This window comes from Cenococcum geophilum (assembly GCF_001692895.1).
Source record: "Cenococcum geophilum 1.58 unplaced genomic scaffold K441scaffold_42, whole genome shotgun sequence".
Taxonomy (NCBI): Eukaryota; Fungi; Ascomycota; class Dothideomycetes; order Gloniales; family Gloniaceae; genus Cenococcum; species Cenococcum geophilum.
The window spans coordinates 48,407-119,585 of record NW_027137600.1 but is presented as its reverse complement, the minus strand read 5'-3'; the positions used below and the strand labels follow the sequence as shown (position 1 = coordinate 119,585).

Here is a 71,179-nt window from a genome sequence, read left to right as displayed (position 1 = left end):
CAGAAGAGATATTAGTAGAAAATGTCGCTAGAATCTATGTTAAGGAAGTATTTACAAGACATAGAGCATTAAGTAAGATTATATTAGACAGAGATCTAAGATTTATAGCAGCATTCTAGAAGGTATTCTTAGTAGAGTAAGGAGTTAGAGCAGCAACTTCTACCGTATATTATCTATAGACAGACGGTTAAACGGAAAGACTAAATTAGACACTAGAGCAGTATTTAAGACACTATATTAATCACGCACAGAATAATTAGGTATCGCTATTACTAGTTATATAGTTTATATATAATGTAACACCTTAAGAAGGAATAGGCACATTACTATTTAAGGCGAATTATGGATATAAGCTAAGAATATTATTATTACTACGGCAAGCGAAGAAAACAAGTAGCATAGCTAAAGAAAGAATAAAGACGTTAATAAATCTTTATACAGACCTTATAGAATTAGTAAAGAAAGTATAAAAAAGAATAAAAAAGTACTATAACGCTAAGAGATTTAAGGGACTAGATCTTAAGGAGGGAGATAAAGTATAGCTACTACACAAAAATTTTAAGAGTCGACAACTAAGTAAAAAGTTAGACTATATCAGACTAGGACCCTTCAAAATTATCTAAAGGATTTCACTAGTTACGTTTAAATTGAACCTACTAGCTAAAATAAAGATCTACCCTATACAGCATATTGTAATGCTAAAGCCAGTATATGGGAATGTTAAGCTACTGGTTTATAAAGTAGACATATATAGAGAATAGGAAGAAGATAAATAGTAAGTTTTAAAGATCGTTGGTTATAAGAACGTTAATAATAAAATATAGTACGAGGTTAAGTAAATAGGCTACACTAAGACTACCTAGGAGCCACTAGAGAATTTAAAAAACGCTATAGGAAAGGTATAGGAGTATTAGAAAAGATTAGGTTAGGCAGCATTAATAAAGAAAGATTACTAAAGAATAAGTCACCTAAGGGGGACCTAAAAAGAGCAGTTACCGAGCTATTTAAATCTATTTCCTTCTTTATTAGAGGAGAATCTGTTCTTTTATCGCTAAGTTTCTATAAACCTTATTTTATAAGTTTCTACTCCTTAAAACGAACCTTTTTATAAACCTTCTTAAGACAAAGCAACTAAGTAAACGCCGCGATATAAGTATCTAGGGCCTTCTATTCTGCATTATAAGAACATTCCAACTTAGCAAGGGCTTAAAACAGTTCACTATCTAGCCGCGTAGTAGCAGATTAAATATAAGACCCTAAGACAAATTAATTAGGGAACTAGACAACTGTTAAGAGTAATAGGTCGCGTATATTTAGCATTAGAGGTAGAGCGAACGTCACAGGACGAATAAATATTTGCTTTAGTGCACTCTAAGCAAGAGGACAGTTATCACGAAGATGGGTTTACTAACGTAATACAAACTAACCCCTCTTTTAAACAGCGAGAATACGGAGATAGCATAATCTTACTAAAAGATAATATTGTAGCAATAGTGCAAGTATAACGTTGGGCGTATAAGGAAGAAATTGCTTTAGGTATAATAAGCAATAATATTAATTAAATTAATTAGACGGATATTATACCTCTAGTAAACAACTTAAAGATATTAGAAATCTTTAAGGACGAAGATAAAGAGGAGGGAGATGGTATTACGGACGCTTTAAGTATAATATTATAACTACTTAGAGAAGAGACAAAAGAAGCTAGTTGGTTAATTTAGGCATAGTTTAGGATGGAGCCGATAGAGCTATATAACGAGGAATGGTAACTAAGGTTATATAATATGCTACGTATTAAACAAGAAAAACGGGAGGAACTTATGTACCTTATATATAAGACATATATTACATATAAGAAGGATTTTATAGGAGTACGGTTGTGTATTTAAGGACCCCTAGTCCCTACCTAGATAGTTCCTTCCTTATAGTAATTCTTAGAATACAATTAAAGTTAATCTATTAGGCAACCACTCCACCAGTTATTATTACGTTGTTGACTTTTATACTTGCATTTCCTACACACCTAGCCTATTAACGAGCCTATTGTAGTTCCTGCTATAAGGTTCCGTTACACTTTAAAAGCTTTAATAGCTTTTTAACTTAGTTAAATAACGCGCCTACTTACTATTCTAAAGCCTACTTCCTTATCTAGCGGCTCTTAAGGTGGCTGGTAAATATCTAGATTAACTAGGCCTACGTTATCTTCGTCTTTATTATCTTTACCTTAATCTAAATCCTTATTTAACTCTTAAGCCTCCCCCTTCTCTTCTTTTTCCTTATTTTTATCCTTATCCTTATCCTCCTTACTAGAACTAAGTAGTTAGAGTGGGTAATAAGCTAGAATAGTACGAAGGCCTATATGTAAGGGGGTAGTAGTATTACGCTTAGTTGCCTAAGGAAACTCTATAAATTAGCTGGCGGCTTGTTTCTAAAGGCTATCGCGGTTTACCATTGCGCCTGTAACACTAGAAAATTAAGTTATATAAGCGATATAATGTAATACTTAAGCTTTATAAGTAATTAAAGAACGGTAAGCGTAGTATGCGTGGTAGTCATACGATTTATATAGTGAGATCACTTAAATTCAATGCTGTATGGGCGGGGCTCGCTTAATTTAATTTTCGCAATACTTTCGCAAAGGGTAGTAATGCGATAACTTTGTCTTAGTATGCTTAGACCACATGGGACGCCGGATAAATCCGGCCCGATGGCACTAAACCAGTTTAGGCTATCTGTCCCTGTGTGGTCTGAGACACTTTGGCAGACGTTTGTAAAGCACATCGCGATATCCGCATAGCTAATATTACGGATATTTACTTCTTATTCTTATAACAAGTTTAAGCAGCTTAAAAAATCTATTAATTATATACTAGGCTCCGGCGAATCAAATGGTCTATATAAGAAGTCTCCCTACCTTTCTATTCCTAACATTAATTTTAAAATAGCCGTAACGCGGTTTACTAAAGTAAATAATTAGCAATATCTACACTAATAACGCGTTAATCTTAACTACCTACTCTCTATCCATTATATCTATAATCCAATAATTAAAACCTATTAAGATCTATTAAAGCTTTTAGGCGTCTTAAACGCTATCTAGGACTCTATCTAAGATATTAGACCACAATACAATCGCCCACTAAAGAAACCTGCGAAATAAGCCTAATAGAGCTCCTATAAGCTCCAGAGGACTATAGAAACCCTTCCTATTAAAACCATACATCCTAATTCGGCGTTAGTGGAGGTATATATGGTGTTTTCCAATATATAGCCCCTAAAACCAGATTATAATAAACAAATAAACCCCTAACCCTAACTACCCCAACCACCCCAATTAAACAGCGCGCCTTTTAAGAACGCGTTTTATAGACTATATAAACCACAGAATAAACCTAGTAGGCACTATAGAAACGATCTCTTAATGCAGATAAGGAGCGCTCCACTATGCTCTCCTTCCTCACTACCGCGATTATAACCCTCTAGATAGCCTTCGCTACGTTAGCGGAGCTTATCTAGACCTAAGGAACCTAAAAGCAATATGCCTAGGACATAAAGGCAATCCGGACAGATATTGGCGCCCTTAGGAAGGCCGCAATAATAGCTATAAAGAGCGGACCGACGTCTATAGGCCCGCTATTATACACATATATCACTGCCACTATACCTATAATGCCTTAAGCTATGAGATAAGTTGCCTATAAACCTATAGAAGTATATAAGATCACAATCTATATAGGCGACGCCGCCAACCGCGAGGAAACATTAAAGTAGAATAGCTAAGCCTTAGTACACAAACTCTAGGCTATAGGACCCCTAGATACCCATAGGATATAGGCCGTAAAGAAGTTATAAAGTGGGGACGTTAGGGCGTATGTCACGGATAAAGATATAAAAGATAGGTTACTATAAGAAATAGAGTAGACAAAGGTCCTTAGACGCTCTGCTATACCAACTGTTCCGCTAGTACTAGTAGAGGTCTACGCGGTACCTACAAGCCTCGCTATCTAAGGCCTAGAGGCTAAGTAGATAATAGAAGATATAATAAAGCAGAACTATACTATAGCGGGGCTTATAGTAAAAAGGCTGGCGTGGAAAAGGCTAAGAAGAGTCCAAATAGAACAAAAGGTTAAATTGTCACTTATTATAGGTATATAGTTAAAAGAGTTAGCAAATACGCTATTTAATTAGGGCCTTTTTCTAGGAGGAGACTACTACCTAGTTATAAGATATAAGATAACGTTCCTAGTAATATAGTGCTTTAAATACTAAGGCTTTAACTATATAGCTAAGAGTTATAGGAGAGAAGCTAGATATGGACGCTGCGCTAGGCAATATAATACTAGTAAATATATAGAAGATCTACCTAAAAAGTATATTAACTGTAAAGCAGACTATAAGGCATAGAATAGGGCGTATAGTGTCAAGTGGATATAGTAGGAGAAGGCCGCAGCAATTAGGGCCTATACGCTAATATACTATATAGGCACCTATAAGGCACCTATAAGCGGATAGTAATTATAATTATAGTATAAGATTACCACTAAGGAGGCCTTATAACAAGCTAAGAAAAGAAAGCTAAAGGAGATAGTTATATAAGAAAGCTCTATATAGGCAGAGGAAGTCCCCTAGAAGGTCGGCCGGCTATAAACTTTTAATTATTCTAGGAAGGAAATGGGCTAGAGGACCCTCTAATTAATACTCTAAATAGCACTATATAGTAGTATATACGCCCTAATTTAAATCCTAGTAACTTAAGAGCCTCTACTAAATATAGAGTTTAATATAGAGGTAGAAGCAGAAGCCTAGATTTAGAGAGAGGCATCTAGAGGCTCTAAAACTATATTGTAAGAAAGTAAACGGACGCTAAAGGGCACCGACTTAGCTAACTTAGAGGCTAGCATAGATCTCTTATATTAGGACACTAGAAAATACTTATAATTATATAATATAACACCAATTATAACCGACTACTGGTGCTCTACTAAGCCTACCCTTGACTTACTCAACGACTCGCTCACCTTGACTTGTTCACCGACTCGAGCCACTGACTCGACCACTGACTCGGTCGATGACTCGGTTAATCCCTTTCTTATCTCATTATCTATACCTTCCTTATGTATATATATAGACCCTTTAGACCTCCATTTATAATCAAGTTGTTTACTTAATTCTTCCATACTATAAAGCTTATAGTTATAAGCCCGGATCGCACTACCTACTAACCAATTAATTAAATCGTACTACCTGCTGCACTATCTGTTAAAGCAATCAATCTACTACCTTATTTAAGAAGTCACTACTTCTACTACCTTTGCAGTGTCCTAAGCTTCTTCATCTATTAAACGAACAGATGATCAAACCCGACTAACAAACGTACCCAACCAACGAACGACCTGACGAATTAAAAACGTCAAAAACATGCGGAACGTTAATCCCCCAACGTAAATTTTGACCCGAGTTTATAAGTAATAAGCCAATTAATTTTAGAGCTTTATTATATAGACTTTAATTAATATATATAGAGATAAGGTTTTCTAGGGGGAGACCCCCTGGGACCCCCCTATATAGAGCTTTTGCTTAATTTAGAAGTAGTAGTAAGATTAAGGCGCCCTACTTAAGCTAGGCTTAAGGATTATATTGGTTACAAATCTAGTATATATTTGGACTGCAGAGCTTAATATAGAGCCCTCTACGTAAAATCTAATATAGTAGATTATAATTCCAATTTAAAGCTTTATATACTAAATATTTTTAATACCTAATAACTAAATCGCCGCATAGCTGGAATTAAAGTAAGTCTACTACCCTAACTTAATTAAATACGCGTATAGGAAGAGATATAACTATATATAGAGACGTCTAATATAATTAAGTAACTACGTTATTGCCTACCCAATTCAGACGTACGACAACGTAATGGCTTAGCGACGACGTAATGGCTTAGCAATAACGTAATAGCTCGGCGCCGAGTAATAGGAGGGGGGAGGAGGGGGAGGAGATTAGGGGTGGCTTGGCCACTGCAAGAAGGTCATAATATTAGTATAGTGTTAAACTTTAAAAATTATATCCCGGGAGCTTAATTAACGACCCCTATATAAAACGTTAACAACATTTAATTATAGAGCTTTAAACCGGTAGATTTTTTAGGAATACCTATTGTAAGCAGCTCTAAGTACAAAATCTAGAATATTTAGTAGTGGTATAAGTATAGGACGGGGGTATATATTTGCGTTCCTAAATGTCGTTATATAACGCAATTTTTGGGTAACAAAAACCGCCGTTAATATTGCTTAACTGACACCTACCGGAGGTTCCTCCGTCCTTCCTATCTCCTCTCTTACCTATCTCTTTGTTAGATGCTATCTATATCACTATATTAACTAATAGATCCCTTAGTAGAGACTAGGAAGGGATATTAGAGCGCCTCTAGCTCTTATAAGGAAGAAGAAAGAAGAAGAGAGGAAGGTATAAAGGAGGGAGTATTTATAGACGGGAGGAGGCCCTATGAGTACGTGATTTGGTAAGTACTAATAGTATAAGATTCTTATATAAGATGGGCTTAATTACTTACTAAAATATAGGGTGTCTCTGTCCCTGTAGTAGCTACTATAGTAGTAAAGACGCCTTAAATATTTAATATAACTAACTACTGAGGCTGTTAATAAGTAAAAGGTAGGCTACCGATATAGTACAAATAATATAGTTATTAATATCGTTTATAGCCTGTTTTTGCTTTTAGTATACACGTAAATTATCCTTATATTTAGCGTAGAGCTAGTTATAGGTAGTAAGCTAGTTTAGGTCTAGCTTTGCTATCAATATAGCCGTAGGTAGTATATCCCTTAGTATAGGCCAACTTAGTAATTCTAGCTTTAGAAGATCGTCTTTCTTCTTAGATGGGTTAATATACTGCTATACCTTATTAGTTTTAGCTATATCTTAGATAATAAAGAACCATTAAATCCAATTAGATGGCTTGTTAAGGATAAGGTTAATTTTAAATTTAGTAAAAATCGTTATTTTTAAAATTTAATAGGTTAGGAAGGGTCTAGGTTAGGGTTTAGCTAGCGTCTTAGCAGAACCTTATTTAGACGTTCCGAACTTTTAATTTGATTTATTAGTTTAGATTACTAAAATCTAAAATTTTGTCACGGGGAGCGCGATTAATAACCCCTACTAATAGCTCTAACTATGTCTAATTTTTAATTTATAAATCGGCAGATTTATAGGTAATAGTTATTATAAGCAGCTCTAGGTGTAGTATATATAAAATCTTAACTATAGTATAGAGAAGTTATGGCTACTAATATACGGTCCTAAGTATTCTTAGAGGTTATATAACTTATTATATAAGCGACATTTCCGCCCTTTAAAAAAAATTAAAAAATTCTAAAAATCAATTAACGCTATAGACAGTAGTAATATTAATCTGGTAGTACTGCCAATTCTCCCTATATACTATTGTATATATATCTAACAGCTCTAAAAGCGGTAAAAAGGTAAAACAGATAGGGGGGTTAAAATTTAAAAAATTTGGATTTCGCGGTTAAGCTATTTAAAAGTTAGGAAACCAAGATAAATGCTATATTCTCCGCTTACCTCCGAGCCAGTATATAATTTCCTAATTAGGAAAAGTTGTTTATAAGTAGTTACTACTACCTCTATGCAAAATCTTCTTATTATACCTCTTTAGTCTTACTTATAGATAACTGAAATTATTTTATATTAAACCTATATTTAAACATAAGCCCTAAAAGCTTCTTAACTCGTAAGATTGCTACATAGGTTAGCCTAGCTGTCTTATCCTTTTCCTTAACATCTAGAACTATTTAGTTAAGTATTAGGCCCTAGCTTTTATATATAGTAAGAGTAAAAGCTAGAGTAATTAGAAATTAACGCCGTAAGCAAGAGCCTCTTATACCCTCCTATTTACGAAGTATAGAAAATATAGGGATAACTTTCTTACTATCCTGCCGAGTGAATAGGGTAAGTCCGTTATACCTATCTACCGTAATTAGTAGTAACTAAGGCTAATCCTTTTTAATATCCGCGTGTCCCTTCTATACGATATCTTTAACTATACTAGTAGTACCGTTTACTAAGCCTAGTTTAACCTAGATATTTTATATTAGTATTACTTTCGCGCTAATACATAAGGCTAGATTCTCTATAGTATTGCACTAATTAGGAGTAACTTTCCGCGTACCTATACTAGTATTAACTAACTTAATAGCTACTACTGGCTATAAAAGGTTGCGAAGCCGAATAGTATTATACTTACCTATAGCAGCGCGTATGCTATATAGCCGAATTACGTTATTAAAGCCCAGAACCTTATTAGTAGATAGGCCCTGCTTATACCTAGTTAAAAGAAGCTTCTAGGTTAATTTACTTATAGAATCACTATGTAGCTCTATAAGGGCGGTCCTAAATATAGAGCTCTTAGTATTATTACCGCCCTACTGTATAACTTAATCTAGGACAGCTGTTTAGTTAATCGCCTTATAGGCTCCCTTTCTATAGCTAGCGAGCTCTAACGGCCTAGCGGGTAGATTGCTATATAAGGCCACCTAACCTATAGGAGGAAGCTAATGGAAATCGCCTATTAGTAAGATGTTTAAGCCTCTAAAATAGTCGTTATTATATATAAGGTAGATCTAACGGAGGTAGTAATTAATCTAGGCCAGATATACTTGCCCAATTATAGATTTCTTATTAAGGATAAGATAGTAAATATCCTTAAAAGCTTATTATAGAGGCGTAAGACTAGTAGTAGGTAATTTCTTAAACGAACGGTTTACCGGCAACCTTAATAGATTATATATAGTTCTGCCGTTAATACTAAAGATAGCTACCCTAGTAGGGGCAGCTTAAGCTAATAGCAACGGCTTACTATTAGCCCTTGCTATATCACAGAGCGTAGTAGAGAGGATAGTAATAAGATGCGATTTGCCAGTTCCTGCCTCTCTATTAATATTAATCCGTAATAGGGGGGGGCCAAGGCCTAGTTTAATCTGCCTATAGTAATTAACTATAGTGTTATAAATATAACGCTAGCCTAGTTATAAGGAAGACAGAGTTGCTGTTTAGGATAGGTGGCTCTATAATAGAGGCTATAACCGTGCTTCCTACCAATAAGTCCTCTTATTAAGCTGCGGGTACGTACCCTAATATATACCCTAATTATAGTTATAATCAAGCTCCCTATTACCAAGCCTATTAGGATCCTTAATCTTAACTCTATTAGTATTTTAAATACGGGTATATAGGGCCTTAAAGGACTAATATAGCTCTAAGTCGTTTGCGAAATCGCCCTCAAACTTATTAATATTATTAGTAGTTTCGTAACCTTCCTCTAGTTTCCGATTGTAGAAGTAGTTAGGTAGGTACTAATAAGAGTTAATGTAAGCCTAATAGGAAGCTATATAATTAGGGGCCCCAAATCTATTAGTATAAGTAGCTACTTCCTTATACTCCCTTTACGGGTAATAAAGAATAAGCTTTATACGGCAGAACTTAAAATACTATGGATAAAAAGGATCGCCCTTATATCGCGGAAAGTACGATATAACTTAAGGCCTTACTCTTAGTTAACGCTTATAAGTAAAGTAATTAAAATAGAGTAGAAAATTAAGAAAAGTAACGTCCTCTACCCTATCTGGGCGGCGCTTATATTTCTTATAGTTAGACAGTCCATGCCCTCTTAGTTACCTATCCTTAAGCTTATATATAGCGCTCTAATCGTCCTCCTAACGGCAATTTAAAGTTACTATATTCCTAGAGCCTTTATAAAGGGGAATATTAAGAAGTAGATAGTAGACCTCCTACGCTAACCAATTGCGTTTAGTAATAAGCTTATTTATAAACCTAGCCACTACCGAACTAAAGGCATAAAGGCTATTAGCGTATAGCTATACTAATTAGAGTAGCTCCTAGTAGGAAGTTAACTTCTTCTCTTCCTTACTGCAATATTTGCCTATATAGTTAACTATTACTAATACGCTTATAGCGGGTGACGTATTAATATTCGCCGTCTACGCTAATATTATTACTGCATTATAACCATTAAGAAGCTTATCGTTATGCTATAGACAGAACGTCTAGTAATATAGATTTTAATCCTTTAATACAACAGCCTTATTGCGAAGAGAGCATAGAAAATAGAAGCAGCACTCCTTTACTCTAGTAGAGCCTTTCTTTAATCTTAAGCAGTAAGATTTAGTGTAATTGCGGTGCCGTTAGAATTAATTAAGGTAGGTAGTAAAAAGCTTACTAGTATTAAGCTGTTCTTTATAGCTAAAAGTAGAAGGATATTAAAGATTAGGAGGTCTAGATTAATTAGGATTTATTATAGATATAAAAGTAGCCCAGTACTTAGCAAAAGCCGCCCTTAATTTACTAGTTGACGGATCTGGCCTTGGGGCTATTAAACTCCATAAGAAGCTATATATATAGCCGCTACCTCGTACCTACCACTTATATTATAACTAAAAGTTAGTGTTATTAAATAGGTCTATAAGCACGTGCTTCCTAAATAGATTAAAGCGGTAATATAGCCAATAAGCAGCAATATGCGGATTATTGTTAAGATTTTAAGAAGCAATCCGGTAGCGCTAAGCCTTATTAATAGCCTTATATTTATTAAATTAAGGTATATAAGAGTATAGATTATACCAATATAGATTAATAACGCTAATTGTAAAGAATAAAGACCCGCTCTTAATATTCTCAGTATAAGCCGTAAGCTTATTTCTCTTCTGCCTCTAGTAAGGTCTAGTGCCCTTAAGGTTCCGTATATACCGTATAATCTTATTTAGTAACTAGCTACCCCTATTACTATTTATAAGATTACTAAGCTTATCTAAAGATAGACCATTTTTATCTAATCGGCCGTAAAGGAAGCGGGTGGCGTTAAGGGCTTGCTCTTTTATAATCCGATTAAATACATAGTAGCGAAATAAAGGGTAGTGGCTAAACCGACCGTCCTAATACTTAAGCATATACTTGGCGTACGCAGCTAGGGTAACCGTACGGCTTCGTGGTATGTTAAAATTGGCTTTACTATAAGGAAACAGAGTAGGAAAGGCGCCGCGTATAATAAAACTAGCTAATCGCTTAGAAAGAGGTATCTGTCGCACAGTAGGAACCTTTAGGCCCGCTTATAGGTCTTATTAGTATTAAACCTTACGACTTAAAAGCTCTAATTCATTAAGGTTAGGCACTAGATTAGAAACTAAAGTATCTAGTATATTATTATTAAATTCACCATCCAGTATATTACTGCTAAGCTCGGTAGGTAGAGGATTAATAGCAGAAGGACATTATATAGGAGCAGTAGGGTGAGCTATTAGGTTACTAGAATTAGACTCTAACTTATTAATATAAGGTAGCTAATCTAATATAGAGCCATTTTTAGGTAAGCTGGTAAGCTAGGTGCTATATATTTTAACATTACAATAATTAGGATAATTAACCTTTAGAAAGTAAAGCCACTATACTATAGTAAAGCGCCTTATAGTATACCGCTTAGTAAACCACCGACTTAGGTATTCGCTACCCTCTACTACCGTAGGCCTCACAACTAGTATATTAAGTTTAGTAGGTAGCCGTAGTAGCTACCTTTAAGTCTTTGGTGTGTTCTGGCCAAAGCAGCAGACGTGGCCAGTATAGTAATATTACTAGCCGCGTATACGCACGACTTATAAATAAACATATACGCGCGCAATCAGAAGCTCCTCTACCGCGGTAAGTATAGGTAGGAAGCTAGGAATAGGCCCTAGATTAAGCCCGTTGCTTTCACCAAATAGGGGAGAAAGGGTTAGATATTTAAGGCTATTGGCGTCCTTAATGCAGGCTTTATATACACCTATATTATTACCCTCTGTAGCTAGGCCTATTTAGAACTACCGCTCCTTATAACGACTGCACGTCTTTATATATTCGGCCTATAGTATACTCCTAAACTTTTTAATTCGCTCCCAATCGACAACCAAAACGGGTAGTAGTGTGGCCGTAGTTGGAGCTTACTATAAGGGAGCTTGCCGTAAGGGAGCTTGCCGTAAGGGAGCTTACCGTAAGGGAGCTTACCGTAAGGGAGCTTGCCGTAAGGGAGCTTGCCGTAAGGGAGCTTGCCACGAGGGAGCTTACCGTAAGGAAGGTAGTATTGGTGGTAGAGTAGGTGTTGGCGGTAGAGTAGGTATAGAAGCTAGTTCTAGTAAGGACGTATTTAGGCTATTTAGAGTGCCTCTTCTACTATATAGAGCTTTATCTGTGGTATATAGCGGAGGAGTAGGCGAGTAAGCTTTACCCCGCCGATTAAGAATGTGGTGCTCCCGTTATATTACCCTAATTATCTTCCGCCGTTAAGCTATTTTAGGGGTATCTTAACTGTTCTGGCCGCAAGGTAGGAAGGTATTCTTAGTATTAATTTTAGGTAGAGCAGTTTATTGGCGCCTTATAGGATGATTATTAGTAGTAGAACCTAACTCTATAAGAGCTCTCCGCTTAGAGGCCTATAAAAGTAAGCAGAAGTAGAAGTAATATATAGGGAAAACGTGCCTTTAACTAATACAACTAGCAGAGCTTTAAAAGCTTCTTTAAAGGGCCGTCTTTAATAAAGTTAAGGCGGGGCTTATAGACATAATACTTGCTATACTTAATAACAGTAGGATTTGCTATATTTATAATATATATAGCAGTATTAATAGAGGTATTAATAAAAAGGAAGGTGCAATACTAAGATATTTTAATGTTTATAATATTTTGATATTCGTCACGTGGAGTCTGCCATAACTTACCGCCCGTACTTTTTTTCTAACTAATTAGAAGCCGGCTCTCTAACCAATCAGAAGCTGGCTTAGTAGGACTTTGAATTCCAGGACCCCCCAACCCGAATATATAGACCACTCGTACCTCGGGTCAATAAGGTTTCGCTAAGACGCTAATCTGGACCCTGCTTGACCTATTAAAATCCTAAAAATGACGACTAATACGAACGAACCTTCGTCTAAAATCAACCTCATCCTTAACCAGCCTTCTGATTGGATACAGTGGTTCTTTATTATCTAAGACACAGCTAAAACCAACGAGGTATGGCAATACATCGACCCATTAAAGAAGAAAAAGGATCTCCTAACGCTAGAACTATTAAGTCGGCCCACACCAAGGGACGTACTATTGACGGCTACATTAATAGTAAAGCTAGATCTAAGCTAGCTTACCGCCTATAATTAGCTCTACGCCGAATATAAGGACGATCTACGAGTACACTAGAAGAAAAGACAGGCTATAAACGACATTAGCAACTACATCGTTCGATTAATATTGGTAGCCTACCTTCCACTTATTGACGGCCTAGATATAGTATACGAACGACTATAAGCACTTAAGAAAGCTCTAGCTCCTACTAGCTTAGGTCGAAAATACGACGTCCTAATATAATACATGGCTCTTAAAGCCTACAACAAAAAACAGAGCATTGAAAAATGGTTGAATAGCTAGAGGAACATCTACAAGCTAGCAGAGCAATTGGAGCTACTAGATGTATAGGGGTTTAGGGCACACTATGACTTCGTTCAAGCAATCAAACCCATCTCTTCTACAGTGATCTACTTGGAGCGGGGTCTATTTGGAGCTCCAATGTGGATTCGGCTTCGATATGGATTTGGATTGGGCCTTCTGGTTGGTGGATTGGAGTGGATCTACGGTTAATTTAACTCTTGGAGCTCCAGATCTATACCCAATTCGAAGTGCGGCTGAGGAGGAATAGAGCGCTGAGGGGTTAGTGTAAAAGAAGAAGCCAATCGGCAAGTCTCTTAACTCTACCACTGACTCACTGTCTAATAAGTAGTGTATTAGCTATAGAATCTAGGACACCTGGCTGCTGTCACTTCTGCTGTTACGGTTCTGCATCTACACTTACTGTCGTGGTGTTGTATTTGACTTTCCTACCTCCGCGATGGAACGATTTCTTAGTACGCCCGCCTCCACGTTACCCCCGCCCCAAAATCAATCAATTCGAAAGCCGACGACATAAAGGAGGTGGTTAAGTTTAAGCTGTAGGGCAAGAACTATATTCGATGTAACGCCTTAACGAAGAAACCGAAGCATACAAAGCAACGCACGTCACCCGTCGCTCTCGCTTATAAATAGATATTATTGAGGCCAACAAGTGCCTCCGCCATTGGTACGGGCCTCCGCGCAAGGGCACGTTTAATAATATATGTTGGAGTTACAGAGGGAGGAGCCTACACAAATGGTACCACCAAAGGAGGCCCTAAAGGCTCGAGTTGCCGCGTATAAGGAAGCTATAGCAGCAAATGCAGTAGCAGAGGCACCTCTGGGGGAGCCAGGTGGGCTGGGTAAGCCAGTGGCTATAGAGCCAGATGATGACGAGAGTGAGAGCCACGATAAGGGCGCATATGCTGCCTTCGAGGAGGCGATTAAGGTAGAAGATCACGAAGCTTCTTATATAGAGGCTTTGTAATTTGGGGTTGATTTAGTACGTTCTTCTTTCCTTAACTTTTTCCTTACCTTCTGCCAAGACTTACTATTTATAGTATATATTTAATCTAGAGTCATATTAAAGTCCTAGAGCTCCACCACCTCCTCAGCGTATAGAGTGGATTTGACCCCTAAATCCACTCCAGTCCAGTCTAATAAGATCACTGCTCTTCTAGCTTCGCAGGAGCCCTAGAAGTAGACCTTATTCGCAAGGAACGCAAGGACGAAGAAGCCCTATCTATTATCGACCTAATTAAAGAATTTAAGGAGCACTACCGCATGTAGCAAGTAGCATCGTCATCTACCACTGCCAATAGCTCTGCTTTTGTAACCCTATAAGGCAATTCCAATTCCAATTCCGATTCTAACCCCGATTCAAATCCTGATTCAAAATAGTATAAGAAATGCATCTGCGGTCGCAAACATTAATACAGCGACTGCTATTATATCGCCGAGCAGAAGCGCCCTTAAGGGTGGAAACCAAGGCCAGACGTACTTAAGAAAATAGAAGAAATGATGTCTTCTATACCCTGGGTTAGACGCCTAGTTAATAATATTCGAAAAGAAGAATAGGACAATTAGCGGAGCACAGAATCTATAATTGATTTTAATTCCAAAACCTTACCTTCTAAAACACCGACTGGCTATGCTGCCGTATTTAGTACTAGCCAAACTCCATTCGAACTCTAGAATACCTGGATACTTAACCCTAGTGCAGATACCCACGTCTATAATAACTAAGAAGACTTTACCTTCTCCTACCTAGCAGCAGAAGACGACTACCTAATTACTAGCGGAAATTTTAAGAAGATACAAGCTTACGGAATAGTAACGATTACTATTAATACACCTACTGGGAGCTTAAAAATGAAGCTATCCTATATAGCATTGGTACCTACCATGTTTACAAATATTGTAGCACTATTAAGAGCTACTAATAACGATATCTATTTCAACTTAGGACGAAACTTGCTATACTGACTAGTAACTGGCGAAACAGTATACTATGCGAAACAACTAGGGGGCTACTGGGCACTAATGCACAGAGAGCCTACCCTAGAGTCGACAACTTAATCGACCTTCTTATTAAGAAGACATTAACTAAGTAGAATGGCCCGCAAACCAGTTAGAGCTATAGCTATAAAATAGCATAAAATACTTAGCCATATAGGACCTGACGCTATTAAGCAGCTTCCTAAGTATGTTAATAGCGCAGAGCTCAAAGAGCTAATTAATAAATAAGCACCGCTTAAAATTGAATATAAAGTTTGCTTATTAGTAAAGCACATATAGCAGATCTCTTGAAGACGAGAATATAAATTTTCAGCCACTTGACCATTTAAGCGGGTAGCATTTAATATTATTACCCTTGGAGAACTAGGGTACAACGGCAATAGATACGTAATGCATTTCTATTACATATATTCCAAATTTAATTTTGTATTTACCGCTAAGAATAAGGATAAAGCTACCGTCCTACCTACTATCCGTAAGACCCACCGTTTAATTAAAATACGATTCTACTAAGACGTCGTCTTCTTCTAGAGCGATGATGAACGTGCTTTTAGACAAATAGGAGACACCTTGCATATATAGTATGCAGACGAAGGCATTACTTTTAAATGCCGAGCACTGTATACCGAGGAACAAAATGGTGGAGCAGAACGATCTGGACGAACCCTTATAAAACGATTAAGGGCTATGCAGCTGGAAGCATCCTTACCCCCATCTCTAAAACCAGAAGCTTTCCTTACTGCTAGCTACGCACTCAATCGAACCCCAAATAAGCAACTAGGATAAAAAACTCCGTACGAGATCGCCTACGGCAAGTCGCTATTACTTACCCATATATATGTATACGGCTGCAAGACCTATACACTGGATAAACGAATTAAAAGGGGAGATAAGCTGGCTCCTTGTGCATCAATTAGACACCTAGTTGGCTACGATTTAACTAATATCTATTAAATCTGGATTCCGAGTCTCCGCAAGGTTATTCGAACTAGAGACGTTATATTTAACGAGACCTCGTTCTATAACCCTAAGGGTTAAGACATTAACTACCTACTAAGGGAAGCATTAGAAGACACCCTACAAACGATTAGTCTACTAGAACCTCTCTATAACAACGAATCTAAAGACGAATTAATCCTATATACAGTTAATCTGGACCCTTAAAGATCTAACTTAGGTGTAGATTAAACGACTATACCTAAACCGAACGATGCGGCAGAGCCTTATATAAAGGATACTAAGTAGTTACCAACTCCTAGTAGAACGGTATCTCCAGAACTATTAGAACTAAGCACCTTACTAGGAGGACTTTAAGACGATAACGTAATCTATCACCAAGTGGTGGCCATCACCATATAGCGCCCTACCAAAAATTGGAGAATCCGCACCCTAATATCTTAACAACCACTTGATAATAAATGTTAAAAATTTAGATTTAGATTTATATATATACTCTACAGCTGCTATTAAAGTTACATAGTAAATAGTTTAGTAGTATTTAAGATATAGTAATTTGGCCTTATTTTGGCCCCCAAAATTTAATATTTTAAAAACTACTGAACTATTTACTATGTAACTTTAATAGTAGCTATAGAGTATATATNTAAACCTAAATCTAAATTTTTAAAATTTATTATTAAGTGGTTGTTAAGATATTAAAGTACGAATTTTCTAATTTTTAGTAAGTTTTGATGGGGCACTACATGGTGATGGCCACCACTTGGTGATAGATTACGTTATTGTGAATATAATTGAAGAAATTCCTACTTAGCTAAGTTCGCTAGAACTATCTAATATAGCTTTATAAGCTAACAAAGTCTTAGCCAAACCTTCTGCCGACCTTATCCTACCAGAAGGGTTAAAACGAATTCGACGTTAAGCGTATGTAGTAGCACTAGCCAATCTATCTACCTTATTTGGTTACTACGCTGGATTCGCTATAGGACTAGTAAAGGATATTAGCCGAACTAGATCCTTATCTTCATCTCTATATTATAATAATCTTCCTCCTAAACTAAAGAACCTTAAGGATCTAAGAAAGCATCTATTGACTACTGGCTTTTAAAAGGCTATAGAAAAAGAATACAACGACCTAAAACGCCGAGGGACATTTAAGATTGTACTAAAAGCAGAAGTATATAATGAGTAGATCCTTTTACTGAAATAGGTCTTTAAATATAAGCTCGATAGCGACGGTTACCTATAAAAGCTTAAAGCTAGACTATGCGTCCGCGGAGACCTGTAGATTATAAAGGAAGAGACCTATGCAGCAACCCTAGCTGCTCGAATATTCCGTGCTCTCGTAGCTATAGCAGCCGCATTTGATTTAGAAATTCGACAGTATAACGCTATAAACGCATTTATAAACGCTAAGCTTAGTAAATTAGTCTACTGCTACTACCTAGAAGGATTTGGTTAAAAAGGACATATCTTAGAGCTACTTATGGCGCTATATGGATTGAAAATCTCACCACTACTTTAGTATAAAGAGCTTACTAGTACCCTAGCCAAATTTGGATTAAGACCTACCCTAGGTACCAACTGCCTATTTACCAACGGACGACTTATTATCTTCTTCTACGTAGACGATATCGCCGTTCTATTTGCCAAAAAGGACCTTTAAAGACTCGAAGAATTTGAAGCCAAATTACTACACCGATACGAGATCCGTGTACTAGGAGACCTATAGTGGTTTCTAGGAATTTGAATTAAACGAGATCGACTAAGTAGGAAGCTCTAGCTTTGCCAAGACTCCTATATCAAAAAGATAGCCAATTAATTTAATATTTAACCAGCAGAAAGATTTCCTAAGTCACTACTTTCTGCCGAAAAACTGAATCCGTCCGACCAGTAGACGAACCCTTAAAAAACCCTAGCCTACCAGCAACGAGTAGGGTCTCTTACACACCTTGCCGTATTTGGAAGACCTAATATTACTAAGTCGCATTCTAAGCTGGCCGAATTCCTTACTAATCCAAATTAAAAACACCTTAATATAGCAAACTAAGCTATTTCCTACTCCCTTAGAACAAAATCGACAGCTATTAAGTACTCTAGCGAAGCATTTAGAGTATATATCTATTATAAAAACCTAAAAGGAGAAGACGTTACCTTTTACGGAGTATCTAATATAGTATTTGCGGACGATAAGGAGACTAGATAGAGCTCTTAGGGGTACCTATTTATGCTATTCGGAGGACTAATCAATTAGAAGGCGACCCTACAGCAATTAGTAACTCGTTCGACTACTAAAGTAGAACTTCTCTCCCTATCTACTACTACTGTTAAGATTATCTGGTGGTAACGATTCTTTAAGGCAATTAGCCTTAACTTAGAACGCGAATTTACCGTGCTCTACAACAATATGTAAACCGTACAACTCCTAAGACAGGATACACCAAAGCTTAACACCAAGCTTCGACATATTAACGTCTATTAGCACTAGCTAAGACAGGAAGTCCAAGACAAAAAGATTGACGTTTAATGGGTCCCTATAGACAAAATGCCTGCCGACGGTCTTACTAAAATCCTACCTCGTTAAAAGCACGAAGCTTGGATAAAGCAATTGAATTTGGTGGATATTCGACATCAGATTAATTGATTCTATTCGCAATATCCGCAATATCCGCGATATTCACAATATCCGTCACAGTTACCCTACCTATTTACTACTCTCAAATTGTATCTAAATTTCCTATTCTGGTATAGCTTCTACCTTCATTTTTGTTTTCTACAGCTTTAACTACACCATAAAATCTAGGGGGGTGTGTAACCGACTACTAGTACTCTACTAAGCCTACCCTTAACTTACTTAACGACTCGCTCACCTTGACTTGTTTACCGACTCGAGCCACCGACTCGACCACTGACTCGGTCAATAACTCGGTTAATCCCTTTCTTATCTCATTATCTATACCTTCCTCATGTATATATATAGACCCTTTAGACCTCCATTTACAATCAAGTCGTTCACTTAATTCTTTTACACTGCAAAGCTTACACCAATAATAGTAGGAATGGCGTACTGCTCTATTTCCTATAAGAGGTAGAGTAGGCGGACCCCTAGCTGGATATATTAGCTATCTAGGAGCCGTGGCGAAGGGACTAAGGAAATATAATATATACTATAAAATCCTACTTCCTAGTATACGCGGGAGTAGGTAATATAAGGGTCTGCTTTTATATAAATAAGGCTATTAATATAAATAAGTAGGCGCCTATATACTACTTAGCGGACGTATATATAATTAAGCTAGAGGGCTATAAGAGGACTATCTAGATCTATAATATTTATAACCCCTAATAGACAAATAGTAGTATTTATATGCTACCAGAGCTACTAAAGGCTAAAGGAGAATATATACTATTAGGTGATTTTAATCTATACTACTCCTTCTAGGGGGGTGTAATAGTAATATACGCGGATAACGCGGTAGACAACCTTATCCGCGCTATAAAGGTAGCCGGCCTAAGCCTAGCTACTAAGGCGGGTATAGAGATATAGGTAAAGGGTACGTTAAGGAGCACGCTAGACCTAGTATTTACCTCCCCCTAGATTACTAATAGGCTGCTATAGAGTTAAAGACAAAACCGCTGGCATATAGGGTCCAAGTACTTTCCTATTATTATAGAGGTGGACGTAAAGACGCTAGAGGGGCCCCCTTTACCTAGGAGACCGTTATAAAAGAAGGCTAATTAGAAGGTAGTACAGAGCGAGCTAAAGGGCCGACTTTAGCCCCTATATAGACTCCTATATAATATAAGAGATAAACTAAACGCGCTAGCGGAGGCTATATACTAGGCGATTAAGAATATTATAGCAAAAATAGTACCTAACGCGCGGCCCTTGCCGTAAGCCTCTAAAGTATAGTTAGAGGAATATATAGAAGTAGTAAAAGAAACCTAATAGGCCTTCCGGGCGTAGAAGGTCTCTTAATTAATACCTAACTAGATTAACTACAGAGTTATATAAAATAAGAAGAAAAGGGTAATCTAATAAGAGGCTAATAAGCTTTAGAGGAGGACTATTAAAAAGTTAATAAATAACCCTAAAGGGATATAGAGGATAGTAAAATGGGCGCGTATAGCGGACGGGAAGCTAAAGGCCCTACTATAGTTTCCTCCTATTAGCAGACTAGGAGAGGAAACCCTACACTATAATAATAAGGAGAAGGCTACTATCCTTATAGAGCAGTTCTTCCTGCTGCCGGTAGAGGCGGACCTTAGTAATATACTAGGGTTTGTATGCCCGGAGCCGCGAATAGTAAAGAAAGTAGTTAAGGAGGAGGATATTATTATGGCCTTAAAGGGGCTTGCCCCTAATAAGGCCCTAGGTCTAAAGAAGATTACTAATTAATTCCTTAAGATATGCGGAGAGCAGCTAGCCCCAGTACTGGATAAACTCTTTAGCAGCTATATAGTAATTGGATATTACCTAAAACCGTTTAAAGACTCTATTATAGTAATCCTTTAAAAACCGTAGAAGCCATCCTATGTTACGGCAAAGGCCTACTAGCCGATTACGCTGCTTAATACTATTGGGAAGCTACTTAAGAGAATAGTAGCTAGCTAACTATCTAAAATTGCAAAGGAGATGGGTATGCTACTAGCTAGTTAGATAGGAGTAAGGCCGGGGCACTTAACGTAGATAGCACTAGAGCTACTAACCTAACAGGTATATATAGTGTGGAAGAGTAACCTAAACCTAGTAGCCTTATTACTTAGCCTTAATATTTCCGGGGCCTTTAACCGAGTCTCCTATAAAAGAATAATCTATAATATAAAGGCCTAAGCCGTACCCTACTAGATAGTATAGTTTATAAAGTCCTTCCTTAAGGATTAAACAACGAGGCTCTTAATTAGAGGATATATAGTATAAATAATATAAACGAATACCGGTATACCCTAAGGCTTAGCGCTATTGCTAATCCTATTCCTCTTTTTTACCCATACACTCCTACTAGAGCTGTAAGGGGAAACCACTATAGCATTTGGATTTATTAATAACTCTAATATACTAATATATAGTAAAACTATGGAGGAAAACTATAGAACTATAGAAAGGGCGTATAAGGTATATATGGCGTGGGCACGCTAGTATAGGGTAGTGTTTGCCCCTAAAAAGTACTACCTTATCTATTTTATAAGGAGCCATAAAAAGTTTAACATAAAGGCTATAGCTAATATATAGGGCTTTACGGAAGGCCTAGTTAGTAACCTATATATATTAGGGGTATAGGTTAACTTAAAGCTTAAATAGGGACCGTATATTAATATTGTTAAGATAAAGGCGATTATTTAAATGGCCGCACTAACCTGGCTTATAGCCTCTATATAGGGCGCCTCCTTCTAAAAGGCGCGGATAGTATACTCCGCTATAGTCCGGCCGGCAATCTTATACAGATATAATACCTGATACTTACCACTAAAGTAAATAAAGCCTAAGGAGATAAGTAAAACTAAGCTACGCTAGCTGGGCGTAGTATAAAACCTATGCCTCCGCACTATTATAAGGGCATATAAATTAACGCTAATAGTAGTACTGGAGCATAAGATGGGGTTTCCGCCGCTTTAGATGCACCTTAAAGAGCTAGCTATAGTCTATGTGGAAAGGATATAAGAAGGACCGGCAAGAGAATATATTAAGAGGGAGTGTAATACTATACGGGCTATAATAGCCTACTAACTCCGGCTTAAAATAAAGCCACTAATGCGGCCTACTAGACGGGATAAGCTTAAGAGGATGGCGGCCGCTATCTTAGGGATAGATATACGGCTAATAGACTTATCTAAAGCGTAGTATAAGAGAAGTAGAAGGGCTAGGGTATAAGAGGCGTTTAAGGAGCGGTGAAAAAGGGAATAGGAAAAGTACTAGAGTATGCTTACCTACTATATAACGGCCTAGGCCGAGCTATAGAATAAGGAAGTCTTTAAACGCTATATAAGGCTTATAAAGATAAAGAGCACGATTAATATGCTACTTAGAACTAAGTATATAGGGCTTAATAGATACCTCTACTACCGAAAAGTACTAGGGCACCTAACTCTAGCCTACCTATGCGGCTATAGCTAACAATTAATAATGTATATAGTGGTGTTCTGCCCTAGATACGCTACTAGCCGGGCGGAAATATATTACTATATTAGAACATCCTTATATAAAGAGCTCCTAACTAAGCTAAAGGCTGCTAAGGTAGTTACGGACTAGTTTATATAGACAAACCTTCTACTATACCTCTTATTTACTAGAGAGCTAGCTAGGGTAAAGAAAGGAGACTAGGAAGTGCTTTAAGAGGCGGAGGATAAATACTGTAGAGATAGTAGAATATAGTAGAAGTTTGTAGATAGCAACTTAGTAGAAGTTGGCAGAACTCTAATAACCTAGTAGAATTTAGTAGAACTTATTAACCTAGCAGAATTTAGCAGAATTTAGCAACCTAATAGTTAGTAGAATTTTGGCATTTGGCAACCTAATAGAATTTAGTAGAGTTTTAGTAACCTAATAGAATCTAGCAGAATTTTAGTAACTTAACAGAATCTAATAACTTAACAGAAGTTGGCAGAACTTTAGTAACCTAGTAGAATTTAACAGAATTTGGTAACCTAGTAGAATTTAGTAGAGGTTAATATCCTAATAGAACTTAATAAAACTTAGTAAGGTATAGAGCTGCGTATATTAACGCAGATGTAAACGGCGGAACCTTCTACACTACTACTAGCCTTATAGGCTACTGGCCTACGCCCTACCTAAATAACTGAAGCAGCCAGGAACGGAACCTAGGCCCTAGCTATACACCCCACCAGATAGACCCAGGAGTACGCATTAAGATGGCTTTTCTATAGCGCCTTAAAGAGATGTCTACTCGTGCTTAGTAGTTACTAATTAGAAGAGAGGCTATATAGGCCGTATAACAAGAGAAGAAGAGGTTTTATCCGGCCCTAGCGGTACGGTTCCCCTCTTATATATATATATATATATATACCTATATAGACCCGCTGCATGGACCCTAACGGGAGCCGTAATAGCGTAATTGAATATTATTATCATTATTAAGATCTATCTATTATAACGTATTTAAGTCCTCTCTGCCTTTATCTAACCCTCTATTTTCCCTTTACTACTTTTAAGCGCTATTTATTAATGCCTCTATTAAAGCAAATAAGGTAAAGAGGTTATAAACCATAAGTTAGTTAAGTAGATTAATAAGCTAGCAGTACGTAATAGGCTAGGGATTATATTAAAATAGATCCCTAGCGGTCTTTATAGCTATATAGCTTACGAAGGGAGCTACCCTAGCTTATAAGCAGCTTTTATAAACTTTAAATAAGTAAGCTAGATAAAACTATTGCGGAGATATATCTATACTACGGTTATACGGAGTAGCTTAAGGCCCTAAGGGTGCTAATATTTAAGTGGTAAGATCTCATACTTATAGTAAAGACGTTTTTTGGTAAGAGTATAATAATATAAGTACTACTATATCTTATACCTAATGCAGTTATTATTATTATTCTTCCACTTAACGCAATTAGGTTAGAGTAAGTAAAAAAGATTATAAAGCTACCTTATATTTAACCTATTTATATATAGAAGAAAATAATATCCGCTGAGCTAATTAAGGATATCCGTATGGGCAGCTATATATATATCCTTATCTCCCTAGAGCTTTTAGTTAGTAATAAGCTNTATAANGTTNTAATANACCNNATATTTNGTTCCTATATTACCCTTATAGTAGTTAATAAAGTACACCTACTTACTAATTAGGGAGAGACCTTCCGTATAGCGTATATATAACTCTTTAAAGTATATTTAGTCTTAGTTAATAAGCCTTAGTTTATATATACCGCAATACTAGACCTATTTATATTTTAGACTATATATAAGCTAGCTAGGTTTAAACCTAATATATAAGTTATTAAAACCCTAATTAATTGGCCAGAGCTAAAGATTATATAAAGGGTTATAACCGCGCTAGAGAAGAAGGACTTTTAAGCTCTTTACTTTACTATTGCTATTACTCTAGTATATTTATATACTGCTAGTAATAGTAACTAAGGAAAAGGCGAGCAATTAAGAAGCCGCTTAATATCCGCATAGCAGATATACCGCTAATAGTTTAATTAACTTTAGCTAATTTTAAAGATAATTATCTTCTTTAATTCTAAGGAGTGGATAGCTGCCTATTATAATACTATTCGCAACTAGTTAATTTATTACGGCTATAATGCTACTATTGCTAAAGAAGCGGTATAGAGCTACTACGTAACGCTTGCGGATATTAATAAAGACCGCTTATACGCTAAATACGCGCGCCCAACGTCTTAAATTCAAAATTTTGTTATATTAGATATAGTAGCATATAGTGCAGATATCCTAAATATTTACCGTTCGATCTAATATAGAATACCTCGCTATAAATTCTATAATATACTAGCATAGCGGTTTAGCCAAGTAGGCTAAGAAGAAGGCCTCTTAGGCGAAGCAATCTTTATAGTTAAGAGCCGCTAGTAGGGTCCTTATAATAAATTAGGTGGTTTTAAGTATACACAACCTTAGTATATAGGCGATCTTCGCGTAAGCGCGCTACGTAATAATATCCGTAGGTAATAAAACGCAGAGACTGCGGATATTGCGGGCGATACTTTATCTATAGCGTTAGTTAGTACTAAGTAGTTAGTAGATATAAAAAGCGGGCGTAGGTTAAGCCCTAATAGTTCTATAGTACGCCTACCTAAAGAGCTTATTATATCAACCCTACGCCTAAAGAAGCGGTTAACTAATGCGCAGTTATATAGTAAACTGCCGTTTACCCTATAGCGGCTAGTTAATAAGAATTAGGTATACTTATAAGTAATATAACTTATATATTATAAAGACCTATAGTCTACTATTAGTAAAGATTTATATTATAATAACTGCAACCTAGTAATATTTATAGATTGCGAGTATAATATCCGTACTAGCTATAGTGCGAATATTGCAAAAACCCGCTAGGAGCCTATATTAAGTAATATATAGAAGTGGTTTATATAATAGGCGGAGGCTAGGTATTAGGATATATTATAAACGCCTATAGTTAATTATATTATACTAAATAAGCAGCTTTATCACCTCTATAATATAGGGTGGGTTTTAGATATAGCATTATTAAGGTAAGTAATGCCTAAGTAGGATCCTAATATCCTTAGTAAGGAGCTTCTATCCCTTATTAAGCTTTTAGTAAATACTAGCGTCTATATATTGCTTAGCAGCATCTACCTTAGCAACGCATAATGCTAAGACCTCCTGCAATATTCGCGAATATTAAACGCAGTCACTACGTGGCTAATTCACTTTTAATATCGCTAAACTTATTAATATTCATTATACATTCATCATCTATTTGTTTAAGAATTATTTTATAATGCTATTACCGCTTATAACCAACTGGGAGATTTATACGCGTATATAATCCCAATAAGCAAACCTACCTAAACGACCTACCTTAACTATACTATCGTCTATAACCGCTATACCCTCCTCTACTAGTTCTATAATGCTGTCTAAGGCTAATATACGTGCTGCTGCCGTAGAAGAGCGTGAAATTACTAAAGAGTAAAGGGAACAAGCCTAAGATAAAAGGGAGATTTAGAAGTATAAGGAAGAGCGCAAAGCCCGCCTAGTGGAGAAAGCTCGCCAGTATAAATACCACCTGGCTTAAATGGCTTAATTATAGTTAGGCTTGGCCGCTTTGGCCTTATAGGCCACTATAACAGCTGCTATAGCTGATGTCCTTAGTGAGCCTCTCCCTTTTAGCGTAAAGTTGCTTAAACTCCGCCTTTCTGGCGTTATAAAAAGGGATTACCTAGATATTTTTAAGGGTATCTTTAATTTAGTAAACCTTGCCTATCTTTAAGTCTATACCATTTAAATTAAGATCGCTAATAAGATATAGATTAAGAATAGTACTCTAGTTATAAGGAAGGCAAAGGTAGATAGAAAGCTATTTATAGATAAAGGCGTCTAGTTTAAAGGTTTTACTAACTACGTGGTTATTACTAGCACCCTCTATATATGCCCGCTGGACCTTATTACTAGTATACTTCTTTAAATAAATATAATTTATACCTTATTAACCTAATATATCTAGGTAGGTTATATACTTAACTTAGCATTTAACTATTATACCTTTATAATAACTAATAGCTAACTAGAGCCCGCTAATTAGTAAATGCTAGCTTAGTATATAGCGCTATACCTTACAATATCTAGTGCTATTGGCTTTACCGCCTTAAAGAGACCTAGGTTGGATACCTCCTATACCTCTAATACCTGCCGTAGGTTTAATAGCAGAGGCTGCGATAATATAGCTTGCAAATACCCGCATAAGTGCTTAAAGTATAGTAAAGATTACACTGTATTATCTAAAGCTTACGCCTAGGAATAGTAAGGCGAACCTTATAAAGTAGGGTCTAGCCTAATAATAACACTAACTTTAATTATACGCCTAGGACCTAGGCCTAATATGTTACTATTATTCTCTACCTTTATAGAGGCGAAGGCTCTCTACTACTCTCCATCGCCCCTAAGGATCTTAGCATGGCACTCCCTTTTATCTAACTACCTAGGCAATCTACTAGCCACCTTAGTAGGTATCCTAACCTATAGCTATAAGATAGGAGCTAAGTTTATCCTTACCCTAAGATCTTATAGGAACCACAACTCCTCTTAGGATAACGCCGACCTTATCTCTAAGAAGATAATATTAGACCTTGAAAAAGGATATATTAGAATCGCGATAGGGCCTATTATAGTCTTACCTCTTAGCCTAGTACTAAAATCGGATAGATAATACCGCCGAATTTACAATCTCTCCTTTCTACTAGTATTTTTAGTTAATAACGCAATTCTAGAAGAATATAGAGCACTAGTATATACTATAGTTACCGCTATTTAAGCCTATATTATTTCTGTAGGTTGTAAATGTCTGCTACTTAAAAGAGATATTAAAGACGCGTTTTGTATAGTCCCCCTATCTTATAGGGCAAGAACATTAATAGGCTTCTTCTGGGAAGGTGTTACCTACCAAAAATACTGCCTATCCTTTAGTCTTTAAACTGCGCCGCTTATATTTAACCTTTTCGTAGAAGGCCTATACTAGATACTCTATTTATAACTACTTTACGAGGTAGAATACTACCTAGATAACTTTATCTTTATCCTTGCTAACCTAAACGACTTAGCGGCTATTACCTAGACTTATATCTTTATTACTAACTCCTTAGGTATCCTTTAAAATAGCTCTAAAGATATAGCAGGAACTATTATTAAAGTTTTAGGATATACTATTGATACCGTATAAATATAAACGCGATTGTCACTATAGAAATAATTATATACTATTAAGAAAGTTACTACCGCACTCTAATACGGCTTATTATTGTTTCTTTAAGCCTAGCAGCTTACGGGCTACCTTGTATAGTATACCTACGTAATTAGACTTAGTTAATCTTACTCTAGATCCCTTTAGATCTTTATTACTGCTTAGTTAAAGACTTTAGCAAATAAGTATAAACCTAGGCGATTTAGCACTAAGTTGCGAAGTGACTTATATATCTAGCTTAACCTACTTACTATAAGTAATGGGGTATTGTTTTTTAACGACGTTAAGTATACCTGTATTTATCTCTTTACTAACGCCTCTACCTAGTTTAGGTTTAGCGGCTTTTACTTTTTTAAGGAACTTAAATATAAGGATAACTGGTAGTGGTACACAGCTAACTTCCCTTAATCTTAGGCGTTTAGTATATTACCTAAGCCTAGTTAATAAGTAGACTATATTAATCTAAAAGAGATGCATACTATTACTTATGTATTTAATTTATGGTCTACTAACTAGCAGTATAGCGCGCTATCTATTTATACTAATAGTATAGTGGTTTACTAGGGCATTAAAAAGACTGTTATCCGTAGTATAGTAAATAAATCACTCCATAAGATTATGCTGGCTGCTATAGCTTATAATATTATAATATCCGTAAAGTAGATCCTAGGTAATTTAAATGGCTTAGCTAATATACTATCTTAATTCTAAGCCGCGGCTATCTATTAGTTCTGCCCATACTAGGCCCTTAATTTATTACTACTAAAGCTAATAAGTTTTTAATAGGTGCCGTAAACCTAATAAACTACTTATAACTGCCTATAAACTTTAAAGATAATATTAACGCGCTATTTAATCTCTACGCGCTCCTTTTCTGGAACGGCCTTACGCCAGTAACCTGTAGGAACTATTCCTTAGCAGTTAATAGCTAGGAGTTATACTGCGCACTTAAAGGAGTCTCCCCCTACCTGGCTAAGCCGCGTAAACTAGGCGAATGGATTACCTACTACGCGTTTGGTACCTCCTAGTTATAGATAGGTAGGCTTAAGGCCAAAACCTTATAAGCCTACGTCTTTATAATTCGCTCGCGCTATATAGATTACGGCATCTTAATTATAGTATTTAAGGATCCTATAGTATACTAATTACTTACTAAAGCAGCCGCTATCTCTTCCTTAGTAAAAAAGAATAAGCAACCTATTACTAGGGATATTCTAGCCTAGGTAGTAATACACGGCCTATTGCTATTAGATATTAACACTAATGCCGTATTTACCCTTATATTTGCTAGATTTCTACGGATAGGTAAGATTACGTATATTACGGCGGAGCTTAAGAACTGAACGACCTTCCTAGCGAAAAAGGCCACTTAATATAATATTACCTTTACGCCTAGTAGGATAATATTCCGCCTTAAATGGAGTAAAGCTAACAAGTAACACTAGGGCGTTAACGTCGCTATTATGGTGGTAGGCGGCCTATTATGCCTAGTCGCTGCTATAATAAAGCTGTTTAATAGGGACCCTTAACCCCTTAACTCTCCCTTATTTAGTCTTAATGGTAAACCCTTTACCTCTCTAGGGGTTCGTAAGATCCTTTCCTCCTATTTAGTAGCTGCTAGGATTAACCTAAGTAGTTACTTAAATTACTTCTTCCGCTAGGGCGCTGCCTAGTTTACTAAAGATTTAGGGTATTTATATTAGCAAATTTAGCAGCTAGGTTAGTGGTTATTAGAAGCCTTTCGCCTATATATTAAGACTAAGACCACTAACCTCCGTCGCCTTAACTCTTACTTTTAGCGTAGTATACCGCTCTTAGCGTAAGGATTACTATATAGTAGGTTAAGATGTTAAGAGGGCCGCTAAGGCGCTAGTAGTAAGCGAGCTAATAGCAATTTTCTATGCCGGGCATGGAAAATCCTAATTAGTTGGCTTATAACTTAGGGTTGGCAGAATATAGTAGAATACGATAATATGGCAGAACTTGGTAGAATGCGATAATGTAGTAGAATTTAGTAGAATGTGATAAGGTGGCAGAATTTGGCAGAATACGATAAGGTGGTAGAATTTGGCAGAATATGGTAGAATGCGGTAATGTCTTATTGGGCGTAGGAGCTTCGCTTAGGGATATCTGGCCGCTTTAGGGCAAATCCTTAGCAGATTTAAGTGCTAGGAACTAGTAAAACTGCTAAGAACTAGCCCTAGAGCGACCTTATAGCCCTATACCTCCTAATTATATAAAAATTAAATATCCCCTTACGTGACTGCGATAGATAGATACTAGCGTCTATATATTGCTTAGTAGTATTTACCTTAGTAACGCATAATGCTAAGACCTCCTATAATATTCGCGAATATTAAACGCAGTCACTACGTGGCTAATTCGCTTTCCCTACCCGCTATCTTTTATACTTAGTATACATTATATATAGATAGCGCTTTAAGGCAATTCTTTAGTAGGTGCTAGGAACTAGTAAAACCACTAAGAGCCAGCCTTAATGCGACCATTATAGTTAGATAGTCTTGCAGCTATAGGCTTATAGTTGGGGATATCTGGCCGCTTTAGGGCAAATCCTTAGTAGATTTAAGTGCTAGGAACTAGCAAAACTGCTAAGAACTAGCCCTAGAGCGACCTTATAGCCCTACGCCTCCCAATTATACAAAAATTAAATATCCCCTTATGTGACTGCGATAGATAGATAAGGAATAAAAGCAAAAATAGAAAGAAATAGGGTAACTTTTAGGTTTTTCTAGGTTAATTATATAGATATTAGAGCGGTTTTCTTAAGTATTAGAGCAGCACGCTGCTATAAATAAGCGCTTATTATAGGCTCTTATACGGGCTTCGCAGGTTTTAGATAAGAGATTTAAAATATTAGCGCTGTGGTAATTAGCGCCTTATTATAGCGCTAATATATTATAGGCTAGTTAATAGTTAGCTATAGACCTTTTACTAATAACTTAAGAAGAGGATATACCTATACCTTTACTAACTCTTAGGTCTCCAGCTCCTACTCCTTTATTATTACCCTTATACTAGCCGTTAGATATATTTATACCGCTAATAACCCGCTAATTAAATACATCTTTATTAATACTATAAAGGCAGTTAGCGTAATTAAATAGAGGTAAATATATATAAAGAGCACTATAGGAAATTAACGGTAATGCTAATTAGTATATAGCGGGCTAATATTAGGCGAGGTTAGTTAATATTAGGTAGAATTAGCTAATACTGTGGGAGGGTACGACCACTCTCAGATAGGAAAGTCACAGTGCTGTCTGTCTGTCTGTCGGTCGGTCGGTCGGTCGGTCGGTCGTCAGTCGTAATCAATCAGTAGGAAAGCAGTCAGTAAGAAAGAAAGGAAAGAATGTATTCTGGTAGGTCGTGATGGAGAGAAGGAGAGAAGCCGAAGGCTTAATATATACAGGAAAATGCTAAGGCACTAAGTAGTGGCCCATTTTACCCCACCACAATACTAAGTAAGTTTACCTTATATCCGCTAAGCGGATATTATAACTATAGTAGCTAATATCTATTAGGATAACGCCCCCCCTTTCTCTTATATTTTATACCCCTAGTAAGCGCAACCTAGGAACTAAATAGATTAATTAATTAATAATATTAATTACTTAGAAATATATATTAGTGCTACTAACTATAGCGGATATTAAACGGTTATAGTAATAGCTTATAGCTAATATTTTATATTACTTATTAAGCAACTTATATATAGGTTAAAGCTAGGTTTAAGTAAAGTTAGTAGGGAGTATAAAGCTATTTAGCTTATTATTATTATTATAGAGATTAAGCTTATTAAATATAGCGGAAAGATTACCGCCTAGCTATAAATTAAACTCGTTAAGGGTAGATTAATTAAGTTGTTTAATACCTAGTTATAGTAGAGGCGGCGCTTTTATCTTTACTTGCTATGCCTAATAGCGAATAATAAAACCTTTAGTAATCGCATTAGTAAGTAATTAAATATCCACTATAGGAGATTTAATAGTATATTAAGTAGACATCCGTTTACTAAATATAATCTTAAACTTTATATATAGTAGCCCTATATAATTAGTTATCTATTTACTTGCTCGCAGAGATAGAGATATATTCTAAATAATGTATTGATTGGGGGTGTAGGCCCGAGGAGAGAGTAATTATCTTAGCCTGCTGTATTGCATAGTAGGTTCCCTACTATCTTAAGCAGTGGTAGATAATTACACACTTATTGCCCACCTTAGGCCTACCGCAAGCCTAAGAGGCTGCAAAATCTATCTATAGGGTGGAGGGTGGGAAAGCGAAAAGCCGAAAGGCTGATTNTAATAGATATTAATNTTGCTGTTNGGAGGNAAGGCGTNACTTCGCTTTAAATAGANATTTTTATCTATTTACTTNCTTNTAGAGATAGAGATATATTCTAAATAATGTATTAATTAGGGGTGTAGGCCTAAGAAGAGGGTAATTATCTTAGCCTGCTGTATTGTATAGTAGGTTCCCTACTATTTTAAGCAGTAGTAGATAATTATATACTTATTGCCCTAAATAACGCGTACCGTTAGAAGCTAGCGGTATAAGGCCTGCCCTATAACTAATATAGAAGTAGGAATATATCTTGTCTTTTTTATACCCGTAGGGTATTATTAAAAGACTATTTAGGTAACCTAGAACCTAGGTAATATTAAAGGCTAATAATAACGAACCTAGCGGTATAAGGCCTACGCCTAATAACTAATATAGGAAGAAGGAAGGGAGAAAGCTAAAAAGCGTTAATTTAAAACCTGTTAAAAAACCTTATGGGAAAAATTGTTAGGAAAGACTACTTATTAACAGCTGCTATAAAAAGACGCAACGCGAAACTTCGCGATCCTCTAGGGGTAAGACGTTTTATCGCGACGATAACACAACGCCGTACGGTATAGTATTATTAAGGCTATAAGACGAATAAATAATAAAATCTCTATTAAATAAGCCTTATTTTAAAGCGAAAAGCTAAAAGGCTAATTGTGATAGATATTGATGTTGCTGTTCGGAGGGAAGGCGTGACTTCGCTTTGAATAGACATTTTTATATAAATGCTTTAGTAAAAAAGTAAGTCTAGGTTAAATATTAAATTACTATAAGTATATATAAGCTGCTTTAGCTCCCTATTAAGTAGCTTATTATTAAGATCTATTAAGTAGTAACTATCCTATTTACTGCGGATATTTACTAACCTATTTACTAGGATAGCTTACTAAAGCTTAGGGGAATAAGTATCTGTTAAAGTTAATTAGAAGAAACGTAATATCTCTAGTAGATAGTTTTTATTTTAACTACCTATAAAATAGGTATAAATGCGGGGGAGTACGTGGCTAAGTAGGCCAATATCTATAAGCTTAATAGCGTGCTTAAGGACCTTATACGTCTCTACTAGTTATAAAAAGCGGACATGCGTTAGAAACTCTATATTAGTAGGCTTAAAAAGTATTTATAAGGATATAGCACTGCCAGCCTACTTAAGGTAACCCTTTTGCTATAGTTTTATAGGCTAGTTAGTATAATTAGCCACCCAAAAGACTTCTTAACCAAAAACCACTATACGGATATCCTTAACTACTGCTAATAGACGTTGCGGAGATAGGCTTTTAAGGTACCGCTTAATATTTATAGGCAACTTAGTATTATAAAACTCCTTAATCTAAGTATAGAGTAACGCTATAATACGAGCGTTAAAGCTATAAAGAATTAGCTCCTTTATATAATAAAATAGCACATGCTTAGCTAGGATATTTCTTTAACCTAGGTGGTTTATATAGGTGTATAGCGTAAAGTACTCTTAGGCTAATTACTTACTACTATAGTAATACCGTATAACTATATATAGGTAGTTTAGCTTTAGGTACTAAAGAGCTAAAATAAATAGAGCCTAATATAGGCTATTATAGGCGGATATTAACTTAGTACGTTCTCCCTAATATAACCAAATAAGCTTTATAGTCTTTTAATTACCATAGATTAGAAATAGTTGCTCCTTTAATACTTTATTAGTATATTATAAATTTATTTAATAGAGAAAAATGTTATCTAGTACCTTATAGGTTTTAGATATAGAAGCCTCTTTAGTTATAATAGGTTCTAGGTTAAACCTAAACGTCTATATAACGGGTATTATATTAATAGAAGACATATATAGATATTTAAACTATAGGTTTTTGCTAAGTAATATATTAAGGCCTAGGTACGCCTCTATAATAGCTTTATAGATTAAAGCTATTAAGATCTACTTTTATATCTTGTTTTATAAATTATTTAAAGCCTCTATAATATCTAAGAACTTAATTAAAATATCTACATAAAGTATGCTCTATTAAAGCCTATTATTAGGTATACTTATATTAAAGATAAGCTTACTAGTTATACGCGAATAAAACGTCCTGGTATCCCTAAGTATTTAATACTAAACTTATTAGAGGTAATTAAAGTTATTATAAATAATAATAGTATTAAAAGCTGCACCTATTAAGTAGATTTTTACCTATATATAGGTTAGTATATACCTATACCGCGGAGATTATAGGCTAAACCTTAATTCTTAGGCTATTTGCTCCTTTTACTAGTTTAAAGTAGTATAACTATTAATTAATCTAAGCCTATAGAGCATAGAAAGCATATAGCGCTTAATACCATTAGCTTAGAGATATATCCCTAATAGCTATAGGATATAGTTTATAGAGTTTTATAAAAGGCTAAATATAAGTGTAGAAGCTATTAGAACTATACAGCCTTTATATAGAGAATATTTACATTAACTCTCTTAATATACTGTAATTATATACTCTAATATAGGTACGTAAGTCTTTACGGCTTAATAGCACTACCTAAGGTTAAGCTGCTTAATATCCGCATATTAGTTAAAGCTGCTAAATAGTAACTCTTTCTCCCTTAGCTCTTTAAGCTTTCCCTAGATAGTAAGAGTAATACTAGCACCTACTATACCGCGCTTCTTTATCTCTTTAGTATAGATATCTAGGATATTAGCATTCTCTAGAAGTTTATTAAGGAGCTCCCTTACTCTTTTTTTCTTTAGTGCCTTATATAAACCTTTAGCTATTATAATCTATTTAAGCGCTAGGTCTCCTATAGATATCTACTATAACCTAAAACGGTTAATAATTACCTAGACCTTCTCTATAGCGGATATCTTCTTAGCGGATATTACGGATATTATAGGTATTTTATTAACTCCTACTTCTTTATCCTCTTAGGGATCTATATAGTTTAGTAGTAGTAAGTAGGCTATTAAGGACCGCTATTAAGCTATAGATAGCAATAGGGGAGATAATAGGGGTAGAATAAGACGGCTAATGCCCTTGGGCACTATATCCGCTATATCTCTTAATCCTCTAGCGGTATTAGTTAATAGAGAGGGTAGTTTATTATAAAAAGCTTAAGAAGACTGGCTCCTACTAGACGAAATAGAGGGGTTTCTTTAACGCCTTTTAGATGCGCCTATAGCTGGCAGTTAGTTCTAGAAAATCCATTAATTAGAAAGCTGATTAAGGTAATTCTAATATAGGTATTAATAGGATAATAGACGTGGCGGTTGCTTATATTAATTTCGTTAAAGTTAATGGTTTGCCTTATATAAACAGACCGGCTCGGCTTCCAAAAGCTTACCAAAGTGGCTCAGACTAAGAAACAGATGGATCGATCGAATAGGTTAGCTTGCGGATATTCGATTATCCGCGCAGCGGATATTCATCGGTTTCTTGGTCTGAGCATGCTGAGTCAAGCGATAACTGCAGTTTAATACATCCATAATTATACAAGCCTGTCTAGTGCATTTGCCAAAGAGAAAAGCCTCGCATTTTTAAAATTCCACCCAAGTGAACCGGTTGAACCAGACCCCATATAGCAGGCCCCAGATGTCAGACCCTAAATATCAAGTCCCCAATATCAGGTCTCGAGTATCTCCAACCAAACCTTTCCGATGCTTGACATATGAGAAAAAAAGGAAACAAAGTAAGCAATCCAACCTAAAAATGTCTGTAAATCACTTCTGTCTTAAACGTTTTGAATCCGGCTAGACATTACAGCTCCGTCTTTGAGGTCCTGAATGTGCGAACTTCCGTCCGAACTTGCCTTGGAGCTTCCTGCAGACTCGAATGAGTCTACCGTGGCTGATGCTCTCCTTCCATACCTCGTATCCCAGATCTTAAGGGTCCCAGTCGCAGGAATTGGTACATGAGGAGTTGGCTTCTTGAATGGCCATTTGAAAAGGAGTTTGAAGGCGTAATAAACACCAGAAATGATGTCCCAGATGTTCAGCATATCCTTAATCGCGTGCCAAGTCGAGTAGCGCTTATGGTATTGTTGCTTGGTGTGGCCTGGAAGATAAGGCTTCGGGCTGAACGGCCAAAGGAATCCAACTGAAAAGATCATCATCTCACAGCACGTCATGACGGCCGGAGTACCTGTTTGAAGATCACGGAAGCTGATCTTTTTAGTTGCCTTGAGTGTGTGTGCGGATGAGAATGCCGAGAATAGAGCGTTCTGGATAAGAGTGATGGCAATGACCAGCTTGAACACCAACAGCTTTGTCATTGCCCCATGCTCACGGAGAGGTGACCTGAGACGCCGCCAAAATTGGACTACCGCGAGAAGGCCTATTATAGTAGAGGTAGACTGAAATCCAGTAACTGAAACCTTAGGCGTCTTCTGTTCGAGCGGGCACACAACTCCCTGGATAGTCTCGGAAGCTATGGTGGTTACAAACCTGACAGGAAGCAATTGGAAAACGAGAATCCAAACAATCTATACCATTGAGAAATTAGAAGTGGCACCTCGTGCATAGGGCCTTCAAATGTCCACTTACATAGAACCATTTCAGACTTCCAAAATCATGCATCTTGTTACCTTTCCTTCCCTGGCGCTCAAGATTTTGGAAGAAATCCAGGCGTGATTCCTCATGGGGAGCAACATATTGAATGAAGAGAAGAAAAATTGAACAGAGTGCAAAACATTCATAGAGTTGCGAGATGGGCTCCAAAAATCCAGCCGCATCATAGAACCAGCAGGAGAAGAAGTTAAATACGGCATATATAGCAGTGGTGAGAATAATGCGAATAATTCTGGAAGAGCTCGTTAATACAGCTCGTAGTTAATTGATAGGTATTATTAAACTTACTGCTTCTGCTCGCCTGGGTTGACGTAGTTGACCAAATGGAAATATGCGTGGCTCATAGACACGCAAATGGTTAACGCTGTGGCGATAGCCGAGACGATGGTAATGATTTTGTGGTAAGTAAAATCACCACTGATAGGCTCAGCATAACCTACACAGGATTGTTAGTAAAATAAAATACCTCGCAATCAGAGATGGTTAGGTGATGTACTGAGGAAGTATGGAAGTGTGCAATCCCTCTCGGCTTTCTTGTAAGCAGCGAGAAGCGCCGCCTGGGCTATCTCCTTCGCCCTCTGTGACTGCTGTGGAGTTATTGCTGGAATTGTGGCTGACATGGTGCCAGTATCAACTGTAAAACCAGAATAGGTAAATGGAAGTGTGGCGGGGCGCGTCTGTTTTACACCGGGAATTGCTTGAACGCCGCGGGAAGGGCCCGATACACCCAGTGAATCGAGACTAAAGGAAAAACCAGCGGTTGTAGCACCGTAAAAAAACTGTGTTGATGTGAAATTGCTGGGGCTCGAATGTCTGATATATTATATACCGGCGTGATAGCGATTTCAATACGTCTATCACGGTCTTCGGACTCCGGAGCTTTGACAGAAGGATGAAATTTTGTGTTCTCAGCTGCGTCTGCCAATGCTGAGATGCATGCTAAGGATGAGGATAAGTTTCAGAGTAAGTCCGCATGATTGGTGAAGTCCAGTCGAAGTGGACTACGCAAGCATGGTCAAAATTGTAGAAACCCCATCGGAGCGTATGAATAAAATACGAAGACGAACGACAGAATTTAGTCAGAGCAAGATTTCCCAGAGTTAGCAACATCATGAGGATGGGGATATAATGTCTACAGCAATGCATTTCTGTGGCTGAGCATTCTTGGTTCGTTAGGCCCATCTGGGATTCTGCTCGTGAACTCCTCCGATCATCTTCGTCTGGAGACCAACTATCGTAGAGTCCGGAGTCCGCGAAATGGCATGATGAGAAAACGATTGCCCCAGCAAAGGTTGGATGAGAGAGGTGCTGACAACGAGAAGCCGAAGAGTCGGTGGACGGAGGATCGATTCCGTCCGCCGGAATGCCAAGACGACACAAGGTCCGTGCTTTTTCTTTGATCGTGCCTCACACTTAGCCTCTCTTACAAGGAGCATAAAATAGACTCTGTCCAATCAAGTATTAGAATCTTTCAAACCTGAACGCTAGGGAAATTTCATGAGGCTCAAGTGGCAAGACATTTACTTGTTAATTAAGCGTTATCTAGATAAGTTACTCGTCTAATATATCACTCCATTGAGCCATGAAATACGCACGCTCTAATCGCAACATACCTACACCCGATCAAAGGTTATGCCTCTACGGAGTAGTTCAGCTAGTTTACTTGAAGGTCCTCAAAGGCTTAGAAATAAAATAAGTATCCTATAGTAACGATTAAACAAGTTACTGCTTACACATCCTTCTCCTGGAGGGAACCTGACAAATAACCCAGAACGAATGTAACGAACCCATTTGCATTCTTCGACAACTTTAGCGTTACTATAAGTCTAGAGATTTCTTCTGGCCAGGTATCTAGGCGACGAACCATATCGGTCAAGAGATGAGTAAAACTACCCATAACGACGAGCAGTGCTCTTATCAATATCAATACGATATGTTCAATGCTGAAAGATATTGAATATTAAAGATTTTTAGAGTTGAGGTGGTAAAAGAAGGCGGATGTATCGGTAAATGACTCTCAGGCTTCCTTATAATACGTACGCATTTTAAATTTATTAGGTAAACCCATAGAAAGGTAAAAATTACCAAACATTAAATTAGATCTTGTAGGTTATCGCGCACAACATCGTTAATTTTAACAAGTTTTATGCCCCCACCCCGTACACTCTACCCTTAGTCAATGCCCATGCCCCCCTTATCTACTAACGTAATTGAGGACGATAATATATCCTTATCTGCTATTTCTAAGCTTAATTCTAATCGATTTACCAACAATGACGTGTCGGGCGACTCCATATATACACCAGATGTAACTACCCCGGGGTCGCCTCGTAAAAAGCGCCGGTTGGCTACTTCTATGTAGTAACTTGCCCGCAATCCTCTCCCTTATGAAGCTATTCGCGACTGCAAGAATCGAATATGGTACTATTTAATGTGAGCTTATGGCGACGAATACAGCACAAGAGGCTTCGGAGGCCTTGGCAGAATCTAGAGAGCAGCCGACATCTACTACACCGCGCCAAGGATTACGAAGGTGACGGTAGTGGTGAGAGAGCGGCCATAAGAGAGCAGCTATTTTGAAGCTCTACCAGAGCCTACTTTCAAAGAAAACACCATGCCAAGAATGTACTATATTTAGTGTTGGATATTGAATTAATATTGAATCAATGTTTAATATCAATGTCAATATCAATACGGCCTTGTACTGATATTGAATGTTGATAAGAGCACTGACACCGAGTATGTATCCGTTCTTCCCTTTTTGTATTAAGTAGAACGCATATCTTGAAACCGAAAAATGGATAATATTAATTAAAATACAGCACCAGCATAATATTCATTTGCTTCAGGAAGACGGCAATGGAGAAGATATATAGCTCGCTTCATAGTTTGCTTGTATCACCGCTCTAGCTTTCGCTATGTCTAAGTCGTCGTGCAGATAAAGGAGAATTCTCTTGATCCAATCTCTTCAACTAACAGCATCCACTCCCTTCACAATGCCGGCTCGAATGGCATTATCGATCATAATCAGAGGCCAGAGAAGGACATAGCCCCTCATGCCACATACATCGTTAGGGGAACTTGAGTTGGACTTACTTAGGATCTGAATAGTGAAGTGACAAAGTATAGAGGCGGATACGTCTTCCGTTAGTCGAAAAATTTGATATTCTGCGTCTAGGCAATCCATACTGTCTGTACCCACTGCCATGGAATGATCACTAGACGGAGGTGATGCTATCGTATCATTTAAGTCGAGTAAAACGCGGTTAAGGAACAACCGAGAGGTCCGATAGAAGTTCCACGCAAACGCTCTTTTTGGGGGTCCGTGGGTGTGTATGGTAGGCGGTGCCTCGGGGTGGTCCAAAAGCAACCGGACCCATTTTGGATCAAAGTTTGAATATATATTCGGGGTGTTTTCGAGGGATTGAAACCTCCAAAGATCGGGAAGGGAATCCTTCCATGCTTGCTTCTCGGCCAATAACAGGGCTTCGACGTTATTTTCGATTGAGCCTCCGGGCCGCATAGACTCGAAGTTTCTCCACTGCGCCCAGACGGCCGCCGTTTCATATACAATTTTTGTGAGACGAATTCTGGGAACGAATGGACCTGGAGCATTCGAATGGGTCAAATCCGCCCAATTTTTTTGTGATCCAGGGGGCTCTTCACTTGCTGAGAAGCAACCCATGAACTTTGCAAGCTGCGAAAATGATTAGCTACAGGAATGCACTCTGAATGATGACTTGAATAGACTGCCAGGCAGCTACTTACCATTTGCAAATACACCAGATCGAAGATTCGAGCACCATTGGGAGTGTTATATTGCTGAGGATTTTGAGGACCGATGGGTGCCACAGCCCCTCTTTTGTGGGATATCCAGGATCCATTATATGTTGCGGGGGTAAGATTCTAAGCAGAGAAGTTATTTCGAGCCTCTGATGCAGTAGCCTTTTGAGCATTGCGTGAGTACTACGACTAAGAAGAAAACTTACCTCGTAGATTCCAAGCGGGTATACTGCGAACAGCATTTCATGCGATTTTGCCTGCGAGTAATCCTGAATGGCATGCTGAATCAGTTCGAGGGCCTTGCCGCAATACTCAGAACCTATGTAAGGCGGTAGAGGTTGGTCTTGATCTCTTCGTCGAGAGTGAGATGCTGAGTTGCCGGCAATGATAGCAGGTCAGGGTCAGGTTCTGATGATTCACCAGATCTCCTGTTATTTGGCGATTTGGCCGACCGTTTACGCCAGCCTTCCTCAGCTCTCTGAGCGGCGAGAGAGGTTTGGTTTCGAAAACAGTTCCGAGTCGTCCCTGTATTGGCATTCTTGGTTGGCTTTCATACACCGTCTGCACGTGGGTTTTGTTTCGTCGTACTATGGCCATTGTCAGTGAAATAAGAATATACCGATATCCGTAATTTTATGGATGATCGATGCGCGCCAGGAACGGGGGGTTTTCAGAGGAATGCACAGTAATTACTAAAAGCACAAAGTGCCTTGCACAAAGACCTGCCGTTCCGGGAGACATACTTTAACTTTGCGGGATCTACACATTTGGCAGCCCTTGCTAGGCCTTCCACGATAGGACATGGCTCCCAATTCCCTAAAGTGACGGTTGATAAAGATGTTGCGAGATGCTTATGGCCATAGTGTTGATTAACGACAAGTTTGTCTGATTCTCACCGGGGCATCGTGATCGACGCCTCTCCTGCTGTCAGCCCTGCGGCGTGTTTCAACTGGCGGACGTGGCGAGCAACATGCCCGACCACCCGCCTGTCAGCTTTTTTGAGCTGCCGTCGCCACCCTGCCTCTTCGGCGCCGATAAAAGCGGCGGAATAACGGCACGGGCCACAAACACCAGATTGTCGGCTACACCTTGATTTCTATGTACAATTGAACGCTCAATTCATGCTCAATACTGTGTCATCTGCCCATTTGCACGCCGGCAATCGTGAAAGCGCTTGGTGTAGCAGCTGTACATATGCTGGATCATCTTTTGATCCACTTCTTCCTCCCAAATCTTCTTGAATTGTGCCATTGCCTCCTCTGTTTCGCACCTAATAGAATGGAACTTTCTCTTGATTGTATGCGCCAGAGACTCAATAATTGAGAAATCTGGTGAACAGCCAGGCAAGGTAATAAGTTCTAGTCCATTGTCCTTTGCCCATTTAATTATAGCCTCTGATTTATGGGCTGAATCGGTATCCTGGCATAATACAATTCCTTCTTCCTTAAACTTATTAAGAAGCTTTGGCAATATCTGCTGGGTATAGGCCTTTGTATTTATTTTACCAACCTTATTAGGTACCTGGTAAGGGATAAATAACCTCTAATTCTTTCCAATTACAACAAAGATAGAGAATAACTTAAAATGCTCCTTCTCCCGTGCCTTCTCCTTTTTATCCTTTCTAGTGGCTGCCTTTCTGTGAACATTCTGGGGCAAATAGCGGTAATAGCGACCCCTTTTTCTCTTAATTCTGTGGGTAATCTCTGGCCCTAAACCGAAGTGATATTCATCACAAAATGCTACGTTATTATAGTCCACAGAATGGGGCCTTTTCTCTAAAGATGTATCCACAAATTTAAGGCGATTAGTGCACTGCCTTTTATCTAGCTCCCTCTCTTCTTCTATTACGGCGTTGATAATTCCTTCATCCTCTTTGCATGCTTTTTGGATTGGTTTTAAGCTAAGAGAACGCATTCCAGGGGGCTTAAAATGAGGGACTTCTGGCAGAGATACACCAGCATTAATGGCGATATCCTTCCATGGCTTGCCCTTATTATTTTGGGGGACAGAGGCATCTTTAAGATAGTTGCTAATAGCTGCGCTATCGCTCCTAGTAAGGCCTCGTTTCCTTCCTTGTGGATCCGGGCCCTCTTAATTGTGGCATGTGCGTACTTCTCCTAAGGCAATAACGCGTTGTAAATTGCGTAGTGGAACACGGGCAATTTATGAAAGCTAATCTTAAGAGATTGGAACACCAAGAACCTGAGAGAAAAGAGGTGCACCAAGAATAAGTGCTCGAGAGGGTGTTTCCAGGTGTTTTCCCGGCTCAGGAAGAAGGCCTGGTGGAGGAGTAACCAGCCGGGCCCTTGATTTTCGGCCTTTGTATTCCTTACGAAGGCGCCCCATCTCTAGGCGTCGTTAGAGGATAATTGGGAGTATTTTGGTGCGTGTATTGTTATTTGTTGTGATCGTTTAGGGGGTGTTTTGGCGTTTGTGGCCCGTGCCGTTATTCCGCCGCTTTTATCGGCGCCGAAGAGCCTGCCACCCTAACCCTGCCACCCCATCGTCCCACAAACATCAAGCTCCAAAGACGCCGACGGCTATCAACAAGCACAGATACGTGGCTTGGCAAAGCGAAACAAGAAAAGAAGAGCTCGTTAGCATGTGTATCATTCAAAGAAGCTTGACTAATGGCCTAGTTGCAGCAGGAAGCGAATTGACCGTAAAGCCCCTACAAGCAAAATGCAAGTGCCGCGCTATGGAAGTGTCTCCGAAGGGTAACCTCTTCGTACACAAGGCTGGCGACTCACAAGTCAGAACGAAACCCAACACTACAGGGATTTTCCGACGCTCATGCCTGTAGAAGACCAACACCAATTGGCCATCGCAACGCTTTCCCCATATAGTGAGGAGAATGGCTAAACGCCGGCTATTTTCAACCTCCAATATGGCATTGAAATAAGGCAAGATCCAGCTGAAAAAAACCATGCCGTATTCATCATGAATTATAAATGACCGCAACCGTCGCTGTTCTTGCTTTCGCAGTTCCCTAAGTTTCTTATATATTAGCGAGTTTCAGCAGTCTCTCAACTCCAAGCTATTCGCCGAAATTATTACATAGCCACTATTTTTTAATCGCAATGGTCAAATCTATCCCTTCGCCGCCAGGGCTTCCTCTCATCGGAAATCTACTAGATGTCAAGGATGAGGTACCAACACGAGCTCTGGAGAAACTCGTAGACAAATATGGTCCTATTTTCAAACTTAGGTTGAAAGGGGTCGACCGAATCATCATCGCTGATTACGATCTGTTCGAGGAGATGTGCGATGAGACGAGATTCTGCAAGGTTACCCCTCCAGGCCTGGCTGCTTTGAAAGATGCCGGTTCTGGTCCGCAAGGCCTGTTTACCGCACCTCATGAGAAAGATCCCGATTGGGCCCAGGCGCACAGAATTCTTATGCCAGCCTTTGGCCCCCTCTCCGTGCGCGCAATGTTTGATGGTGAGATACCAACTCTAGCAGAGGATGCCAGGAAATGCCTTTCGAATATATATAGGCTGCTAACTGTAACTAGAAATGTATGATATTGCCAACCAGCTTGTGCTTCTGTGGGCTAGAAGAGGACCAGACTACAAGATTGCGGTAACGGATGACTTCACGCGCTTAACACTTGACACCATTGCTCTGTGCGCCATGGGCTTTCGATTCAATTCCTTTTACCAGGATGAAATGCATCCATTTGTTGCTGCCATGAACACCACACTGGGCGCAGGATCATCTCGAGCGCGCATTCCCGGCATCGTACAAAAGTTCATGTTTTCCGCAAACGAGCAGCTTCGAGCAAGCAGCCAGTACCAGAAAGATATCGCAGCACAGCTTGTTCAGCACCGGAGGGATCACGCTACCGAGAAAAAAGACTTGCTGAATGCCATGATATATGGAAAGGATCTAAAAACTGGAGAGACTATGAGGGACGAATTAATTGCAGCCAATATGATCACGTTCTTAATTGCTGGTAGGTCCGAATTACCTCACGGACCGTAGAGCATTGCTGATTTTGGTTAGGGCATGAAACGACATCCGGCTTATTATCATTCGCCTTTCTAAATCTACTCAAGAACCCTGACACGTATTTCAAGGCACAGCAGGAAGTTGGCAGGGTCGTTGGTAAGAGTAAACTGACCGTGGATCACCTCAAGGATTTGAAATACATCAACGCGGTCTTGCGGGAAACCTTACGTCTCACACCTACTGCTCCAGCATATGCGCGACGAGTGCGAGACGAAAACAAGGAACATCCTCCCACCCTCGGCAAAGGCGAGTATGTGCTTGAAAGAGATTGGACCATTCTATGCTTGGTTAGCAAGATCCAAAAGGACCCGAAGGTTTACGGAGAAGATGCAAACGATTTTCGGCCAGAAAGGATGTTGGATGAAGAATTTGAGAAGCTTCCTAAGGCCGCATGGAAGGTTCGTATAACAGTCTCCCAGTTTTGTAAATCAACGCTTATGTATTGCAGCCATTCGGAACGGGTATACGAGCATGCATCGGCCGCCCTTTTGCCTGGCAAGAGGCATTACTTGTCACAGCGTTGCTACTTCAGAATTTCAACTTCAGGCTGGATGATCCCAGCTACGAGATGCAAATCAAAGCTAACCTAACGATTAAACCCCGGGATTTCTACATGAGAGCCTCGCTTCGAAGTGGCATTACACCAACAACGCTTCAAGCATCCCTCGTTGCACCGATGGGCGGGCTTAAGGTTTCGAACGCGAATGCACCGGCTTCTGAGAGCGGACATACACAGCGGAGAGGGAATCGAATGACCGTACTGTATGGGTCAGATACCGGAACTTGCCAAGCCCTGTCCCAAAAGGTGGCTTCGGACGCCCGACAACACGGATACGAAGCCTCGATTGCGGAAATGGACTCTGCAGTAGACAAACTCCCAAAGCAAGAGCCGGTTATATTTGTAACAGCATCGTACGAGGGGCAGCCGACGGATAACGCAGCTTATTTTGTTGCCTGGCTGCAGTCATTAAAAGACGAGAAAGCCCTTGACGGAGTTAATTTCGCCGTCTTCGGGTGTGGTCACAGTATGTGATATCCAACTATTTTCGACGATACCCTTGAACGTAACTGACCGCAAATAGGTGATTGGGCTGCCACTTTCCAGCGAATTCCTAGGCTAGTGGAGACTACCCTTGAGGGCCTTGGGGCCAAGAAGTTCGCGGATCGCGGATCCTCGGACGCTGCTCAGGGTGATATGTTCAGTGACTTTGATACCTGGGCTGATCAAGTCTTTTGGCCGTCAGTGGTCTCCAACTTTGGCGTTAAACCGGCCGACAGCGCCCCAGCCCCAGCTGAAATGAAAGTCGAGATGGAAATTTCCACCAAAAGCCGGGCGGTGCAGCTCCAGCAGGACGTCCAGCAAGGCACGATCACGGCAGCCAAGGTTTTAACAGCTCCTGGCGAACTTCAGAAGCGGCATCTCGAGATTAAGCTCCCTGAAGACATGGAATACGAAACCGGAGACTATCTAGCCGTATTACCGCTGAATCCTGACGACAGTGTTCGAAGGGTGCTGGCTAAATTTTCTCTGCCTTGGGATGCCACGGTGACCATCAAATCCGGCGGTCCAGTAAATCTCCCAGACAACAAGCCAGTTTCAGCATTCGATTTGCTGAAAGGCTACGTTGAACTCTCCGTCCCTGTAACCAAAAAGGTACGTCCGCTCCCTATCCCCCACCTTCTCAGAATCTCAGCAAGTCCCGCAACTCACTCTCCCAACTACAGAACCTCCAAGCCTGTCTCACCCACGCAAACTCCCCCGCCACGACCGCCGCCCTCGCCGACCTCTCGGGCCCCGCCTACCACGAAAAAATTGTCGTCTCCCGCCTCAGCCTCCTCGACATCCTCGAGCGCCACCCCGACATCTCCCTCCCCTTCGGCTCCTTCCTCGCGATGCTCCCGCCCATGCGGCCACGGCACTACTCCATCTCGTCATCCCCGCTGCACAACGCAGCCGTCTGCAGCATCACCTACGGTGTCATCGACGCCGCCTCGCTCTCCGGCCACGGCCGCTTCATCGGCGTCACCGGCAGCTACCTCAGCAGCCTGCACGCAGGCGACCAGACGCAGGTCTCGGTGCGCAAGTCGAACAAGCTGTTCCACCTGCCGCCGGACGCAGCCAACACGCCGCTGATCATGTTCGCCGCGGGCACGGGCCTCGCGCCCTTCCGCGGCTTCGTCCAGGAGCGCGCGACCCAGCTCGCCGCCGGCCGCGCCCTCGCGCCCGCTCTGCTCTTCCTCGGCTGCCGCTCCGCGACCGCGGATCGCCTCTATGCGCGCGAGATGGACGAGTGGGCGAGCCTGGGCGCTGTCGATGTGCGCTATGCGTTCAGTCGCGAGCCGGAGCGCTCGGCCGGGTGCAAGTACGTCCAGGAGCGCATGCTGCGGGACCGTCAGGATATCTTCGACCTGTGGGATCGCGGCGGGAAGGTGTTTTTGTGCGGGGGCCCTGGGATGGTAGAGGGGGTTAGGGCGGCGGCGAAGGAGATGGTTAGCCAGAGGGCGAAGGACCGGGGGCTTGATGGGACGGAGGAGCGCGCGGAGAAGTGGTTGAAGGGGATGCGGAATGAGCGGATTGTGGTGGATGTGTTTGCTTAGGGAGCAGCGGTGAGGATGAAATTTTGAGTGGTTGGGTTGGAACTTAGGCGATTTTTAAGTTAGAGGAAGGGGTTATTTTGGTGTGGGGCTTCTGGCGTTTTAGTATTTGCGGATTTATGTCGAAGGCCCTGTTTTAAGATATCAGTATGTTGGTTCTGAAGTACTTCACACTCTTATCCAAAACCCACGTAGCATAACGAGAACCAAACGAATAGCTCCTCATGTTTATGCCTTTATCAATAGTGCATGGGATAAAATTGATAGAATAATTGAGAAGCAAGATTGCAATTAAAGGCCGTATAGGTAAATCTAATTGAGCCAATGAAAAAGACGAAACGGATTTGGATGAGAGGCGGCCACAAACAGGGGCTTAGAAAATGGGAGAGCTCCTATCCCATGAGTTCTAAGAAATCGGGAAGCACAATCATTGTATAATGGACTACCCACTTGCTCGCTCGCTGAGTAACTTCTTCGATCCAAACCAATAGGCCTGAGAGGAGCATGATCTCCCCAACCTAAAACTAGCCCAGCCTGAATAGCGTATCCTCATCACAATCCAAACTGGCCCTCAACCTCCCTCCTCCTCTTCTCCCTCTCCGCCTCCCGCTCCATTTCCTCCTTCCTTCGCACAGCCTCTTCACCCATCCCCTTCTCGCCCTTCAACCGCTGCCTCGCCTCGTACATCGCCCGTCCTTTCATGATCCGCTCCACAATGTGCCCAGCGTTCACATTCTGGAATTCGTGGTTCGCGATCTCGCGGTAGATACCCATAGCTTTGGCTGGCGCGTAGGGATCATAGGTCAGGGGCATGAAGGAGGTGACGCCGTGGTAGACAGCGTTGGGGGTTCCATAGGGCAGGGTGACAAGGAAGGCATGGGAAAGGGAGAATGGCGTGCCGAAGATAACGGTGTGAACGTACTATCAACAAAGTTAACTGTCTGAAGCTACTTGACACATTTGGGAGAGGTGAGGTACCTTGCATTGCAGCACGCAGAGCCCACGCTCGAAGATGTTCATGATCGGGTAGTTTATGCCTTTCCAGTGGTTGATAACATCATCGTCGTGGATGCCGGCAATGAGGAAGACAGGGCCGTAATCCGACCCGGTTTGTGCTATTCTCTCTGCCTTGGCTTCTTCAGTGTACCAGCCGCGTTGACGTCCTGCTTCCTCCTCGGCTTCTGTAACCAGGCGCAGAAACTCAATGTGGCCAGACGAGAAGAGGTCGAAGCCACCGTCGACGTAGACAACGGATTGGCCAGGCCTAGCGCCAGTGCCGGAGGCGAGCTGCGCGAAGGTGCCCTTTTCTTCCTTCACAGGGTTAGAGCCGGAGCGGTGGTGGCCGTGGCTATGGCCGTGGCTATGGCGACGATTGTGGGAAGATGTCTGCGTGGTTCTGCGCTCTTTGGCTGACCTCGAGGCGTGCCAGTACCACACTTCCGAGCCGGGAGCGAGGCCGGTAGAATCCGTGGCATAGTCCTTGATCCGCTGCTTCATGGCTTCGCCAGTCTTCTTACGCTCTTCCTCGCTGCCGGGTCCCTCTTCTCCAGCGAGCATCTTCTCGAGGGAGTGTATAAAGTGCGTTTTGGTGCATAATAGCATTCGTCCCACAAGGTCGGTAGTCGATATGCCGGGCGTACGCTTCACAACCTTGAAGCGGTCAGCTGCTTTGACAAAGCGATAGCAGTCTTCGCCGCTGCTGTCAGAGGTAATGTCATCGCCGTGAACGACGTATTGGCAGCCATAATGGGATATCCAGGGGAGGGAGGTAACGTAGGGAGCGTGAGAGATAGATTTGGTGACCCAGCGGCAAGCTTCAACGGCATTAACTCTGTGGTCCCAAAGTCAGCGGTGTTAATGTTTCAAGGCCGTGCGGAATATAATATGCTAACCGTTCCTTCAGCGTCATGACCGTGGGCCCTTTGTTCTCGAGGATTGCTTCATCTGAGTGGATGCCGACGAGCAGTTCCGTGCCCAGTTGGCGAGCTTGCAGCATCGCCCCGGCATGGCCTGCGATAGCAGCGTGTCAGTACACCTCGTGTTTGGAGGTTTTTGTGGTGGTAAGACTGGTATTACCGTGATGACTAAAGTCAAAGCACCCATCGATCCATATGCGGTCGTTGGAGACTTCCACGTCTTCCTGGGGGTCAACGGGCCATTGACCGGGTGAAGGGATCCACTCTCCCTACGCACAAGTGTCAACGCCCCAATACCAGAGATGTCGTCGACGGGCGCCCGAGGTGGCGGAGGTACCTTTGCACTCTGTCTGCGGAGCATCGCTGCGGGAATTGTTTGGAGGGACACTGGGCGGTGAGGTGATATATTGGAGGTTGCTTGGACGGCAGCGAGGATGTCCTTGGTGCATTCAAAGGCTGAGGTGGGAGGGCGTCAGAGAAAATTCTCCGTTCGCGATGTCATAGGCAGAGTGTCAGGCGGTGTTGGGGCGATGCGGCAGTCGATCAGCGTCTTGTCCAACCTCAACACGTGGAGGACGTCGCACTGCGGGCTGCTTCCTGGTGACCGTGGCGGACAGAAACGGCTGCAAAAGGGCGACAAGGGTGCATGTTGGAGCGGGGCAGCCGTTGCGACGCGCACAAGGGCTTCACCTCGGCCTTCAAGGGTTCGCCGGGGGCTTTCCTCGTTCCTGCATCATGGCCAAAAGGCGCTCTTCAGCAGCGCATGGTTCCAGCTGTCGCGCGCTTTGCTTTTTAGGCCTAACTGGAATGATAGGAGAATTGCAAGTTCAGCGACCACTGCTTTATTGGGCCCGCGCCCGTCAGCCCTCAACCTCAATTGCTGCCACCATCTCCCCCATCGCCATCGTCTCCATCCCCAAGCCTATCCCTGCAGCGGTAGCTGGCGCCCTTCAGCCCCTACACGCTCCGTCCTGCCACTTGTCAGAAGCCCCTGGCCGCTGTCGCAGAAGCGGAAGCTAGCTGAAGACAGCCAAGAGGGATCATGCCAGACTCGACCTCTTCGCAGCACCTGCATGGCGGCGGGATTTTCGCAAGGAAGGGTTCCCTCTTCGGCGGGGCTCGAAATAAGGGGACGACCTCCACGAATTCCACCCCCTCCACGCAACCCACGCAATCTGCGCAACCTGTGCAACCTGCAATCCCCAAAGTGAATCCCACCACCACCGCTCCAATTCTAAATAACGGGCACGCTAGCAACGCCTCATTCTCTCCTCCTCGACGCAAGCCTGCTTCTTCGCGTCACAGCTTATCCTCTTCGGTGACGGACTTCGGCTCGAGTTTACGGCGATCCGCCTCCCTACGCACCACCTCGACCTCCTCGTCTTCCCATAAGAAGACCTCCTCCACCGCCACCCTGGCACTCTCCTTCTCCCCCGAAAAGGGTCCCGCCTCAAATGCCTCCAGACCCTCCCTCTCCATCGCCACATTCTCAAGGAGGCAGAAGTCGGCGGAAAACATGAAGCCCCCTGAAGGCGGAGGGGGACCAGCTGCCTTCTCCAAAGCTCCGCTCTCGGCAGTAGAACCACCCAAAACGCCATTCGGCATGTCTGTACCGCTGAGATACCCTCCGTCTCAGAAGCAGCTTCAAGCTCAACAAATCAATTATGGCCAGTTCTCCGGCACTCTGGGCCCTCCTGCTCCAATTGCAATTGGCCCGACAGCGAGTGGGTCACACAACCCCGGTGTGGTTTTCCAGCACATACATGAAATGGCATCGAAACGGATATCAACCCTGGACTATCTCCGCAAAGCGTTAGTACACCGGCTTCACCACAACAGAATATACATGCTAATCCACTGACGATAGTCATGAAGGCCGTATTTACTGGTTCAACACCCTCCTCTTCAGCAAGTCGGACCTTTCCAAACTCTCTTACTTCGATCAGCGCAAGCTCTCCCGCCGCGCGACGAACTACCTCCTCCTCGGCTTCTCGCTCCCCACCATCCTCGACCTAAACTCGCAGACCCCCATCGAGTACCTCCGCGCGCTGAACGCGCTGCTCCTAGAATTCGAAACATACCAGTCCATCCACCCACCAGATGGAAGCTCATCCTCCTCTCTTTCCCGTGGCCGAATACCGCAGATGTTCAAGCGTGCCACGCACGCCGCAGGCGGAAAGGGCCGACGCTCATCCGCAGCCACCGACCTCGGCCTTCCGGCCCCGGACCCGGCCTCCACCATCGAAGCAGCCGGCCCGTCCTTTTCGTTCCCGGCGTCTGAGCATGACCTCCTTCCGGGCGAGGAGTACACACACCTGCTGACCCCCTCTCTGCCGTTCGACCCGGATTTCTTCGAGACATTCACGACGCTGTGCGATGTGCTGATCGACTGCTACACCAAGGTCATGAGCCTGATCAACTCGCCGGACGCGTGTGTTGCGGGTGTTGGAGATTTGTTCGCGAAGGCTGATGCGCGGGTGCGCAAGATCATTCTCGCGGGCGTGGTCAGGGAGTTCGAGGACGCGAGTAGGAGCGGGGCGAAGAGCGAAGTTGCCGGGGTGGGGAAGGTGGTGCTGGGCGGATTGATGTGAGCAGTGGAAATAAATCGCTGCTGCTCTAGATTACTTCGGTCTCGTTGGCTGGGAGGCGCTGGCCCGGGACGCTTGCTTTCGAAAATACCTTGGTATCCATGATTCGGCGCGGCGTTTCTGTATGATATTGGGTTTTAGAGGATTCGGGCGTCATGAAGACGAGCTGAGAACATTTATGAGCATTTTCTTATGGCGATTTTGGTGGATATAAAACCGGCGTGGGAAGCGTGGTGCCGCGCGTCATGTTGGGTGGTTCACGAAATCATGTATGTTCGATACGTCGTATGTGTTTATAGTAGACATCCCAAAATAATGTGTGGATATATGATCTTTTATATGAATTCCGCATAGATATCTGTTTTGTCACTTTACGATATGCGCGGTTAAGGAACACACTTGACATTTAGTCTTCTAGTTATGCCGCCTTAAATGGCTTCAGGTACTTAAGCGTGCAAATCTCTTTGTATAACCAGCCTCGAAGATCCTCAGACGCTCGTCCAATTTCTACATAGCATAGCAAAGACTAAACAAATGGTCCTACATTTGTTGTGTGCCTCTATCAGTATATGAGAGTAACATACCCGAGCTTCAGCACCTAATACAGTTAAACAGTACGGAGGACTGCGCAAAAAGATATTTCTCTTTCCTTTTTGGGAAAAGCGTTGTTTTGGTGCCAAGACCACACCAAATATATTGTCAGGGCACTGAGCAGGCTGATGGAATGATACATATGATACTCTATGAGGAAGAATCTCAGGGGCTCGAAGGCCCCGAGAAGATATCTACACGATGGCCCGCGCGCTGTCACGTGACACGTCGCTGAGCTCAAAGAGACTGCCCAAGTACCCCCCCCTACCAACATATATTAACTTTTTGACTTTAAGGTCGTAAAAAGCAACTCTATACCGACTTTTTGATATAATCTATTTACTTAATCGCTTGTAATGTCCTCTATATACACCTTCTGCCTTTTTTTAAGCCTAAGATGCCTTACTATGGCCTTGCAATAAGAGCACAGGCCGTAGTAATGCGGGCACTAGGTACCCCCCTAAAAGTAATTACTTAAGTTACCGGAATTAGCACCAAACATATTAGCAACCTACTAAAAAAGGCGGTAGAGAATGGCTGGCGTGTAGATTGGGTCCTCCTTAATAACTACTTTAAAGATAAGCCCCGCCGGGGGTATAAGAAAAAGATTACCCCTAATCTTAAGTAGAGAGTCGTTAACGCCGTTATATACGATCGTTATAGGCGTGAAAAAAGCACTAGAAGGATCGCTCGCGAAATAGGCCTCTTACTATTAGCCGTTTAAATTATACTTAAAAGGCACGGCTTTCGTAAAATAAAGCTAATAAGGAAGCCTAGATTAACTCTAGCTATAAGGAATAAACGATATAAATTTACATTGGCCTACCGCCACTAGACGTTAGAAGATTGGAAGGCTGTAATTTGGTTGGATGAGATAAGTATTGTTTTGGGCCACTGTTAAGGGGGCTATTAAGTATAGCGACGTCCTTATGAGGCCTGCGTACGCAGCTGCGTATAAGAATGGTGGAAAGGGCACTCTAAGTTTATGTTTTGGGGTTACTTTATATACGACTTTAAAGGCCCTTATTATATTTGGAAGCCTTAAATAAAGAAGGAATTTAAAGAATTAAAATCTATTATTAAGATCTGGTATAAAGCTTTAGAGCTAAAGGCGCGTAAGGCCTAGGAGAAGAATTAAGCTATTAAAAGGAATATATACGAGCTATGTTATAAAAGGCGTATACCCGGAGCACCTGCTAAATAGAAGTTTATAATATTATACGGAGCTTTTACTTAATTAGATGGAGGTAGAATTAACTAGTAGTAATATTTAATAAATATCTTAATACTAAAACTTCTTCTATTCGCCTAGAGCCTTACGTGCTTAAATCCTAATACAATTATATAAGAAGATAAGGCTACTTCTTATATTGCAAAGATTTACTAAACCTACTTTAACGCCTACGATATTCAGCGTCTTCTTTAGCTAGGTAATTCGCCTAATCTAAATATAATTAAGCCCTACTGGGGCTATTTGAAACAGGCTACTATAAAAAAGGGCCCACTTACCTCCTATATAGCTGCAGAGAAGGCCTGGCTTAGTGCTTGGCAAGATCTTAAGCAGTGGCGAATTTAGCAGTGGATTAAGAGGATCCCTTGCTATATTAAGAAGATTATAGAACTTAAAGGAGGCAACGATTATAGAGAGGGAGCAGAAGAAACGCAGTGAAGCCGGAAGTAGCTCCGTAAGGAAGCTAATTATAAGCTTCCTATGATCGTTAGGGTGCTTTAAATGGGCTACGATATATTGCGTAATTACTACAGTCTACCTAACGCCTATCTATAATTCTTCCTTCTTGTATAGAGCCGTGAGGAGATTAAGGAAATTACTGAGGAAGAGTGGCAAAAATTAGTTAATATAGTCGTTCTAAATTGACGTTAAGACACCCAAGGCCCTGGCTTAATTGCAGATTAATAGCTCTATAATTAAAGACTTCAAAGAGATGGTTGTAATTAGGTAGTTAAATGGGTAGAGAGCTAAGTAGGGAGCTAAGAGCAGTAGAGGCAATTAAGGCCTCGAAAACCTCGAAAGCCTATAGAATATAAGGTGCGGTGGAACGAGATTAATCACGTGAACATTAAACGGTAAAACACTACGATTTAGAAGCTATATAGATGATATATTAGTATTAAAAGCTTTAATCAAGTTAATTGAGTCAATTTTGGTGAGGTCTTGGCGCTCAAAAACGCGCTTATCCGAAAAAGGAAGGAGAAATCTCTTTTTGCGCAGTCCTCCGTACTAGCAATATATTCATATAACGACTCATTCCATGCAGCCCCAACAAACCCGATATCCAATGGCTCCAATGGCGAAAGTGCCGAGAAAGAGGAGCATGGTCTTGAATATTACCTAAAGTTTCCGGTCAGCCATTCTAGCGCAGCCACTACCAGATATGGAGCTTCCGGCTAACCAAGAGGCCTTACACAGTACAGACGCTCAAAGAACGGGCTGGCTAGTCCTATTCCGCCCTAGCTGATTTCTCAGCCTTATTGTCCAGCACTTGCAGTGAAGTATTAAGTATTTCGTATGGGAATAGCCCAACAAGAGTGTATCAATAAAATGAAGCTTGCAAGATGTCTAGTGAGTTTTGTCCCCCCAATTGGCAGGATAGGTAGCAGGATGCGTGCGCGATATATACCGGATAGGCATGGAAGGCGGTGCTAGAGGAAAGCCAAGGCGAGAGCAGCCACACCGTAGTTCTAGCGCCAACATGTTCCCTCCTGACTGAGATTGCCCTCCGGGTAGATTGCTCCTTGGAGAGACTGTTGTCTGCCTGGAATCCTACATTTACGCTAGTAATTGGATGAAGAACTAGGTTGGAGAACTTCCCATCCGCCGAATATGTCCAGCTACCAGGCGAATTACCCTAGGTCCGAACCGGCATTCCAGGAAATTGAGGGGCAGCATGCTGACAGTACTTGACTATTAGTGACTGGACGCCTCTACATATTGCCGTCTGGCGCCATGACTTTGCGCAAACACGATCCCTTGCGAATTTCCGGAGCGTGAACCAAGAAGACGACCAGGGATGGACTCCTGTGCATCTAGCGTGCGCGTCCGAGGATTCCATGATCTTCCACAGCCATCAAGTCTCTCGCCGTAGGTCTATGCGCGGGCTTTCCGCTTCTGGGCTTGGGCAAGACAAACCGCGGCGGGGAGCAATCTACTCCTATCTTGACGACAATGAAAGGGCGACTGCCATGGGTATACTAGAAATTCTACTGCAACATGCGCCCAATCTCGATCACACGCGGTTGGGATTTTACCGGTCTCTTTTTCCTACGCCTTTGCATTGTGCAGCCAACAGTGGATAGCTTAGCCATGCGAAGGCACTCGTAGAGGCAGGAGCATCTGTGTACACAGGCCCTGACTGCTCTCCGCTCTGCTGGGCGGAAGGCGGCTCAGGTAGCAGTGATCCTGTTGCTCTGTATCTGAGAGAAAAGCTAGGCGAACGCGGCCTTGCAATGATAAAAGATGATCATACTCGCCATGAGCAACAACGGCGTGGAGCCGGCGGCGAGAATAAGGACGAGGTGCCTTCGAATGCGGTTGAGGAAGACGTATTCCAGTTACCCTCTAAGAAACGGCGACTGGATCTCTGGAGCATCCCCGATGATTCCTCATATAATGAATCATCCCGAGCTGCAGTACCAGATTCGATAGCAGAACTGGTGATGCCGGATTTTGAGGAGAGTCCGAAATACAGAAATGTTCTCCCGCGACCAAAGCCGCACAGCATCAGCATCAATTCCGATGGGCTCTGCCAGACTTGTGCAGGCATCACGTTCAAAGAGCTTATCAGGCCCCGCGGATACATGCATTGGTCTTCATCAAATTTCTTGCGTGAGTCAGCCAGGCAGTGTGAACTCTGCAGAATCATCTACTCAGCCTTCAATGAAAATCCCAAGATTGACCCCCGTGACGATTACCAGGTTATTATTCGCATCTCAAACGGCAATAAAGGTCATATAGGAACATGCACTGACCCTGATGTCCTTCGCACTCTGGAATTTAGACTGTCCGCAAGCTGTTCATGTCGATCCCGTGACTATTCCCAGCAAGGAGTATCCCGGGACTTTTCCAAATGCCGTGGGTCCTGTGAACCACTCGCAGAAGTGCTTGTTAACATATACTCACAAAGTGGTGGGTAAAACGTGTTTCAACCCCTTTTAGAACTGGAACTAAATCAAGGATAGACATCACGCTCACGGTCCCTATGGAGTTTGGTTCAGGCAAAGATTCAACGTACGATGTCCCATGGTCAATCCAGCAAGGAGTCGACATTGATGCAGATCCGCTTTCAAGTTCGAGTATTAAGATCATTCAAAGTTGGCTCGAGACTTGCAAGGACCGCCACCAGCATTGCAGGCGAGATAGGACTTCGAAAGCCGCACACACTTCTCCTGAGGAGCAGGACGTTCCGTTACCCACGAGAGTTATCGATGTGAGCAGCCCGGATGGCGAATCCATCCGTCTCCATAGAGGCACCGAACAGTTCAGTCGATATCTTGCGTTGAGCCATCGTTGGGTTGGTGGCCCAATGCCCAAATGGGTGACGACGCGTGAAACATGTGGACCAAGGCACGAATGGTTCTCTTTTAAAGAGCTACCAGCCTCAATTGTGGACGCCATCCGCGTAACACAGAAGTTGGGACTACAATATCTCTGGGTGGATTCGCTATGCATCATCCAGGATTCGCCAGGTGATTGGGAAAGTGAATCGTCACGAATGGCGAGTGTTTACGCCAATACACACATCACACTCTTTGCTGACTGTGGTCGCGATGATAGCCCGTCACATATATAATGTTATAGTTGTACGTTTTTACCCTTCCTCTATTAGCTAGCTGCTAATTATATAGGAAAATCCTCCATTAGAGTCCCCTAAATCCTTACTACTTATACTCTTTATACGCGTTCCTAACGTTAATAAGGATAAGCCAGTAGAGGACCAGCTTAAAGTTATAAGGAAGGATATATTATATACATTAAATAAGGTATATTAGGTGCTGCAGGTAATTAAACAGTTTAGTTAGCAATTATTTAGTATAGAGGCTTGGTTAAAGGCAGTATAGAAGGGTTAAAAAAGACTAAGATAGACGCTGCGGTAAAAGCTTAATTAGCTTTAGAGCCTTAATATTAGAGGCTTAAGGAAGTAGAGGATTAAAAATAGTTACCTAATTATCGCCTGCTAAATAAAAGTCGGTAAAGCACTGTAGGTATAAAGGAAGCCTACAACCCTTACATTTATATACTATTCGTTTTGCCTTTAATATAAGTTTCTTTACTTGCTTCTATCTATACATCTAGCAAGTTAGTAAGCCTTTATAGCCTTACATCTTCGAAAAGCCTTTAATATAGCGGTGAGTTTACGTTTTACACTGTTAAATTATAGGTAGTAGGGTTTTAGTAGTAACGTAGGGTTTTTAATTTATTTTAATATCCCTATATCTAGGCCCAATACTAAGTTAGTATTACCTATATTTTAGTAAGCCCGAATAAAAAAGACACTTAGTATCTTGCTTATTTATACCCATCTACTAACTGCCTATAATAATAAGATTTTATGCTAATTATATACGGAAGCGGCGATAGGTTTAAAGGAAAGACTTACTTAATATTTAAAAGATCTTCTTGCTAATAATATAGGTGTTAATTATAGATATATTAAGCGCCTAGAAGAATAAGGGTATCTAGGTACAGACAGTAGTAATCTAGGTAATATAGTAGCTTTAAAGTTAATTATGGATATTAACGCCGCCTATCTAGTTATTATAGTTAATAGAGCGCCTATAAAGTGTTAACTTTTTAATTAGATCGTCGCCCTAAATATTAGCCACTATTACGGTGCTGCAATGAAGTAGACTAAATAACTATGTTATAGTATAAAGAAAGAAGAGGCGAAAGGGGTACTATATATAAGTAGTAGGGCCAGGCACTAAGGCGCTAGTGGTAGGCCAGCTAATAGTAGGAAATAGTACAAAACAGTATAAAACAGTACGCAACAGGTTAGTGCTATAACAGTACTCCCCTCCCCTAGAAGGTTTGGTCCCCAAACTAAATAAGTAACTCTAGAATAGAATATTACAATACTAGCAAATCGCGGTCGCATAACTAGTGGCTGCGGTGTTAGTAGAAAACAGTAGATTTAGTACGCAAAGATGTTAGTTTCACTTACCGCTTTTAGCCGAGCCAATGGCGATTTTCCATCCCGGGGATGGAAAATCCTAATTAGTTAGCTTAACAAATAGCGTCAGCAGAACTCCACACCGCCACCCAAATTAATTAGGCACGGCACTCTTAGCAAGAATCTAACCAATTAGACAACTTTAACCGGCGGTTAAAGTTTTATAAGATCTCAACTTTTCTAAATTATTGTAGTCGTCGTCCACGGCCTTAATATAGTAAGTCTCTCTTACCTTATACCTAGTCTAGGGGTCTAGGCTTCTTAGGGTGTTATTCATAGAACTTTAGTAGTGCGCGCTCGCACTCTTTTAGAGACTTCTCAGGTTCCTAGGTTTTCTTATTATAATACTTCCACTTAATACAGTACGTTAAGCCGTGCTCGTCCCTTTATTCATTATATACGTTAAGAATTTTCTCAAATTCCCACTTGTCCGTAATATTGCCGTTATTATCTCTTTTAGCTATCCTGCCTACAATATTGCGACGTTCCTCTTTATTAATATATACTTAGCCAAGGATCTCTTTAGGGAACTAAAGGCGGACCTTTATTATATAAAAAGACTTATTAACGCAAATATAGTCTAGAAGGTCCACCATAACTACCCCTTTATAGGCAGCTAAAACAGGCCAGGGTCCATCCTAGTTATTATCCCATTTTCTCTTAGGCCAGTTAGTCTTTATATTTTTAAGGCTAACTATAACCATATTATCCTTTTTAAATATTATACCTTTATCCCGTTTTATATTGGCGTTATCTTTATAGCATTACTAGGAGATACAAGCTAGAGCTTTAAGCTAAGTTAGGATACGCTTAAAGCGGTTAGTAATAGTATTAGCTTATAGGTACTCTTTCCTTATATATATAGACAGGGCTAATAGCTAAGGGCCCACTAGTTTAATACCTAGACGTAGGTTATAGCCGTAGTTAATAAAGAACGGTAAAATTCCCGTAATCTTGTTAACTTAGTTATTTATAGCAAACTCAGCAAGGAAGAGCTAATCTACCTAATTATCTTAGGTAAAGCTTATAAAAGCGCGTAGGTACTTATTTATTACTACATTAACAATCTTGGTCTAACTATCTATTTTAAGGTGCTATACGGAACTAGGGTTTAGGGTTACTTTTAGGCACTAGTTTAGGCGGTGCCAAAAGTTAAAGATAAATAAAGACCCTCTATCAAAAACAATAGTACTTAGGGCGCCGTGTAACTTATAGACAGTATAGGTAAATACTTTAACAAGCTCCTTAGTGTCTAGGCTGGTGACAGGAATAAAGTGTCTCATCTTTATTAGGCGGTCAATAATAATAAGGATATATCTATATGTTTTGCCGTTATAAAGGCACTTAGGTAGGTTAACAACGTAGTTAATAGAGATATCAGTCCACGGGCGGACTGGTAGTTCTAGTAGTTTTAGGAAACCGGGTAGTGCTAAACATAGGGTCTTTATGCGGAAGTAGAGAGCACAGTCTTTTATAAAGGTAGCTATAAACTATAAAATACCTAGCCACTAATAGGTTTAACTAAGGAGGTCTAGGGTCTTAACGCGGCCTAGGTGGCCTACAGGACCTAAACTATACATACGGTATATAACTTCTAGTCAGAGTTTAGGTAAATTAGGGACGAATACTCGGTTTCTATAGTAGATTAGGCCGTTAACAATTAAGCATTCAGATTTATCGCAGCAGAGTAACTTCCTAATCTACTTAGGCCAGCGGCGTGCCTTACGGCCTTCCTGTTCTTATAGCGCGGCCAATATATCTCTAGCTAGTTCATTCTCTTTATAGGCATTCTTAATAAGCTCCTTAAGGGGTTTTTTCTTAGGCTCTAGGTTTATTACTACAATAAAGTCCTTAATACTCTAGTCTCGGGATTTACTCAATAGCTCGTCTAGGATAGCGGGGTTAACTTTTTTTAGTGGTAAGACAACACAGTCTCTATATCGTAGTTATTCGTCACTAATATTAGCAGGTACTACGCCTAGGAGGCGGCTAAGAGCGTCTAAAATTGTAGCTTTAGTACTAGGCCTATAGGTAATAATAAAGTTAAACTAAGAGAGGAACTCAGCCCAACGGACTTAGCGCTAGTTTAGTTATTTTATTATTATAAAGGTCTAGAGGTTCTTATAGTCCGTAATAATCTTAAACGGTTACTCAGTTCCTTGTAGTTTAGGGCGCTATTCTTCTAGTGCTTTTATAATTGCTAGGAGCTCCTTATTATATATCTTATAGTTACATTTAGGGGCAGAGTGCTTAGTAGAGAAGAACGCGACTAGCTTAAGTTTGCCATCTTCACTAGCCTAGTAGAGTACTCCTCCTAAAGCCTAGTTTAAGGCGTCTGTCTCTACTACAGTCTTCTTTATATAGTTATAGTACACTAAGACCGGTGCTATAGTAAACGCTATTTTTAGGGTCTAGAACGCCTATGCTTAATTAGGGCTCTATAACCAGCTAGTGCTTTTCTTCAGTAGCCTAGTTATAGGCTCAACTACCTTAGAATAGCCTTAAATAAATCATTAGTAGAAGTTCGCGAAGCCGAGAAATTACTATAGTTCCTTAACTAACGTCAGGTCCTTCTATTCTTATAGCGCCTATACCTTCTTAGGGTCCATAGTCATGCTATTAGTTAAGATAATTAAGCCAAGATATTTTATTTTTATAGCGTAGAACTTAGACTTATTAATATCAATCTAGAGTCTAGCATTACTAAGTCTCTGGATAATTTCATTTATATATTTCATATACTCAGCGCGTATTTTTAAAAAAATAAGGACATTATTAAGGTACGCAGTGTAATAGTTATTAAGGGCGTTATATAAAATATAGTTAATATAGTTCTGGAACGTAGCGGGCGCGTTATAAAGACTAAATAGTATAACTAATATTTTATAGAGTCCAAACCGGGTAATAAATGCTATAAGCTATTTATGGCCTTCCGCAATCCGGATCTGGTTAAACGTAGTAATTACATTAAGCTTAGTAAAGTACTTAGCACTATAGAGTGCGTTAAGTGTCTTACGGACTAGTAGTAATAGGTACCGATTTTTAATAGTAACTGTGTTTAGGCCTTAGTAGTTATAGTAGATTCATATACCGCCACCAGGTTTCACTACAAGGAGGAGGGGTACAGTGGTTAGTAAGGTTAATTCGCAGATAAAACCCTTATCTAGTATCTTGTTAATCCACTTCTTTATATAACTAAGTTTAGCGGGTAAAAGTGGTCTGTTTTTGTAATATGGGGCCTACTTTCCAGGTATAATCTTAATTTTGTGGTCCCATAGTTAGTAAGGGGGCAGCTTCTCTGCATTTTTAGGGAGGAAGTATTTAATATATTCGTGAAACTCTTTTAGTAGGCGTTATAAAATGTCTCCGTAGGTTAGTCCTAGTTTACCTTTTAGAAATTTTTTAACATTGGTATTAACTATCTTTCGGCGTAGAAACTCGGATTTAGTTTTTAGGTTCATCTTAAGGAAGTTATAAAAATAAGGGGGTAGCGCTCTTCAGGCTTCCTCCATCGTATAGTTACCTTCTACTAGCCGGCAAAAAGATCTTTCTAATAGGTTCAGTACTTCTACTAGGCCTATAGGCAGTTCTTTAAGCAGCTATCAGTATTCTTCTTATTTAACTAGTTCTACTAGCTCCGCTATATAAATCCTTATTACTTTTACATCTTTTTATTTATAAAACTGGGTGAAATTAACGGTATAGGTGCATCTAATGTCGTCTAGGTTAGGGCGTGTCTAGTTCTCCGGTGCTATAGCTAGACTAGCACGGTTCGGTTAGCCCGGGAAGGCGGAAACAAGGCGGCGGCCCTATACAGTACACGCGGGAGATAGGTATAAGGTTAGGCGTTACGGGGAGAAGGTCTTAATTACTCTAGTTTTAGTCTTAGCTATAGCGCTCTTAGCTATTATACGTGCGGTCGCATATATATATAGCAGATAACTTAAAGTTAGGTATCTTATTAGCTGTCCTAGGTTAAGTAGGTATATGCGGGGGACTTATAGTTCTAACAGTGTTTATTTTTTTAGGGACAGGGCAGTAGTCCAGTCTTCTAGAATCTCCGCTTCATTTACTGTATATATTAGCTCACCGGTATTAGGCACCTCTTTTACTATTAGCTAACAGTATCTAAGCATTAACCATACGATACGTCCACGTAGTGCTAATTAGTTATAGTTAGGGATGTGCCATAGGAGACAGTTATAGGCGCAGTAATTAGAGTTAAACTTAAGCTCTAGAACGGGGAAGTCTAGTCTTAGGTTATACTTTTTAAGCTAGGGCATTCTAAGAATTACTAATATTAAGGGTAATAACTTCATAATATAGAAAAGCATAGATTCTATATAGTAGCCAATTATTATTTTTACTGTAAAGTAGTGGGTAATAAAGCTAGATAGGAGTCTGTTAGCAAGGCGAAGTAGTTTTAAGACTAGGAGTCTTTTTATTATAATATTATACTTTTTTATAAGTAAGTCTTCGTCTACAAACACTAGTGCTATACTACTACTATTAACAAGGCTTACTGTTTTAATAAAAGCTTCTAGGAGTAGGTTGCGTAGTAAAAAGAGGTAGGTCTAAATAAGGATAGCATTTTTATCATTATTTGCTATTCTAAGGTTAAGTAGTAGCTGGCTTAGAATAAGGTCTAACTAATCTAGTAGCATAGATCTAATCCTTTTATCCTCCTCCCCGTATAGTTCTAACCCTTAAAGGCGACTTAGTCCAAGGGTTAGTCTTTTAATAACTAGATCATAGGGCTTAGCTAGTAGCTATAGTCTTAGCTAGTATGTCCTAACGTATTAGTCTCTAACGGTATATATATACTAGGGGGTACTTTACCAAGGATATAGCCGGTTTTACAATTAGTGGCGATATAGAGCGCTTATCCGTAGTTCGCGTACGGGACTATTAGCTAGGGCTATATTAGGGAAGGGAATTACAGGGGTAGGTCTCTATATCTAAACCCACATCCCCATCCGCGGTTATTATTTTAGTTACTATCCCCTCTACTAAAGAATCCGCCATAGCTAGGAGGGGGTTAGCGCGGTAGCATTAGGAGGGGATTTAGGTTTATCTTAGGGTCGTAAGTATCTTTCCAGTAGCTGGGTTGACCACATACTATACAGAGTCTATTATTCATACAATATCTTTAGACGTCATTAGGGAGGCTACTACTTCCGCTGCCAAATTTAACGGCATCAAGGTCTATTAGGTCATTCTATAATACTAGTGCTAAGGTATTATTATTAGGTAATACAGGTCAATATCCGCCAGCGGTATTTAGCTTAGCGGCATTTAGCTTAATATAGTGGGTATAGTTCTATAGGTTATAAGTAAACACGTCTATTTACTCGCTCCAGCCCTTATAGTCAGCATCATTAATCTTACAGCTAAGGGTAAGGGCTAGGTCCTTCATCTTAGGGGAAGTATTCTTTCTAAGCAAATCCACTTTTTGTTCCTCGGTCTTATTTACTTTAATTATTAACTTATTAAGCTCTGCTTTTTAGGACTAGTAGTTACGCTCGCCTTAACATAAAGTATCTAACTTATTTTTAGCCGCCTAGGTTATATCTATGGTCTTATAGTATCTTCTCATATATATAAACATAGACTCTCAGTTAGAAAAGGTCTATTTACTTAGGTTATTTAGGTATATACGTAGCATATCAAGGCCATATTTAACATAGTTATAGGCCTTATCTATTAGCATGTCTAACATATAGAGGACTTCGTCCATTAGGGTTTTAAAACACTTTACATCCCTCTAAAAAACGCCTTAGACCTTTATTTCCCATATTTTAAATTTTTCTTACTTTTTAATTAGTGATCCCTTGCCGTCAAATAGGGTTAGATCTTTTACTTTACACTTTTTTCTACGGGGCTTAGCTAGAAGAGGGGAGCTAGTTATAGGGTTTATATTCTTATCGGCAATAGCCTAGGTAAGTATAGCGATCTAAAAGCTTAGGCTTTATATAGTCTTAGTATATGCGAAAGCTTGCTATTTATATTATTTAACGCGTAGTTTAAGTATCTTAAGGGAGTTAATTCTATGCTAAGCCTTTTCAAATTAGGATGTTATAGTTTAGCCTTTATTATAGACGGCTTAGAGACCGCTCTCAACGCTAGTTAAAAAGGTTATATATATAGAGAGGTGCTAGAAGGTTCCTGCCACATTAAGGTCCTTAGGGTACTCCAAACCACTCCTAATTGCCCAGGCAATGTAGGTATAGGGGGTATTAAAGAGGCAGGCAAGCGCTTCGCGTGTATTCGTCAACAGGGTATTATTTATATTTTGGTTGCCCATTTCAAGGGATCTAGGTAGGGCAATCAAAATCTTATAAGGCTGACTATAATACTAAAATTATTAAGACTGTCTGGGACTATGCTAAGACTATACTAAGGCTATACTAAGACTATGGTACAGTGTTGTTGGTCGCGCCGGGTTACAATTATACTAGGAAAAACGGAGACTATAAACGGAGGCGGTAGACTAGGAGGGCAAAGATCGCGACAGGGCGCAAAAGGAGATACCACAAACTATTACAGTACTGCAATAAAGTAGACCAAATAACTATGTTATAGTATAAAGAAAGAAGAGGCGAAAGGGGTACTATATACAAGTAGTAGGGCCAGGCGCCAAGGCGCTAGTGGTGGGCCAGCCAACAGTAGGAAATAGTACGAGACAGTATAAAACAGTACGCGACAGGTTAGTGCCGTGACAGCCACCAGCTTTTTAAGGAAGGAATTATATACTTACAGCCGACGCCAATTAACTTTATTAACATTCTTATTGCTATATAAGTGAGCTATCATTAAAAATTATACTAAATTCTTATCCTACCACACGATTAAAAGCACTGAATTAACTACGCTAACAACTATTCCTATAATAAAGTTAAACGGTAGCGTTGCCTTCCTTTTATTAGCCCTTTTATATACCTCTAAATAAGCTTTTAAGTTTAATCAGGCCGTACTAGCTGCAGTAATTCTAAGTTATTAAAGCACCTAAAGCAATGGAATATTTGTAAAGTAGTTATCTAAAAATAAGTAAAATTAACAAGCCTAAAGAGGAAGCTATTAAGTAAGGTAGAGGACGCATTTAAAGGTATTTAGGAGGATAATATCTTAATAATCTGTTTAAGAAGGAAGCCTAAAAAAGTAGCCAGGTAAGGTAAATATAAAGCTATATTAATATCTATATTAATAAAGGCTTATTATCTTAAAGCCCTTAAGTATTAGCTTACTAGTCAATTTAATTAAAGCTGTAGATTATTTAGTAAACCTTACTATTATCTTATTAAAGCTAACTATAGATCTAGGTATAACGTACTTTCTAAACGCCTCGCCTAAAGGAGTCTTTAATAGCTTAATCTTCTTAAAAACCTGATATTTAACGCCTTCTAGTGGAGGTAGTAATACGTAAAAGAAGCGCTTAAGTTATTTCCATCCTTTTTGGCCTATAAATAAGCTAATTAAGTATTTAGGATACTTAAGATCTACGGCCTAAATATCTTACACTTAAGGAGCTTTAAAGACGCCTATATAGATAATAAGCCCTACTTAAATTATCAACCCACTAGCAGAGGTCTCCTTCTACGCCTATAATTACTTACTAGCGTATTATCCTAATTGGTAATATCCGCTAGCGTTTTAAAAGGCTATATAGAGGTTTATATTAATTATAAGATTCTTAAATACACTAATACTAAAAAACAATAGAAATACTTAAATTAGTAGGTTTTATTTAGATCTATACCTACTCTTACAAAAGTAGGCACGAGCTAGAATACAATATACTAAACGGAGTAGTAATTAAAGAAGGCTACGTACGCGTAACTATGCGTAGTTAATACAAAGACATTTAGATAAAGAAGAAGAGTCTTTATATGCTAGGTATGGGTATAAATAGGGGTTGTAGGGGAACGTGCCTAGGTGTCTCGGGACGAACGTAAGCATAGGTTAAGAACGTCAAAACGCGCAGGGACGTAAGAATGTATAAGTCCCGTAATACCTATTAGATACTATACTAATCTAATTTACTAGTATATAGTAAGTAGAGCGTTTAGTATCCTTATTTCGCTAAGAACTTAATAATTAAATAAACGGCAATAATATTAAAGCTTTATAATCGATTATACTACTATATATTCTATATATAGACTTCCTAGCTACGTTGCTGCTATAATAAAGCCTTATAGGAAATACTACAGTAGACCTATTAATAGGCTGGGTATATAGGTTAAGAAATAGTTAACAATAATAAATATAACTAGTGGAGTAGTTACCTAATAGATTAACTCTAATTATATTCTAAGATTTACTACAAAGAAGAGAACTATCTAGGTAGGGACTATAGTCCTTTAAATATATAATACTGCGCCTAAGAAATGTATTAAGTACGTTAGTACATTAGTATATCCTACGTTCCTATATTCCTATATTCCTATATTTTAAACTTATAACGTAACTAGCTATAAAACTTAGCTACCCCTTATTTTATAGCTTAATTAGTTCTAGCGCCTTCTATACTATCTTAACTAACCTATTTATATCTCCTTTTAGTAGTTATACTACTGCTAATATAAGGTCCGTAACACTATCCCCCTCCTTTTTATCTTTATTCTTAAAGATATCTCTTATCTTTAAGTTATTTATTAGAGGTATAGTATTCCCATTTTTAATTTAATAACCTTTATTATTTTTAATGCCTTCTATTAGATCCTTTATATCTAATTATTATAATTAGCTAATAACTATTATCCTTTTAATTAGTAAAGTTATACCATTCTATTCTTGTTATAAGGAAAGAAAGTTAGTATATATTATAATTACGGCTCTGTTTAGTTGCTAACCTTCTTTTCATACTAAGTATACGCAAGTAAACATATAATTATTCTATAATATTTAATCTATCTCTAATGCTAAATATATATATCTTATTAATCTTTAAAGCCTTTAGCTTTCTTATCTAATCTACTATAGGGTCCTATATTTAATCTAAGGCGTCCTACTTTAAGAATAGGCTTGCTACTGCTCTTACTAAAGTATAAAAGCGTTATAATAATAGGGAGCGGATTTATACTAAAGAGTAAAAAGTGTTTAAAGCTTAATAGACTGCTTATACTTAGTTAGTCTGTCTTAAAAAGGTTTATAAGAAGGTATGCTCTAAAGAGTCGCATTTTATTAAGTAAGGCCTCCCCAAGCTCAAGGCTTAGAAGGCTAAAAAGAATTCTAATTAAGAAGAGGCGGAAACAACTTATACGCTAGTAGTAGATCCCTTAAATAATTTAGCTTATTTATTACCTTTAACTAATCCCTTTATCTTTAGCTCCTTTTTAATATTACCTAACCTACTCTCTTCTAATACTCCTATATCTTTCCTATAGACTTTTTTTTTTAAGTTTTATAATATTTTCCAAGTAATCTTATTATAGCCTATCTACTTTACTTTATATTATATTTTATTATTAATATCCTTATAATTAATAATCTTTAAAACCTATTGTTTATCTTCCTCTTATTCTCTATATATATTTACTTTATAAACTAGTAGCTTTATATCTCTATATGCTAGCTCTAGTATCGCGATATGCTATATAGGGTAAATCTTTATTTTTGCTAGTAAGTTAAGCCTATATATAACTTTTAAAATCTTAGCTATAATTTTAAATAGTTTTAGTCTAATATAGTCCAATTTCTTACTTAGTTATTAACTTATAAATTTTTTATATAATAGCCATACTTTATCCCCCTCCTTAAAATCTGGTCCCTTAGACCTCCTAATATTATAGTACTTTTTTTATCTTTTTTATACTAATTTTGCTATAATATAGAGGTTCTTATAAAGATTTATTAGAGTCTCTATTCTCTACTTTACCGTTTTACTTATTTTCTTTACTTATCTTAGTAATAACAATATTCTAGGCTTATACCCGTAATTTATCTAAATAGTAATATCTCTATACTTTTCTGTAATATTATATTATATATAAACTATATAGCTAGTAGTAATAATACTTAATTGTTTTGCGCGTAATTAATATAATACCTTAGATACTGCTCTAGTGTTTAATTTAATCTTTCTATTTATCTGTTTGTCTGCGGATAATATATAGTAAAAGTTGCTACTTAAACTCCTTATTTCGCTAAGAATACCTCCTAAAATACTGCTATAAATCTTAGATCTCTATCCAATATAATTTTATTTAATGCTCTATATCTTATAAACACTTTTTTTATATAGATTTTAGTTATATCTTCTGCTAAGATTTTTTCTATATATGCTATAAAATAGCCCTACTTAGTTAACTTGTCTACTATTACTAAGGTTATATTATGCTCTTATCTAGTAATAGAATATTTTAACTTTAGCAACTTTATAATAAAGTCCTATAATATTATCTCCTATAGACGTTCTGGTATTTTAATAGGCTATAGCTTTCTATACGGCTTATACCTTATTGGCTTATTCCTTTAACAATTTAGATGTTTTTTTTAACTTCTCTTATTAAGCCCTAAATTCCGTTAATAATATACTCCTCTTAGAGTCTTAATACTAGCCCTTAGGCTCCATTATATCCCTATATTATTCTTTTATAAAATTCCTTAATAAACTCTTTCGTAATTAATTTAGGTATATATATTACTTCTTAGTTCTTATACTGCTCTAAGTTTATATCCTTAGTTTACGCTTCTTAAATTCTTCTAGTTTAATTATTTTCTAGTAACTTATATTCTTATATTGCTACTAGTTTTAGGTAATTATATATCTAATTAATCTATCCTTATCTCTATAGAGCATTGCCCCTAATAGCTTCTTATTATTTTGTAGTTTAGCTTTTCTACTTAGTGCGTCTACTCTTACGTTTTTGGTTCCCTTAGTATACTAAATCTTAAAATGGTATTCTATAAGCATCTCTACCTATTTAACCTATCTTTAATTAAGTTCTTTTATTATTAGGAACCCTATTAGGTTTTTATAATCTGTTTTAACTATAAATAGTTTCTTTATACCTTATAAGAATGCTCTCTATTATTTTAGTGCTATAACTATACCTAATAACTCCTTATTATAAATGTTATAGTTTAGTTTTAGTGGTATTATCTTCTAACTATAGTATGCTACTAGATGCTATACATTCCTATACTTCTATAGTAAGTATACTCCTAGTATAAAGTCTAATATATCTATTTCTATAACCATCTCTAACCCTAGTTAATAGATTTTAAGAAGTAGTTTCTAGGTAAACAATTCTTTAAGTTTCTTAAATAACTTTTTTACTCTTTTTCCTATACCTATAATTCCTCTTTCTTTATAAGTCTTATAAATAGGGTTTTTTTTATAACTATTATACTATAAACCTTCTATAGTAGTTACAGAATCCTAAAAACAATTTTAACTACGTTATATTCTCTGGTTCTTGCCAACTTACTATAGCTTTAATTTTCTTTAGGTCTATACTAATATAACTTAATTTAATAATAAATCTAAAAAAATCGGTCTTTTTAGTAAAGAACTTATATTTTTAATTACTACTAGTATTTGTTCTTTTTTTAGTCTTTTTAAACCCTATTTAATATATTCTCCGTATTCTTCCTTACTTATTAAGTAGATAATAATAATATTAAGGTATGCTATAATAAACTTATTAAGGTATTCTCCTAATACGCTATTAATTCACTTTTAAAATATTACTAATACGTTTATAAGTCCGAATTGTATAACTAATAGTTTATATAGTCCTTCCTTTAACCTAAAGGTTGCCTTCTATTTATTACCTTCCTTAATTCTAATCTAATGGTACGCCTATTTTAGATTTATCTTTATAAAGATTTACACGTTGCCTATTCTATCTTAAATTTTCCTAATTAAGGGTAAAGGATACCTATCCTTCCTAGTAATGCTGTTTAACTATTTATAGTAAATATACAGCCTAAGCTTTCCGTTCTTCTTTAGTATAAATAGCACTAAATAACCTACTAATAACTGCAATAGTCTAATATATTCCTTTTATAAGGTTTCTTAAATAAACTCTTTAAGTACTCTTAACTCTTCTTTAGTTAGCTTATAGATTAGAAAGAACTTTAAACTTATTCCTAGTTTTAATTCTATTTTATAGTTCTATACTATATACTTTAATAGCTTTTTACTTTTTGTAACGGCGCTATCGCACATTACCTGCCAAATTCTGCCATATTCTGCCGACCTGCGATTGGCCCGCCTAAAGCTAGCGCCTTGGCGGCTTACCCTACATATTTATTTACATCGGTCCTGGCGACCCCTTTTCCTTCTCTTTAGCTTAGTATCTTCGTAATATAGCATTCGTTCAAGCTTCGGTTCAGAGGCATTTATTCAAGCCGTGATATTATACTAAGCTCTCCCTACCTTGCCTAGGAAGGCCTCAAAAATATCCCACCTTATGAGCCAGACAGGACTAAACCTATACCCCCGGAATTAAAACTAAAGCATATAATACCAACAAACCTTAGGAAGCTAATAATGGCACCTAAAGCAAGCTTATCTAAGAGAGCTGCCTCTACCTAAGAGGAACCTAAGATCCAATTAGGATCAGAAATCGAAGATAATAATAATATCGTAGACATACGCGAGCAGATTCGCGCCCTCGCAGCCAGCTAGGAAGCCAATTATCTTAAAGCGAGAAATACACAAAAGACCCTATAAGAGATCCTAGAAAGCCTTACGGCCCTATAAAATAGCCTAGCTTCCCCTTCTTAAAGCCCTAGC

General features: G+C 39.4%; 11 protein-coding genes across 11 annotated transcripts; 6 read left to right on the top strand and 5 right to left on the bottom strand.

Moving 5' to 3' along the window:
- Positions 1–8,750: 8,750 nt before the first annotated feature.
- K441DRAFT_576905 (uncharacterized protein) lies at positions 8,751–9,053 on the bottom strand (the record flags this gene model as incomplete). Its single annotated transcript, XM_067644215.1, has 2 exons — positions 8,751–8,869; positions 8,894–9,053. Coding segments are annotated over 2 exons (279 nt in total), but the record flags the coding sequence as incomplete, so codon positions are not given.
- Positions 9,054–14,164: 5,111 nt separating this feature from the next.
- On the top strand, positions 14,165–14,631 carry K441DRAFT_665210 (uncharacterized protein; the record flags this gene model as incomplete). Its single annotated transcript, XM_067649464.1, has 3 exons — positions 14,165–14,185; positions 14,237–14,500; positions 14,559–14,631. Coding segments are annotated over 2 exons (270 nt in total), but the record flags the coding sequence as incomplete, so codon positions are not given.
- A 21,296-nt stretch (positions 14,632–35,927) lies between these two features.
- On the bottom strand, positions 35,928–37,382 carry K441DRAFT_679887 (uncharacterized protein; the record flags this gene model as incomplete). Its single annotated transcript, XM_067651318.1, has 4 exons — positions 35,928–36,677; positions 36,739–36,994; positions 37,051–37,198; positions 37,259–37,382. The coding sequence occupies 4 exons, from the start codon at positions 37,380–37,382 to the stop codon at positions 35,928–35,930; spliced, it is 1,278 nt and encodes a 425-aa protein (XP_067500502.1).
- Positions 37,383–39,730: 2,348 nt separating this feature from the next.
- On the bottom strand, positions 39,731–41,142 carry K441DRAFT_679886 (uncharacterized protein; the record flags this gene model as incomplete). The annotated part of the gene is made up of 4 exons (XM_067651317.1): positions 39,731–40,459; positions 40,531–40,668; positions 40,752–40,864; positions 40,998–41,142. The coding sequence occupies 4 exons, from the start codon at positions 41,140–41,142 to the stop codon at positions 39,731–39,733; spliced, it is 1,125 nt and encodes a 374-aa protein (XP_067500501.1).
- Positions 41,143–42,087: 945 nt separating this feature from the next.
- On the bottom strand, positions 42,088–42,627 carry K441DRAFT_576740 (uncharacterized protein; the record flags this gene model as incomplete). Its single annotated transcript, XM_067644208.1, has 1 exon — positions 42,088–42,627. A coding segment is annotated over one exon (540 nt), but the record flags the coding sequence as incomplete, so codon positions are not given.
- A 517-nt stretch (positions 42,628–43,144) lies between these two features.
- K441DRAFT_642135 (uncharacterized protein) lies at positions 43,145–43,937 on the top strand (the record flags this gene model as incomplete). Its single annotated transcript, XM_067646680.1, has 1 exon — positions 43,145–43,937. A coding segment is annotated over exon 1 (312 nt), but the record flags the coding sequence as incomplete, so codon positions are not given.
- A 3-nt stretch (positions 43,938–43,940) lies between these two features.
- On the top strand, positions 43,941–47,273 carry K441DRAFT_616790 (NADPH--cytochrome P450 reductase-like protein; the record flags this gene model as incomplete). Its single annotated transcript, XM_067645758.1, has 6 exons — positions 43,941–43,986; positions 44,060–44,500; positions 44,551–44,954; positions 45,005–45,581; positions 45,639–46,210; positions 46,282–47,273. 6 exons carry the CDS (start codon positions 43,944–43,946, stop codon positions 47,152–47,154), a joined length of 2,910 nt encoding a protein of 969 aa, XP_067500498.1. The 3' UTR covers positions 47,155–47,273.
- A 430-nt stretch (positions 47,274–47,703) lies between these two features.
- K441DRAFT_689096 (ethanolamine-phosphate cytidylyltransferase-like protein) lies at positions 47,704–49,428 on the bottom strand (the record flags this gene model as incomplete). The annotated part of the gene is made up of 5 exons (XM_067652264.1): positions 47,704–48,072; positions 48,130–48,982; positions 49,044–49,161; positions 49,228–49,336; positions 49,405–49,428. The coding sequence occupies 5 exons, from the start codon at positions 49,426–49,428 to the stop codon at positions 47,704–47,706; spliced, it is 1,473 nt and encodes a 490-aa protein (XP_067500497.1).
- A 616-nt stretch (positions 49,429–50,044) lies between these two features.
- On the top strand, positions 50,045–52,005 carry K441DRAFT_616782 (uncharacterized protein). The gene is made up of 2 exons (XM_067645757.1): positions 50,045–50,879; positions 50,935–52,005. Exons 1-2 carry the CDS (start codon positions 50,110–50,112, stop codon positions 51,656–51,658), a joined length of 1,494 nt encoding a protein of 497 aa, XP_067500496.1. The 5' UTR covers positions 50,045–50,109; the 3' UTR covers positions 51,659–52,005.
- Positions 52,006–54,904: 2,899 nt separating this feature from the next.
- On the top strand, positions 54,905–55,758 carry K441DRAFT_226387 (uncharacterized protein). The gene is made up of 2 exons (XM_067640621.1): positions 54,905–55,117; positions 55,177–55,758. The coding sequence occupies exons 1-2, from the start codon at positions 55,089–55,091 to the stop codon at positions 55,559–55,561; spliced, it is 414 nt and encodes a 137-aa protein (XP_067500495.1). The 5' UTR covers positions 54,905–55,088; the 3' UTR covers positions 55,562–55,758.
- Positions 55,759–56,442: 684 nt separating this feature from the next.
- K441DRAFT_226381 (uncharacterized protein) lies at positions 56,443–57,439 on the top strand. Its single transcript, XM_067640620.1, has 2 exons — positions 56,443–57,061; positions 57,182–57,439. The coding sequence occupies exon 1, from the start codon at positions 56,464–56,466 to the stop codon at positions 57,052–57,054; it is 591 nt and encodes a 196-aa protein (XP_067500494.1). The 5' UTR covers positions 56,443–56,463; the 3' UTR covers positions 57,055–57,061; positions 57,182–57,439.
- The last annotated feature ends 13,740 nt before the right edge of the window (positions 57,440–71,179 follow it).

Coding starts and splice junctions, on each gene's coding strand:
- K441DRAFT_226381 (XM_067640620.1), top strand. CDS start 56,464: ATGGAGTTTGGTTCAGGCAAAGATTCAACGTACGATGTCCCATGGTCA.
- K441DRAFT_616782 (XM_067645757.1), top strand. CDS start 50,110: ATGCCAGACTCGACCTCTTCGCAGCACCTGCATGGCGGCGGGATTTTC. Junction 50,880..50,934: donor CTGGACTATCTCCGCAAAGC/GTTAGTACACCG, acceptor CACTGACGATAG/TCATGAAGGCCGTATTTACT.
- K441DRAFT_226387 (XM_067640621.1), top strand. CDS start 55,089: ATGTCCAGCTACCAGGCGAATTACCCTAG. Junction 55,118..55,176: donor TACCAGGCGAATTACCCTAG/GTCCGAACCGGC, acceptor CTTGACTATTAG/TGACTGGACGCCTCTACATA.